This window comes from Copadichromis virginalis, linkage group LG10, assembly GCF_057382275.1.
Source record: "Copadichromis virginalis isolate Kocher_CV1m ecotype Utaka linkage group LG10, C_Virginalis_male_GT1.1, whole genome shotgun sequence".
In the NCBI taxonomy this organism is placed as follows: domain Eukaryota; kingdom Metazoa; phylum Chordata; class Actinopteri; order Cichliformes; family Cichlidae; genus Copadichromis; species Copadichromis virginalis.
The window spans coordinates 30,760,767-30,832,855 of record NC_140627.1 but is presented as its reverse complement, the minus strand read 5'-3'; the positions used below and the strand labels follow the sequence as shown (position 1 = coordinate 30,832,855).

General features: G+C 39.1%; 3 protein-coding genes and 1 long non-coding RNA gene across 4 annotated transcripts; 1 reads left to right on the top strand and 3 right to left on the bottom strand.

The window, feature by feature from the left end:
• Positions 1 to 37,831: 37,831 nt before the first annotated feature.
• LOC146700792 (cornifelin-like) lies at positions 37,832 to 44,214 on the bottom strand. Its single transcript, XM_085471036.1, has 4 exons — positions 44,130 to 44,214; positions 43,709 to 43,822; positions 42,523 to 42,680; positions 37,832 to 39,143 (listed from the first exon to the last, which is right to left on the bottom strand). Exons 2-4 carry the CDS (start codon positions 43,812 to 43,814, stop codon positions 39,021 to 39,023), a joined length of 387 nt encoding a protein of 128 aa, XP_085327162.1. The 5' UTR covers positions 43,815 to 43,822; positions 44,130 to 44,214; the 3' UTR covers positions 37,832 to 39,020.
• Positions 44,215 to 49,067: 4,853 nt separating this feature from the next.
• Positions 49,068 to 54,449, bottom strand: LOC146700791 (cornifelin homolog B-like). Its single transcript, XM_085471035.1, has 4 exons — positions 54,366 to 54,449; positions 50,384 to 50,497; positions 50,142 to 50,299; positions 49,068 to 49,639 (listed from the first exon to the last, which is right to left on the bottom strand). The coding sequence occupies exons 2-4, from the start codon at positions 50,487 to 50,489 to the stop codon at positions 49,517 to 49,519; spliced, it is 387 nt and encodes a 128-aa protein (XP_085327161.1). The 5' UTR covers positions 50,490 to 50,497; positions 54,366 to 54,449; the 3' UTR covers positions 49,068 to 49,516.
• A 5,306-nt stretch (positions 54,450 to 59,755) lies between these two features.
• On the top strand, positions 59,756 to 63,152 carry LOC146700790 (uncharacterized). Its single transcript, XR_014922609.1, has 3 exons — positions 59,756 to 59,918; positions 61,069 to 61,182; positions 62,530 to 63,152. It is a non-coding gene; the product is annotated as an uncharacterized LOC146700790 (long non-coding RNA).
• A 1,541-nt stretch (positions 63,153 to 64,693) lies between these two features.
• LOC146700789 (heterogeneous nuclear ribonucleoprotein A/B-like) lies at positions 64,694 to 71,881 on the bottom strand. Its single transcript, XM_085471033.1, has 9 exons — positions 71,681 to 71,881; positions 70,002 to 70,192; positions 69,694 to 69,862; positions 69,334 to 69,492; positions 68,689 to 68,820; positions 68,231 to 68,336; positions 67,875 to 68,021; positions 66,347 to 66,437; positions 64,694 to 65,518 (listed from the first exon to the last, which is right to left on the bottom strand). Exons 2-8 carry the CDS (start codon positions 70,166 to 70,168, stop codon positions 66,367 to 66,369), a joined length of 951 nt encoding a protein of 316 aa, XP_085327159.1. The 5' UTR covers positions 70,169 to 70,192; positions 71,681 to 71,881; the 3' UTR covers positions 64,694 to 65,518; positions 66,347 to 66,366.
• Between the last annotated feature and the right edge of the window lie 208 nt (positions 71,882 to 72,089).

Genomic DNA, 72,089 nt, shown 5'->3' with positions numbered 1-72,089 from the left:
CCTCTGGTTATAAAAAGAAGTCACATTGTATATAAGTCTATGGGAAAATGAGCCTTCTTTAGCTTGACCTACCTTTCTCTGTGAACTGATAACACATTTGGCTGCTGGATGTATGTTTTATTTACTAGTTTTCAGTATTATTTAATACAAAATCATGTTCATTTTGTAAATTATTATTATTATGTTTTGAGCAAAACAGATGATAAAGCAGGGTATGCCCTAGGCCACGGTGATTTACACGCTTCTTTATGAAATTACAGTCACTCTAGCCCTCGTCAGAAACAGTCTTGCCAAAATATTTCGATATGCCAGTAGAGGAACGACATCATCATGTAGCTGTAAGTGCCTTTACATGACTGTGGCGTACCTCAGGGGTCCATACTAGGCCCCCTGTTGTTTATTCTGTACTTGCTCCCTCTGGGCGATGTGCTCCGTAAACATAATGTGTCCTTCCACATCTTTGCCGATGATATTCAGATCTACCTCCCTCTGAGGTTGAACTGCAATGTTTCTTTGCAGCCGCTACTCTCCTGCTTGTCTGACATTAAGACTTGGATGACTCTTAACTTCTTACACCTTAATGAAAGCAAAACTGAAGTCATTGTGTTTGGGCTTCCTAAAGATCCCAACTTCTCTCTTGACTTTTTGGGACCCCTAACCTCCGATTGCACTTCTTCCATTAAGAGTCTTGGTGTTATTTTTGACAATGCTTTTAAACTTGATAAACAAATCAGCTCTGTAGTTAAGGGATCTTTTTATCATTTGCGGATTTTAGCCAAAGTCAAGTCTTACCTTTGCAGGAACGATCTAGAAAGAGTGGTCCATGCTTTTATTACTTCACGGCTAGACTACTGCAATTCCCTCTATGCTGGCCTAGATCGTTCCTGTCTACATCGCCTTCAACTGGTGCAGAACGCTGCCGCTCGCCTGTTGACCGGTTCAAAAAAAAGAGACCACATCACTCCGGTTCTCTGCTCTCTCCACTGGCTCCCAGTTGCCTTTAGGATTGATTTTAAAATCTTATTGCTGGCTTTTAAGGTTTTAAATGGCACTGCACCTTCTTACCTGTCAGAACTCCTTAGTACTTATCGCCCCAGGAGATCTTTGAGGTCAGCCGACCTGATGCTTTTAGATGTTCCCAGGTATAAATTAAAGACAAAGGGAGAGAGGGCGTTTGCTGTGGCTGCACCCAGACTGTGGAACAGTTTACCTCCTCACGTCAGACTCTCCAAAAGCCTAGAAACTTTTAAAACCGCTCTTAAAACTCACCTCTTTTCATTGGCTTTTAGAAAGGTTTAATTTATTTGTTTTATATATTTTTATTTTTATCAGCGAGGTGTTATTACGAAATTGTGTTCTATTGTATTTTTATCTGTATTTACTGTACAGCACTTTGGTCAGCCTTGGTTGTTTTTAAATGTGCTCTATAAATAAACTTGACTTGACTTGACTTGACTGTTGTTGGATTTGACGGCATATTAATAAAACTGGTTTGAATACAATTGAGTTATATGGCCCTTGGTGTAGTTTTAATGTTTCTAGAGAATTTTGAAACCTTGCCCTCAGTAATCTGGTCAACCATACATGGTTATGTGAATGTAGGTGTGGGTGGCACTGGTTTCTTTGTCCGAACATGGTGGATAACACTGATCCAGACTACCTTCTATTTATTCCTATCAAAATGCTTTTGCTGCTGCCAGATATGGAGCACAGACTGTTTTCCCAGAAAAGCCCCTCTGGATGGCTCGTGTTGAGTCTACACTCAGAGTTTTAAAGCAATACTCAAACTAAAGATAACTGTTACTACTTTAAATTACACATAAGAGAGAGATGACCTGAGAATTGTAGGGTGTAATTCTGTGGCTGGGACATAAATCTGACCATGAATGCTTTGTGGCCGCCCAGGTCAGTCCTCCTGTGGGAAAAGGGAGATGAGAGACTTGGGGTCAATCTAGGCTAAGCCCTGCTGGTGCCAGTGAACCCCCTATTTCACCAAACCAAGGTCAAATACTGTTTAAGAAAAAGATTGCATTTTTGTTGCATGTTGTTGCATTTTTTACTCATGGGGGGGGTCGTCTGATTGTTGGCGTTTTCTCTGTTATCATAGGATCTTTACAATGTTAAAGCATCTTGAGGTGATTGTTACTGCGATTTGGTGCTGTACAAATAAAATTGAATTAAATTTGTCAACCTGTTTGCAGCAACAGGAAAGGTAATGAGAGCTCTATCATCTCGACAACAGTATAGCATGCATGCAAGCATCTGACAAAAAGTTATGAAACCAGGCTGCTGAGTTTCGGCATCTGAAAAAAGCCAAAGCTCGTGTGATTAAATCATTTTCTTGTTTTTCTTCAAAATTAAAGTATTAAATGTGTCAAACATGCATTTACTCAAAAGTTAGTGGCTTTTTGTTGCTTAAATTGGGCATTTATAAGCATAACCATTCAAAATAATTAATGATTTATGTTCAATATAATGTGTGTTTCTGAAAAAACAAACAAAAAAAAAACAGGGACATTAAGTGACCTTATGCAATTTAGCAGGAGTGCATAATCAAATATTTTATGAAATGGTCACAAATTGTGTGTAAATGAACACAAATTTGCCTTGGTTTTGCAGCACTTAGCACAAATTTGAATCTCACATAATTCATCTGGAACTTTCTTTTATGACAACAGTTTTTGGAGGTTTTTAATGTATGCAAAAATTTAGGAAAGGGTGGATTTTTCCCGCCATTCTGTCCACAATCATCTCCTGAACCTAACCGAGTCAAAAACAAAGCCCAGGCGCAAAATAATATTAAAGCTGATCCAGGTCGCCTTCCAGCTGGATCACAGGGACCAGGAACTAGAAGACTCAGCTGGTGGCACAATAATGGTGGAACAGAAGCATTCCTGACATCTTGTTCCTTTACATTTTTTGGCTACTTATCCCAATTTTTTTAATGGCAAGTCTGAATTAAGCAGTAAATATGTTTTCATCTTTAAAAAAAATACAGATAGCAACTGCTGTTGCCACTCGTGCAAAGCTACTCCTGCACAAACACAGAGTTCTATAAAAAAAATAATAATAATAATGCGTGCTGAGGAACACTGTTGCCATAACCATGCCACTGAAAACAGGCAATTCCCTACATTTTCACTATTTTTACTACAATTTTGCATCATGCATGAACTTTATGTGGGGTAAGAATATTAGAAGGAATTATATAGCCTGGGCTACAATTAGCTTAAAATATTTGATGGGATTCAACAGTTGGGTGCATCACATCACGTTTATTCTGACTGTTTGTGTTTCGGATCCGTAGTTTAAACAGAGATTAAAGAGGAGAAAAGGATTGTAGGGTATTGACTTGTTTCAATCAATTCACCCAGCCTAATTGTGAGGTCATGATCCTGTTATGAAATGAAATAAAATGATAAAACAAGAATGATGGGTCAGCTGAATTAACGTGAGCACGACTGAGCCCAGTCTAGTCGAACAGACGGGTGAGTTTGGGAGCTCGGCTAAGGCGCGATCCCGCCGCTCTCTGCACCATTTTCCCATTCCCCGGCTTTTCCATGTCGACTTCGCTCTACAGCTTCGCTCCTGAGGAAAAACAGACGCCCTCTCTGCCGCCACCCTCCCCCTCCTCCTCTTCCACCGGCTTTCTTCTCCTTCCCCCTTTGCCCCTTGGGCTTTTTTTATGGCAGGGCTTCTAACATATGACCCCTGCCATGCATTAGACTGCATGTAAGCATCCAAACACGACAATATAAAAAAGAACAGTGTGCGATAAGGTACACAAATTTCGTGTGTATGTATTGTATTCTCAAATTTTTCTATGAGGTGAGACCACCTCCCCAAATCCTCACCAGCTCTCAGCAGCAAAAACTGAATTTTGATTTATCCCCTGCAAACACACTCATACTGTAATCCAATCAAACAGCAGCCTCAGAGAGTAAGAAATCATCTTTGCCTCGTGGAGATTTTCATTCAGCTCTTTTCTTCTTCGGCTCATGCTAGCTCGTCTGGACGATCGCCCCTGTGAATCATCTGGCTTGCCGCTGTGTTATGTGGAATGACAAGCTGTAATTTGGTGTACACGTTTACCTCATTTGCATGAGAAGCATTTGCGCTGCCTGCCACCAAGATGAACAAATTACGGCGGCGGTTATTCTCAGAATAAATAACGGAGGCTAGATTATGAACGTTGCTGGGAAATGAAGGAGTGGCTCATTACGGCAGAGCAGCTTTATGCTAAGTTGGTGTCCAGTGGCTCTTTCTCCATGACTTCCAGGTGAATGACATCACTGTTTAACTGATGCTGCCATTATGAGTCGTTATTCAAACCAAAGAAAGGTTTTTAAATCCTTCTTCATGTTCAAGTCTCAAAGATCACCAAAGGACTCAAAAAATTACCCTCTGAACAAATTGCTGGTTCAAAGCCTCTTATACATATTACTAACTTTTACCCATTGCTTGGACTTAACCAGTACATAAGATCATTAAAAAAAAAAAAGACCACTGATGGGTTTGGTAATATATTTTTAAAACTAACTTTATATGAAAAGTTTCAGTTTTTTACAAAATGTCCAACTTTGAGACGTTCAATACCCATAAAACAACCAACACAAAAAATAAATATAATGGGAAAAAAGGAGCAGGCTAATTTAAAAATACCAATCAAAATTTAGTATGTTGGTAACATACTAACCTCCAACAGAACACTGTGTTCATTAAAAACTGCCATTGTAAGAATCTGAAAACATAATGTTTGTTTCATATCAGAGGAAACTGGATTGGAGAAAGTAAAGACAGTATGATTGCCTTCTTTCCCCAACCACCTTCACAAGGTTTCCAGTGCATAAATAACAAACCTGCAGACTCCTGTATGTGTAGAGATGCAGACAGTAGGAAAGACAATAGCAAATCTAAAATGTGGATGAAAGATCAGAAATCTGGCAAAAATTTAGTTCAAACAGAAGAAGGACCAAAAACAGGAAACTTCTTTCATTGCATATAAACAATGTCTGTGCAGGACAAGTTTATAATTTTGAATTTTAACAACAACCCGCTGTGTCTCCAGCCCTTTCCTAACTGAATTTTGCTCATGAATTTCTCCAGACCTCCGTGAGCCTAACAAACAGAGGACCACGTGCAGCATTACCTCTAGACATGAAATCCCTTCCTTTACGGTGACACATTACTACACCTAAACACACAACATATGACAAGGTAGTTTGCATTGAACTAAATAAAAGCACCTTCACTCACTAACCGAATTTTCAACTGAGGCTGTGAGCCAGCTGCATAAATACAAAACCTTATGACTAAAAACACGAAGACGGTGTTTCAGTTGATTTTTGTTTGACCTCATATATTTTGGGTTCGGTTAGACACCCTTTAGACCTCCCACGTCAGTTTAAAATCTTGAATATAGATCTTGAATAATTTTGTCTGCCATGGGGCACGCACCAAACACAGCAATATGATAAATGCTTGGCATGTATGTGCATGTGCCTGCTACACTTTCAAATCTAAACTAAACTCTGACCCTGTCAGTTTGTCTAGTTCAGCAATTTTTCTTGAACCATTCCTCACATGAGCCGCTTTCACTTTCTTGCGCTCTACAACAGAAATACTATAAGAAGCTAAATAAATCCAGACGTAAGATGTTTAAAGGACTTTGGCGTACTGTATTGCTCTGAACCAGCACAATAAAAAAGTCAGTTACAGTCTTGCACATATGCTGTCTCCTTGTGTTTCATCCTGTTTATTGTATTTCTGTCCTCCTTTTTTCTTTCACCACAGCAGATGGCCACCATCCTCGACCTTGGCTCTGCTGTTGGGTTTTTTTTCTTCCTACTGTTACCAAGGGCTTGCCCATTGGGAATTAATGGGTTGGTGGGGTTTCTATAATGTTGTACGACTTTTACTGTGCAATTTAACTTGCTGTGAGATGACTATTGTTTTCATTCTGCAGTACATAAATACAACTAAAAACAGAAGACTGGATTCAGCTATTAAAGTTGCAAAACTTCACAATAGACTTAATATCTTAGTTTTTTGGGTTGTTTCTTTGTATAAAGAAAAATCTAAATAAGTCATATACCTGGTAAAGAAATCAGGCATATTGAAAGTAATCTGGAATATATATACACAGATACACCTGTATAGAGGTATATAAATAGATGCATGACATTTACGGTAATTTAACACTGACTTGACTGCACTAGTGGCTCATTTCTCAGATACATACGCCCAGAAAAACAGAAATTTACACAAATGTAGGCTCTTGGCTCATTTATCGGGTAACTATGTGTACCTTTGAGGGCAACAAAAAAGGGTATGTATGTCTCTAAGCAGTAAAAGGTAAATATTTGCATTAGAAATTAAAAAAAAAATGCATTCACCCAAATAGAAGAGGCCATTAGATGGATGATCTAAAGGCTTCTTAGATTTTAAGGCTTTACTGCTTCCTTGTTTATTTGAGGTTAATGGGAAAACAGTTTGACAAGTTTAATTTCTTATTTGATCTTTAAGTTTTAAAAAAATTGTAACACCACTCATGTTTCACATGTGCAAAGCACATGTTTGTGCTCACATGATAGTACACCTAAACACACAGCACATGACAGCATAGTCTGTGGTAGTGAATCACGCGCAGAATTAACTTAGTTCTCGAACTGTGGGCTCCGTTACATCACATATTCCTGCAAAGAGGGCAGAAAATTAGTCAGACATAACAACTGCATCTAAATTGAACATAGCGACTGCATTTCATTAGGTTTAGATTTTTACTCACTGATCCACTTTACCTTTTCCTCGTTTAAATGCTCATTTTTCAGGAAATTATTAAGCTATTTGATTTTGTCAAACTCTATTTTACTGAGCTACTGCACTTCAAGCTTTTGACTGTTGTAACACGAACTTCCCCAATTTTGAGATAATAAGGAATATCTTATCTTCTCTTATCTCCAGCCCTGCTCAGATTCACCAAAAGCTATCTGCATTATTTCTGATGGTTAAACACGCTAAAGAAAAAACGATGACAAACAGCTTTTTAATCTGTAAATGCAGAAAAGGGCCAGTTTGCTTTGGGTTGCTTGGGTTAGGATTAAACGTAAATCCATGTTTCTAAAACATTTTGCAGACATAACTGTGACTTGTTCAGGACGAGTATTCTCTAAATTGGAAATAAATTACAATCCCAGTCATGTGTTTTTCAGTCATGACTAATGCTTGGAAATTAAAGAGGCAGATCATTGGCAAAGACTCCTGCTGTGTTGAGCCTCTCTCTTCAGGACTGACGAATCTTGAAATTAACCCTCGTTTGGTTTCTCTCTCGTGCTTTTAAACGTAACTGACTTTGATTCCAGAAAGATGACGGATGTGAAAGCTTTAAGCTGCGCTGCTACCTCGCATCATGCTATCAATATTTTTCAGGGTTGCAGAGCCTCTTTCAAACCAAGTATCTTTCTTGCCGTCTCTTTATTATCATGTTCTGAGGTATGTGCATATGTGTGCAGACATGAAGGCAGGCGTGCGTTTTCCTGCCTGGATGTGAAAGCGTCTCCTCCCTACGAGCCCTCTCGTGAGAGTTATACATTATATATAGTTTATTTGTAAGGAGGATTACAGTGTCCTGGATCTTATAATCCATTCTCAGTTTAAAACATGCCCCCTCTTTGTCCAAACGCCCGAACTTTGAACCTGTGGGCTTTGGTTCGCTTGTGAGAACTGACCAACAACCCCACCCCCAAAACAACTCGACTTCCCCCGCCAGGCTGCGGTGGAGATGGGGAGCGTTGTTTTACGGCATGATCTGTCTTGTACGTCTCAGGCCAAATCCTATTTTTATGGCTTGCTTATACATTCCTGCTGAAAATGGTTTACATACCGAGGCAGGGAGCCGTCCTAAATCAGCTGGCAGCTCCGTGCAGCTGGGACAAGGTGGAAACCTTGTCATCAGCCCGCTCCACCGGCGATTAATGAACCCCAAATTAAGATAATAACATCTTGGTCTGACCCAGGCCAGCAGATTACATCACTTTCACGGAAATTCAATGTCAACTCTTGTCGCTCTCAGTCGCCATCGAAACCAGCAGTATTTACCCACCTTGTTTTTTCCCTTGATTTATTTTGAGAGCCGACCTGTCCTGTGCCCATTCATGAAATTGGCGGGGTGTTTTCTCATTCTCGCAGGGTCCTTCAGTGCAGTTCAAACACTGCTGAGTGAAGGCGGAGAGGATGTATAATGAGCAGAGGAGTTAGAGGGTGATGACTCTGCCATTCAGGACCCGAGCACAATCTGCACTAGTGTTTCAGGCCAAGGCCCTCGAGTGCAGCCACACAAATCCTCTGTTCCCCACTCTGTTTTAAAACCTTGTTTCATTCATGTTAGCAGCTCATAAATGGCCGCCCACAGCCTCAGCAAAAACAAGCCAAGGCCCTTCACTTTTATACGACGCAATCTGCTGTGGGGCCTTAATCACCTCCCTGTATTTTTAATAGAGGAGGCTTAGGTTTGATAAGAGGTAATACAGAGGGCAGGAATGTGTTCCTATATTGGGCGAAAAAACAGCTGTATGCAACTTTTAGAACATAATTGGTAAAAAACTGACATGAAGAGATGTGTTTTCCTGTTATGGTAAGTGAAAGCATCCTTCTTGTTAGGCCAGTATAAACATGCGTCATTAAAATAGAGTCTAATGGCCATAGGCCCTGGGGCCCAACAGTGTCAAAGGGCCCCACAGTCCAGAGTCTGGGTGAAGTGGCTATTATTAGTATTTCAGTCTGCAGAAAGCAAAGACTCAGTGATATGTGTCAGTAACTGAAAGATTTTAAACATTCTCAAAATATTCAGCAGAGTGACAGTCTGTGTAAACTTACGAGAATTAGGACTTAAGGTGAATTACATTTGAAGATATCAATATTTAGTGAGATGTCAGTTAAAAATCCAGGAATGTTTTGGTTTGCCAATGAAGACAGAATTAAACAGGTTTTTATTTTATTTTTTTTTTTATTTTTTTTTTTAAACACCTGCTGATTTTTTGTTCCCAAAGTCTGGAAAAGACATGTGATTGGATTTAGCATTTGGAAGCTATGTTGCTATCCTGGTTCTGCTTTCTTTTGTTATCATTGGGCTGCGCAATGAATCAATGAATCAAAACCAACATTCCCAACTTCAAATCGATGTAATCGTCATGTAAATCCATGTCAGTAATGTGATTTTTGTTTGTTTGTTTTAAAATTCTGCAAATGCTTCCCTGTTATCTACTGTCCCCTTTAAAAAACACTACAGTGTGCTGTCACATGACGCCGCCCTGTCCCGTCTGCAAAAATGGAAACATGATGGAGTCGAACAGTTTGTAGCAGACACAAATGCCGTGTCTGTTGTTTGGCGACGTTTTTTTTTTCATGGTAAAGATGTCGTCAAACTTCGAGCACCATCATATCATCAAAAATGATCCAAAATTTAGCAGTTGAGCACATTTACAGTGCAAACCTTGTGTGTGTGTTAATGTTAATTGTTCATTAATCAAAATCAAGGTAAAAATATTAATTACTTGTGATTTAATCTGAGATTGTTTCACATAAAGACATAGAAGCAACATATATAAAAAAGCTATGCTATGTTTACATTAGTCTTTAATTTCAGCTCTATTTCACAGATATACACGTTGCAAATTATGACATTGTGGATGAGCATATTCCTCATTAATTCTTGTAATCATGGAATGTTTTGGGTTTTTTAAAACTATTTTAAGATTAGTTATCCATTTGTTATTCTAGCAAACCACTAAAAATAATCTAAATATGTAATTGCAATTATCAAAACTGAAGCAAACTCTTGTTGGAAGGTCGGTGAATAAAATTAACCTCACGTTATTGGACAGGACAAACACAGCTGGGAGGTCCAGGAAAAGGACATAGGGCAGTTTAAAAATGTGTACAAATGGGTTTTTTGTACAAGGCTGTAAACATAGTTAGGCCTTTGAACATGGGAGTCTACGGAGATTGATTGGAGCCAAATGGTCATTAGAGGAACTGCAGTTTCTGGTACCACTGGCTTCACCTTTTAGCCCTAAAGGTCGCTGCTTGGAAGTTATGCTCAGAAGAGATGAGAAACTTTTTAATTTTCCTGGTGTGGCTTTAAGACTAATGGATAGCTGTCTTTAGAAGTGAATGCTTCCAAAGCAGAGTAACTGGAGATTTTCTTGCCTTAAATTGTGTTCAAATTTGAATTTTTCGAAAATATAATGAGGTCAGATTTCTTCAGCATCACTTATGATGCAACAAAAAAAATTAAATAACTAAATATAATAAACCAAAGCACAATAATGGATGCTTTTTTAGTAATAGCTGAATTAAAATCCACTTCTGGCATCTTAATTTTGCTAATTGATGTTTAAGTATGAAAAGGTTTGGTTAGAAAACATTAAAGTGCTTGTGTCTTAATAAATCTTTATCTCTACAGCTGATGTATAAGTTTCTCAAGAATGCTGATCCCTTAGTGTAATTTAGTTTTTTCCCACCACTCACAGACATCATAACTGCAAATTCCATTCACACAAGAAAAGGATTGTAAATCATTTTGCACTGTTTATGTTTGCTGTAACTTCATTTTTTTTCCACCACCCTCCCTTTTACTCCCAGAATTTCTTTCTGCTCAAGCTGCTTCAGTGACTATGGAGGAAAAGTTGTTGAATTTTACTTTTGTTTCCAGTATCCGCCACTGTCCCTTCTACATATTCAATTCACTTCTAACAAAATTGCCTTTTCTTGTATGTGGGAGCCAGAAAATAGTTCTTCAAAGTCTTATGAGTGAAAAGGATGTTACCTCATTAAAGAAGAGGCCATAAATCTGTCTCGCTCCTCAGCAGCACCGATCCACATCTGGCCATTCGCTTCAGCCACTCATGGTTTCTCATTCTCGCTGAGCCCCGGATGGGATTTATGGTTCATTCTGCTTTTGTCACATGTTGTTTAGTCCAGCTTCCCTATCAGCAATCTCATGTTAGTACCATCCCTTGTAATGTTTGGGATTTTTGCCAAAGTGTAATGCTCTTTGCATCAAGAAAGACTAAGTCTGCCTACGTGAAAGTGCGTAAAGTGGCTGTGTAGCTGAATGTGCTAACTGCTTCTGTCCAGGATGATTTCCTCCTGAGATAACCAGGAATCAACCTACATGAATGCACGTTAACTGGGAAAATAAGGTCGTTTGATTCTAGATTCGTGGCTACACTTTTATTTTGAAAAAATATATATATATGCAAGATATATCTGAATATGTTACTTGCTGTTTTAATTTATTTCAGCTAAGGTTATTCATGAAGGGGAAAAACCATTTGATGATGATGATGAAGATCAGCATATCCAATGACAGTTTTTACAGTTACATTGTCACACACACCTCAGATCTTAATGACTCAGTTTAAACAAATTATTTTATAATGATGTGGTGGTGTAATAGTGTAGGGGGTCTTTTCTTGGTATCTCTTTCTGAGTGCATTATACCAACACAGTCACCAGATCTAAGTCAAATAGAGCACCTTTGGTGGAGCAGCAGATTCACATCATATAGTTGCAGCTGTCAAATCTGTAGCAACTTTGTGATGCTATCAAATAACTATGGACCAAAATTTCTGAGGAATGCTTCCAGCACCTTTTTCAAGCGACGCCATTAAGAATTCAGGCAGCTCTGGAGGGGAAAAAAAGAGGATCCACCACAGTACTACTAAGGTTTTACTCTCTGAAGTCTGAAGAAACCTGCATGGTTCTACACTGTCACCAGACAGACATCTTTGAAGCTGCTCATCTCAAACTAGCTGAGGTTTTAATTGTGCAAGAAAGGTCGTATAACTTTCAATAATTTTACCTCCTTGGTAGCATTAAAGATGGCCTGACTAGATGAAGTCAATCACACTTTTATGGAGGAGTGTGCGGGCAGGATATGAAACAGTCCCTTCAGGTGTCTTATCAAGCAACTTTGAAAATGCCTTCAAGATGTGTAAAAGAGAAAGAACCAATAGCAAGCTCTTCATTTTTTTAGTCATTCTAGTAGCAGGAAGGAGTTACGCTGCAATAGAGAACCAAAGTCTACAAAATTAAGTAGCTATAGAGTCGTGTTCTTTTACTTGGGCAACCAAAACCTGGGTATATATTCTGTACATCTGTGGCTCCATAGTTTACACTTTTACCTAACATGTGAAAGATCCTGGGAGGAGACAAAAATCTCCAGGAAATCAAACTTGGAGCTACCCACTGTGGTGACCGTTTGTGAATAAGGGGGCAGCTGAAAGTAGCTGTACATCTGTTTAGAGAAAAAACTTCTCCTGTGCCCCAGTTACTCACTGCTCTACTAATCATGCAAACCTGTCTTCACTATCACTGATTACCAGCTGATTCCCAGGTCCAACTGACCGTCATTTGACTCATCTACGAAAATACACAACGGAAACCCACACGCCACACAGATAACATGTAAGAAGTGAGCACAGTGAAAAGATCTCCTAAATCTTAACCCAAAATGCTTAACTCAAACCTGAGTCATACCTGTGCTTAAGCCTTAATAACGCAGCTGTCATCAGTTTTCCAAGAGAAATAAGTACAAGTTTTGGAAGGTATAGACAAACAATGTCCTGCTGTTAAGGTCAACGCATGACAAAACACCTCTTTGTTTGCTTCTGGTTGGCACAAAGGATACGCCACTTGATTTTCTATCGTGTAAAATATTTTGTAAGTACATAATTAAAATTTGCTAATTAGGGCTTAAAAAAAACTATCAAATCAGCTTTTACAATTTTAACACGTTTAAAAACTCACACAAACCACAGTGTGTGTATTTCTCCTGGTTTTGTTCTGTATTTGTGTGGCTTTTTACCCTTTTCCTCTTTCACTACTTCATAACCGAATGAAGATTAGCCTTCTGGGCAGACAGGCATCCACTCCCTTCTCCCACGGTCTCTCACAGCCAATAGATCAGTGTAAAAGCAAACCTGTGACATCGGGTCATGATATACTGTGCCTCAACTTTAAGTGTGCGTACAGGTCGGAATCTCTCTGTACGTGTAGACAGAAGCACTGAGGCCGCAGGCTAACACGCAACGCCAGACGCTTCCAATTACATCTCCGTATCTGTCAGGGAGCCTCCGAGCTTTGCCCTTTATGAGCACGCTGTGGCCTGGATGGCAGACATACATACGTCTGTTTACAGCCCACAGCACCTTTTTTTGAGTGTCCAACAGCTCATTTTGTCTCAACTTCCATTTTCAAAATATTAATCTCAGGATATAGGCACTAACCATTAATTAATATGAACGAGATGCAAGCATTTTGTATTGGTTTCTCTAGCCTGGTGTGTTACTGCAGTCCAAACTTGCACAGGATGGCAGTGAAATAAATTAATTTATAACTGCAATTTTGGTGTCAGGTTAAAAGATTGAGTACTTAAGACCACAGCAACCACTAAGGACACTGAGGTCATGTCCTCAGAACTGACTCCTGGTATTTTGAGTTTTTTTATGACCTGAGAATGAACTTTTCTCTGCTCGACCCCTAAAAACCTGATTAGAATAAAAACAGTTTTTATTTTTACTTTATACCTTAATGGGTAATGGAAAAGACTTTGAAACAATATTTTAGCATTGACTGAACGAGATTTAAAACTTAAATACACAGAATATATGAAATTACAGTACTGTGAAAAAGTTCACCTCGTCATATTTTGCTGGAGAATGGGTTACACGTGCAGCAGTTTATTGAAACGTGCAAACACACATTGAATTAAAGTAGTTAAAGCAAAAAACTGAATGTGTACAATTCTTATGAAATTATAAAAGTCAATATCTGTTGGGACTACTTTTATTTTTCAACAGTTTCTTGGAGGACATTCAAAGCTCTTCTTTCGATGTTGGCTGTCCTTTCTTCCTTTTCTCGAGACGATCCCACGCAGCTCAAATAATGTTGAGGCCAATCCATGACTGATGGTTTTCCACTGTGTGTAATATTAGGAATATCCTGAATAGTGAGATGCTGACTTGTCAGATATTGAGGTAGAGGAAAGCTATTTGGGGAATTTGGATTTCTGGATTTATTGCAGGCTTCTTTACAAGTTACAGATTCAAGCACAGTCAGCATTAAGAAACAAAAATTAGGTAAAAAAGCTTCCCAGCTTAGTAAACATTAATTCGTTCCAATATGAATAAGTGACGCCCTGACCTGTGTTTTTAGAGCCGCGTAAAGTTCTTTCAGTTGTGAACATTTTTCATTTCAGAGGTAAATCTTTTCTTACTACATTTCCTGATCATTGTAGAGTTCATCAAAAATATAACTTAGAAACAGGATTATACTGTGTATAATGCCAATAAAATAGAACATTTTCATTATTTAAATGATTTAAACCCAATGTTGCAATGATGAAATTGAGAAAATGTGTTCTTGAAAAATAAATGCAAATTTAGAATTGCATCATAGTAAATATATTAAAAATTTAAATCCTATAGTTGTCTTTATGTTTCAGCGGAGTGCAATTGCCTGTGATTTATCCACTCATCCACCCATTTTCCTGACTGCTTATCCAGCTTAGGCTCCTGAGGGGCCAGAGCCTATCCCAGCTGCCAGTCTATCACAGGGCTACCTGTGATTTATATCCTACAAAAAACACATTTGTACTCTTACTTAAAAGCACCAAACATCTTAAACTGATGTCTGTGACCTTTGTCGAGGTCATCCACAACTTTGATTATTTCCTTTGCTGGATTGATTTAACTCTGTTTCAGTCGCTGTGTTTCATTTCATGTCAGTATGCTCTTTATTCCTTTATTCTAGTCTCTGTACACAATAAAAGGCACAAAACTGACCTCAAGGATCTTTTGTATTAATGCTTCAATTGTTTAATAAAGTTGCATTGACTCTAAAGCTTGTTGTTTTATTCATAGCTACAGGCTGGATCTTTATGACATTTTAAAACTTCTTTTCTTAGCAGTGCAGCAAGTTGATTTACCGATGTTATCGTTCTGTTCTCATGATTTTGGCAATGATATTAATTGGCTCAAGATTAGAATTGTAGGATTTTTTTTAAAGAGGGAATGCGATTACAGTACAGAGACAGGAAACATGGGAGAGATAAGAGGAGGCCACATGGCTTGCGTCCCAGTTCTTCGAAAGGTTTCATAATTAAAAATAGTGTTTACCATTGGGGTGAACAGTGTCATTGATTTAAATTGGACTAGTTGGGGCGGGGCGGAGCAGGGGTGGTGGGATGTGCAGATGCTCCAAAGTGTTTTTATTGGAAGCATTTTTGCGAGGTATCTTTTAGACCAGACTAATTCCAGCTGTGATGTTTGTTGCAAGTGAGGAACATGTGGAAAAAATACGCTATTGTACCCTTTGTGTTGGAAAAGCAATCTAAGGGGGGGGAGTGCAATGAAATTATAAGAAGGGGTCCTTACTAAGTGTCAGTATGTCATTAGTGGTGAATGATCTTAAAGCAGGGTATGTCACAGCCACGCAGGCCGGTGTATTTGAGGTGTGAAGACGCGGGTCTTAAATGTCTGAGGCTCATTGCTTCAGACCAGCTCCAGGTGAGTTGCACAGGTGAGGAAATGAAAGCTCTGTTCAGGGGTGGATACAGGTGAATCTGCAGCTCAGTGGAAATTTCCAGCTGCTCACCCAGACTGTGACAGGGTATTACCAAAGCCTTATGGCTGGTTCAGCATAAAAACACTCTTTACAAAGTCATGCAGATGGTTTAACTTTCTGTCAGGAATGGATAAAATCTTTTTTGGGGTACAATGTTTCCACTTTTCTTTAAAAACTAAGTTAGTAAACTCAAGCAATGTTGAATAAAATGGCATTTACATAGTTTACTTAAACGTACTTACTTATGTATCTTCCTGAAGTCTTAATTGTCCAAAAGTTGCTTCTTCCCTTTCCCAGTCAGGATACAACTGGCTCATAGACAACGATGGTCTCCAGGTGGAAGCAAGCTAAACATTAGCATACGTCCAACTTAGTGTAAACTAGATACTTTCTTTCATAAGGAAAGGACTAGTGAGGTTCTCTGTCTTTAACATACCCGACATTCTTGTTTTGCAGTGTAATATCTGGCAGTGTAATCGGGCTGGTTCTTACATAGCGCTTTATACAACATACCTCATTCACACCAGCACTTTTTTCCATGTTTTAGCGCTTTCTATCTAACATTCAAACACTTTCAAACTCCAGTGGATGCATCCAAGAGCAGCTTGGGGTTAGTATCTTGCCTGAGGATACTTGGTATGCAGACAGGCATGAAACCAACCTTCTGATTAGTAGATGACCGTTTTTACCTCCTTAGCTACAGCTACCCCACCCATATCACCATATACCTCTCCTAGTGAATCTGTAAAACATGCAAAACTTAAGGATTTAGCTTTATCCACATTGTGCAACGAGCAGCACCTCCAGTTCAAACGGCGCACGCTCATCCTGTCAGCTGCACAGCTCTGCGACATCAGCAGAGCCTCGGGCCGCTGTGACGTGCTGCAGCTTCAAAGCTGCTGCTCGTCTGGCGCACGCCAAAACCAGTTACAGTGGTGGAGAGCAGACCTCTGCCACACAAAGGAAGCTTTGCTTTAATGTTATCAGAGACTGATCCACGTCTGTACAGCGCTGTAATGATGCTGTATTTCCCTGCCTGGCTGACAATGGCCTTATGGCTTTTATAAAGCGGGCCCTAATACAACTATACACCATTAGAGAGCCACTTTTATTACGTTTCCAGCTCTGGAGAAGCCCATTCATCTCCAGCGAGATGGATTGCTCTTGTTTTTTGTGATCATCAAGATGAATGTGTTTTTGTTTCCCCTTGGCGTTGATGGGGCCTGCTGAGCGTCTCTGCAGAATCAGAAAAGCATAAAACACAGACATAAAACACAGATTATCTTTCATATATTTGTCAAAGAAATTGCAATAAAAGACTTTTTACTGCATTTACCTCGAGGAACATCTTTTGCCCATCTCAGATTTGATGCAAATCTTTCCTAATCTCAGCCTCTTTTTTTTTTTTATAGATTTTGGAAGAATACGACTTTGAATCCATGTGTCAGTACTTTATCTTGCACTTGATGCTACCTCATGCTTTTATGTATATGAATCTGTGTTACATTAAAGAGTTTTTAATCTTGTGTTCATTTATTTTAAAGCAGCACATTGAAGTAGAACTCCTAATTTGATTGTTTTGCCATATACAGTGAGAATAAAGGCTTTGTTCCTTCTGATTCTGCAGTGTTCTGTAGCATATGAGGTGACTTTATACAAATTGAGATCATGTTCAATTAAAGATGTGTTTTGAACCTATTCTTACGATATTGAATTATATAGTTATGTTCTCAGCAAGAGCAAAAGCATAGCAGGAAATATGAAATAAAAACAGACTTCTGCACAGTCCCACTGAGTAGATCAAAAAAATGTAAATATAAAAATCTACACCTGCACAGTGGTGTTTGCTTTTTTCAAAATCATCTTTGCTTAATAAGAAAATGAATGAACTGATAATGATTAACTCCTATACATATAAACAATCTGTACATAACTACTAATGATGTCATTGGTGCAATGATTGAATGAAAAAAAAAAAGTCCTCTTCTATAATTTCTAACCTGGGAGTCTCTGATTACTCATAGTAGCCCTGACTAACTATGACAAAGACAACACATCCTCTTCCTCAGTCCCTGCTTTGATAGTGAAAGTGTTTCCAGTCTGTTTAACGCTCCCTCGGACATCTGAGGACACGCTGACAGTTATGGCATTCAGTTCTTTATCCACAGCAGTAAGCAACAGGTCCGTCTGCGTGGACCATAAACTCTTTATCAAGACCAAAGCGGCGGGCTTGGACATTCCTCTGCTCCGACTAGCTGTGTTTTGTTTATTTGAAACAGAGTTGTAAAAGATGTTCCAAACCGACCTGGTGCGGGTCAGACTGCTGCAGAGGCTTTGATGAGCAACTGTAACTGCAGACCGCCCTTATACAGCCCCCAATCCCCAGCTATGGACTCTCTGAAAAAGCCAAAAGCCCAAATCTAAATGGGGGCTTTGATGTGGCTGGATGGTGCCTGTTGTTATTGTTTGTATCAGGGCTTATCACCACTGGACACCCCACCACCGCCACCGCCACCTTGCGTGCATCACGAAGGTTGTGAAAGGCTGAAGCACTTCTTTTTTTGCATGTTATTTCATCCATTAAAAATACTGAATTTTGTTTGAAGCCAAAACTGATCTTTTCCTCTTCTTTTCTTTTTCTCCTCTCTGCTCCTCAGTACAGCCAGACTCTCCCTGATAAGGATGATGGATGGGGCAGAACTCTGGCTCCAGCCAAGCCCAGCAGCTTCCTGGGAGCTGAGAGATACTGAGTGGGAGGTGGAGGGGACTGTGTTGGGCAGGGAGTCGGGGAGCAGCGAAGGTGGGGGGGGGGGGAGTGAGTTGCTTGGCTGTGCCCTGTGCTGTCCATATGGTAATACTCCCAAATGAAATAATACCATACAGGGTGTGTCTTTCGCTTGTTTTCAGATTAGTGGCTATCGACGAGGTTAAAGCGGCCAGGAGGATCAGCCTTATTACCTCTACCTCACCGCCTGATTCTGAACCAGAGTGTGGTGATCTCTAGTAAAAAACAAAAAACAATAGAAGCAAATAAGTGCTGCATACTTAATGAAAAATACTTCTGACTTTTGTGCAATTTTGTGTTTTCTGCTCACTTTTGGGGCTCAAAAGGTGTCTTGGAGCACCTCTCCATGCTCCCAGACACCAGAATTTCTTCAGTAATACCATTCAAAGGTTCTCATTTTTTATCTTAAAAATCATTCATCAAAAATTTTCTGAGGGGGCTAAAAAAATGGGAAACTCCCTTTTTACAGTTAGTTTTAAATATGCATGTGAATGAAGTGAACTTCCTATTGTGTGGAAGAAGAAGAATGTGACCACCCCCACTGTTGTAGAATTGTAGATATCATATCTACACTCGTATATTATGTGTCTGTAAACACGGAAGCATATAACTGGCTGATAATGATGAGGCAGGCTGAACTGATCGGGTGTCGGTTTGTAGCTTCATCAGCTTCGTTCGTCTGTTGCTTCTTCACCAGCAATGTAAACATGCCGCTGGGGACACAAAAGACTTTTTGAATAAATTGATATTTTAAGAATGGAAGCAATTCAAGAAAGTGTCAGTTCGCTCAGCATAAGGGCATCAACTTATGTGTTAGTGTAACACATTTCAAAATAATGCATAACTGTAATCGTATTCTATTTGTATATAATGCAGTAATGTGATGACTTTCTGTACTAGATTCATTTATTACATTACAGTTACCTAGGTAACTGGGTCTTCAATTATTTGCATGATGGATGCAAAGAAAGGGAAAAAATAAGTATTTATTTTCCTTCCTGCGTAAATCAGCTGATTTCAGTTCGGTTTCAGTTTTCAGGAAAGGAGATATAGATTATAACATGATGGTAAAGTGCAGACTGCAGCCAGGAGACAAACATACTGTATTGCCAACACAACTTCAGCTCCTTCCAGGCATCTGCATAAACAGCATCCCAACACAAAGCTAGAGACTGTGGAAGTTCTCAGTCATCCAGGTCATGGTAGTCTTAAGAGCTTGAAAAGGGGCGAGTGGACCACCTGGGACTCTGCACCACATTTATACTGATAAGTGATACTTGTGTACATTTTTTAATAAGACTCCTCCTCGTAATCATTTAACATGGCTCCTCTTGTCTGCTTATGAAGCAATAAAATATACTCTGTTGGGGAAAGTTTCTTCTAAAATGATGGGTTAACTTTTACTACATCATATTTTTTATAACTTTTTGCTTTCCACGTGGTATTACATGGAGGATCAAAATCAGACAGTACTTTTCTGCATTCATAATTCCATCAGTTTTAACCAAATCTCCAAAAACACAGACTGAAATAAAGCACCAAACTGTCAGTTTGTGTTAATCACTTCTGTCCTGACCTCCTCCGTACATACTGAGAATTATTTGAGCCACATCACTCCAGAAAACTCCAGAAGTCCAGTTCTTGTGCTGCCTTTTCTCCCTGTTTCTCTTTTTTTAAGAATGGCAGCTTGATTTGATTTGATTTGATTTTAATTTCCTCAAATTGTTTAAGAAGATGGTCCATGCCATGCTGGGATATGCCAAGTTTTCAACTAACAGGTCTTTGATAAGCATGTCATTAGTGTAAAAAAATATTATTTGATGTCCGTCAGGCTGTTTTCATTGAGACCACTTAAAAAATTGCAAGAAAGTCTCACTCCTTGGAAGCAAAATATAAAGAAATGAGGGCTGACTGAAGATGTTTGCACAGAACTGTAGGGCCTGGAACCTTTCACACCCGTAGACCCTTAAACTTTCACATTATTCCCTCACAGTACCATAATGCACAATTCTGCCTTTACCATCGATTATACATAAGTAAATAAATATGAAGTCCTACAAGGTTTTACTTGCAAGTGGTTGTTGCCCTCCAATCTGACTAACAGCAACATAATTTGGGAGAATGACGTGCCCTCATGGTGTGACTATCCTGGGTTTTTTTACCCACAATAACCACACAGAAAGCAAATATTTAAATACAGAATTTTAAACGGTGGCTTTTGCCATAAAGACAGGGATGGAAGAAACAGTATCTCTAATATTCTCTATAGCTGCTTATTTGTAACTATACGAGCTGCAGCTTCCCACCAGCCGGTTATTTGTTTATAGGTTTTCTGCCTTCCTGCTAAATTACTGAGTAAAGTCCATATCATGGCTTGTTTACTATAACCACCAGGTCAGATCTTTTGTTTGTGGAAACTTAATTGACCAAAATAAGACTTCAACCTCTACAGCAGTGCTCTATCTTCTACTGTAACTGTGGCATGTAACCTCTCGGCCACACACCACCGTCCTACTGGAAAATTGTGATTACATTAATGATTTGTTTGGGTTTCAGGAAGACAGAGGGAGAAAGTGAAGCAAATATACTGTTACATAAAAACTCCAAACCCTGTTTATATCTGAAGGAAAGACAGGCATTTGTTTCCATTATGAATCAAACAAGATAGTGTTTCCCTTAAGCGTGCTTTTATAAAATGAAGCCCGAGGAATTTTTTCCGCAACTCTATCTATGTCGCTGGGATTAGGGATGAGCTGACCCTCCGTCATATCTTGACAGGATCAGAAACAATGACAGGGATGACAGCCAGGAGGTTGGCAACCCCGATCTTAAACCAAATATATTTTGGGAAAACAAAGTAAAATTGTGTCCTCGTGCTTTTCCTTTCGACACACGCAACTACGCTCTGTCACACTTGTGATAGACCCTGCGATACAGCCAAGGGACAAGTTTCATTTTCCAGAATTCCTTCATTTCCCCATAAGGTGTGCACTCATGGCTCGCAATGATGATTTAGGGCTGTTTATCGCTGCTAGCTTAAACATTTACTTTTCAGCACAAGGTGAAGCTGAGAAGAAAAATGTCTCTCTGCAGGTTTCAATCTCTGCAGGACTTAGCACCATCTACCCCCCCCCCCCCCTCCCGTAACCCCCCCCCCCCCCCCCCTCACTGACGTTTACAAGGCAAGCAAGTTGTGATGGCACCCGAGGAATCATGGGAGACGAGGCTTAGGTTGACTGTCAGTGTATCTGAAGGCGTTTTAGTATTTTTGGAAGTTAATTCACGGAAGTGCATTGCGTTCAGTTCCACTGCTACTCTGTCTGTCTCAATTTTTCATCGCAACACATTGTTTTGATCCAGTTCCTCTTTTTAATGACCCATAATCCTTTACTGTAAAATGGCTGGAAGGAGATCCAAAAGCCCCCGCTGGGTGACTTATTATCAGTTTATGCTTTAGGACAGTAAGTAAATAAATGAACATCTCCCCACTCGTCCTGAACCTTCACCCTTTTATGTCCTCCTTCTGAGATTCTTCACTCCTTCTTGGCCATTTTATTGCTTCTTTCGTCTCCTTTTTTAAACATTCTTGCTTCGCTCCCCCTCATTTGTCTCTGTTCACTTCCCCCCTTTTTGGCTTTTTTTTTTTTTTACTCCACTCTACCTCCACTGTTAAGCCTTGATAATATGCAACACCTTGAGCTTCTTAAGGACCAGCAATTTCAAAGAAACTACTCCAGAGTCACTGCAGGATATTAAGTGCTGAGGTGTGTTTGTAAGTGAGGGGACACATGGCTTTCCTCGACTCCGCTTGGGTTCAAACACGGGGTTTGGTGGAGGAGATGTGGTCAAAAAAATTAACTAGATTTGGCAAAAGCTCTTGACAGTGATATGTTTGCTATATACAGAATACAAGTGATGGGTAAGATAATGTGGGTGTGTGTGTGGAGGTTCCACTAATGGGGGTTGAGCTGAGACACATGAAGACATGGAGGAAAAGGGTAAAGCGTGATTAGTGGCTGCCTTAATGGTATAATGTGCCTATTTTCAGTCTTCCGAGAGAGACAGAGTGGAAGAGAGTGAGAGCTTACATCTAATTCATACTGATTGGTACCTTGTAAAAAAAATATTTGCCTCAGTTTCCCATTGGTAAACCTTTTTAGGAGTTACGGTTAAGATTTTTACATTAGTTTACATTACATTATATTTTTTTTAAAAGTAGCAGCTTTAGTAGCGCTGTGAAACTGGATATAAGTTATTAGATAAATAGTAAACTCCATAGAATTTAGGTTTTAATTAGTAATAATCAAGGTGAAGTGTATTTAAGTTTTTTAGTGACTGACATAGCCTGTGGATGGTGCTACAGCAAAAGCTGAGTAACATTTAGGGCTTTAATGTAGATACAGCTTAAATCTCTACTCACATAAATTAGCATTACCACAAGGCCTTCCGTGATGTATAAAACACCCCACAACATCTGGCAGGATAACCTTGTGTTTTCAAATGTCTCTAGATACTTATTTAGGCGGTTATTATGAAGCATTATCCACATTATCCATAACTTTCAGTGATAACTGGGACATAAAACCCAGCTTTGGTGGGTGGCATACGCCAGTGTACTCCTAGTGCCGGTCCCAACCCTGGGAAATTGAGTCAGGATTAGTATCTGGCGTAAAATCTTGGCCAAATTTGACATGATGTTATCCAACAAGCTCAAAGTGGAAACTGTGCCACTATTGGCCAAAGTCAAAGGAAGAGGGGGGGAGCAAGAGAGAAGGAAGTAGGAATGTAGGAACTATGACCAATAAAGACAGAATTATAAGGTTGATATGGTAAAAGCTGATATGATGAGTTGCGTTCATTATATCAGGAAAAGAGGGAAAGCACGGAGAAGATTCATAAGACAGGATGCTAGACACAGGGTAAGGTGTAGATGATCCACTGTGGTGACCCCTAAAGGGAGCAAATGAAAGAAGAAGAAGGCCACTGGGCATAAAACTTGCATGTATAGAATCACCAGTTAAATGATGAATAATAAATTAACATCCAGCTTCAGTTCAGGATCCTTTCAGAGCTACTTGTTTCTGTCTGTGTTTCTCTGGTTAGCATAATACTCCTTACCACATGTGACCACACGTACCATCCATTTAATCACCCTCTGCTCTTCTGGTCTTGTTCTTTCTGTGCTGTGCAACTACAGTACGCCTCCATTCACCATGCTTTCCAAAATTTCCAAACATGTAACTTGCATCGCTCTTGAGTGGGAAGCAGAAGTGAGATGTGGAGAAAACAGCAAAAACAGACTACTCCTATTATATTTAAACCAAGAATCGTTAAACATGGTGCCTTACTTTAACCAAAGAGATTCTGTAGAATAAACCTAACCAGAGATTCATAATGTGAACTCTGGTCTCACAGTTAAGCGCCTTCATGCACACCTTCATTGCAAAAAGACATAAATTTACATCTGCCTCAAATTTTAGAAAACAAACTATCAGATTTTTTATGAGACAATGCTGCTTTTAATCTGACTTTAGTGTAAAATGTGGCTGTGTGTTACTGTCTGAGCTGCCTGATTTGGTTTTGCTTTGCCTCCCTGATGACTCAAGTGAAGATGCATTACATTTACTGTCCATAGCTGAAGTAGTCGTTGGTGGTTCGGACAATCAAACTACAGTCCTGCCTAAGTGCATCTTGAGGGCATTTCCAACCATGCTGGTAAGAGCTATCTGATTACGTTCCAATCAAAAGGACAATATTTGACCCATAATTGATGGACTAATATATTAACCCAAGCATTACTCCTCCACTGTCAGGCCCAGGTTTTCTCTCTGTATGGGTGTGTGTGGGAGAACAGTGACAGACATGGCGTCCGCTGACAGCCCAGCTCGGCCTTATCTGCTCTGCAGGAGTGACATTAGAGAACCAAGAGGGGGGTAGAAGGGAGGGGGACAGGGGCCAGATAGAGAGGCACTGTAGAGGTGTGTGTGTTTCTCTTTTCAACGCACACTCTTAACAGCGTACTTCACTTTTATTTCTCCTCTTATGAGGCCCGGCCTCTTTCTGACACTGTGACCCCTTCAAATCTTCGCTGTTTTTAAACCAACATTACTACAATACTGGGGAAAACGCTCAGTTGAGCTGCCATAAAATAAAGTGTGAAGCACCTAAAAAGATAAGAGCACATTTATTCACAAAATATTTCTTGGAATTTTTCTTCCCAACACAAACAAGAATGTAGTCAGAAGCCAAGAGACTTAGAGATTAAAGCCAACTCTGGGAAGCGGCAATCACAGTAATTTTAGAAGAAGCATTTTATTAAGTAGCCTAAAAACTGAAATGACAAAATCAAGTGGTTTCCTCCTGGAGTGAATGAGGTGTCTGTTAATGTGTCCTAAACATAAACTGTATATGAAAGATGGGCACAGCCTGTGGGACCACAAAAACCCCCCCTAAATATTTGATTTTGGCCCAGGCGTGATCAAACAAATGAGAGGATGTTTTGCTAAGTATTCAGCTGATGCTAACTTGGTTACTAAGCTGCATTCACAAACTGTAGTAGCAGTACTTAGTAGCAGTACTAAGTAGCATATTGCTAAATGCTGGATTGTCTGCACAGAAAGCCATAGAAATAATCACACTCCATTAAACTCCATTAAAACACCCGAAAGGGCAATGACAACACACATGCGGTTGAGAGTTTAGTGCCATGACATTAGCAGAGGTGAGAGCTAGCAAAGAGACTCATGCGATGTATAGGCCAGGTGTTGAAGGGAGAACTATCCTTAAAGGTGAAAAACCATTCTTTATACCAGGCTGTAAAGTTTACTTGGACATCAGAAGGTATTGTCTCACTTTTGGGGCCAACCTCAAGCAACCATCAGAGGAACTGATCAAGCTGTTGACACTTCTGCATTAGCTTGGGATCTGTACTACAAAGTGAATTCCACATACCCCGGGTATCTTCCTGTTATCTGGATTCACTAACTCTAAGTGGATAAGCAATCACGTGAAGCTGGTTATCAACTCGATAAGTTAACCCAGGGTTTCCCTTGCACCTTCACATGAAAGGTGTGGCACTGGCAGCATGTGACCAATCACAATTATGGGCAAGTGTACTGGCAACAGAGGGTCTGATTTACAAAGAAAGAGAAAACCATAACATTAGAAAAATACGAAGAGGTTAAAGACATTAATACAGACAAGAAGTAACAAAGCTGTGGCACACAAAGAAGCGTATGAGAAGAAAGCATTTTGGTCGATAAGACTGGAAAAGAGCTACAATGTTAACAAAGTTTAGTCTGTTTGAAGCCTGAAGACAAAGCCAGTAAAACTGATGACTGTCTAAGTTAAAAGATTTATCAATATCACAACTCCGTCATTAAGATATAAGAAAGTCTGAAGTTTGTATCCTTTCAGCTCTAGCTTTGGCGATGTTTAATGTTCTGAGAGGAAAAAAAAAATTCAAATGTAAGTTCTGTCTATGTGGAAAAGACGGCAAGTATTCAAACATAAGAGGGCCTTATTATTGTACCTGCTGCATGGTTGTATGTATAATACCAGCCATTCACAATATAGGAAAAATAGCTGTGGAGCAAACAAGGACAGAGCAGAGGTTGTGGAGAGGCTGAATGATATGAGGGTTAGTGGAGGTGATGTAGGACGGAGAGATGACAAGGGCAGGAGGAATGAGGAGGGGCACCACAGGGAGAGGAGATGAAGTAAGAGAGTTGTGGGAATAAGATGAGAGCAAATGGCTGAGAATGAGTCATGAGACTGAGTGTAGGAATCTTTGGATGTGTATATATGCATATCAGTGCGCCTCAACAGGGCAGCAGGTGAATGTACCAAAACAACGCCTCTGGTAAAAACCTGACTTGTTACCCCCTCATTCTACTGAAAGTACCCTTAAGTATTTGTTCAAATATAACTATAATATACATACAAATAATAATGTAATATAAATTGTATAAATTAAACACATTGTATAAATACATTGAAATTCAATTTAATTACAGGGGAATTGTGCCCTTAGTCCCTTAGTTATTGTATTATTATTGTATTGTAAAGTGTTACTGTAAAGTGTTTTGATTTTTCTTTTAAGATTAGGCTTAATTCATATCTGAAAAGCATCCTCTGTGTCACTGCACAACACTTACCCTTTTGTTATTTTTTAATTTTATGATCAAATCAGAAATAAGAATTTAAAAAAGGGGCCACAGCCTGGATTTAATGTGGGTTCTGATTCAGTCCCAAGTAACATTTTTCAGATTTATGGTAAAGGTTAGATAACTTAGTAGAAATAACAATAAGTGAAAAGTTAAAAAATAAACAGCAAGTAATGAGCTGAAAATTTCATCAGTGTAAGTCACACATGCTACACAGTACAAGCCTGACCACCACTCTGACTTCAACATTTTTGTTATCCATCACGCCAATGGAAAAAAAGTGGCATTAAAAAAAAACATTAAAAAGTGCAGAATCATCTGCTATATACAGAATTTCTTTTCATTAAGCAAAGGTTAATCAGGTTATATTTGTCAAGTACTTTGGTTTTTGGTCATATCACTACAAAACCAGTCACACACTCCTCAGCCCCAGCTAGACTTCTTGTGCAAATGACATCATTGAGAGCAGTGCAAGACATGGGGGGCAGCCAACACAGAACAAGGCAACCAGTTATTTGGCTGACACAAATAACAAAGAAGCACAACTCCCTTTGGGCAGGGGAAAAAAACAAGAACCCAAAACCATAAAAATGATAAGACTGCAAACAGGAAAGCTCAACACCAAATGGCAAGAGGCAAGACCAGACTAAAGGACTCATTACAGCACAAGACAAAGGCAGACACAGTCAACCGCTGGTGAAAACAGCAAGGGCAGAACAGGCAATCATTCAGGTGAGAACCAAAAACAGGAAGTAAAACCAAGAGAAAACTAATCCATCAAAGTAAAACAGGAAGTAACCAAAACATACTGGTAAAAGAAGGCGCTAAAAATTAAATATAACTGAATTTAGACAGGGGAACACAGATGGGACTAGCACATTGACCATGCAGAAGGAAGGGAGGGGAGGCAGGATAAGGAAACACTGATGATCCAGAAACAGAAAAAGTAAAAATAAAATCAAACCTGGAACCAAAATGGTAACCCAACAAAACTGGGACCATCACAGATTGCATGCTACCACGCTAAATTAAGACAGTGAACACTAAAACTAATTTTCTCATTTGTTCCTCCCCTCCCTCCCAACCAGTCACGGCAGATGTTTGCCCGTCCCTGAGCTTGGTCCTGCCCGAGTTTTCTTCCTGTTAAAAGCGAGTTTTTCCTTCCCACTGTTGCCAAGTGCTTACTGATAGAAGGTCATTTGATAGTTGGAGTTTTCTCCCTCTTATTGTTAAGTTGTTTACCTGACAATCTAAATCACTTTAAGGTAACTGTTGTGATTTGGTGTTATATGAATAAAACTGAATTAATTTTAAGCATCTACACAGGCTGACCTGACGATCACTGCAGAGGCTTTCATTTTCTTCACTGTTTGATTCACTCATATTCTACTTATTACTACTGCTGAGCTCCTGGATTTTCCCCATTACATCACTTTCATGTAATAATATTGTACACTCATATGAATGAATAAATAATCTGTCTGAAAATAGTTGTGAAATAATAGGACATTCCAGAGAAATAAGTTATGTCCTTAACAAGACTGCAGTCATGGAGCTGAGGCATTAGTCAGGTGGAAAATGAGTAGCCAAGCATGTACACCAAAGAGTTTATTAATCTTCAAGTTTAAAATTGCAAAGAAAAAGAAAATTTCTCAGAAGATGACTTGAAATGACTGCAAACACGTCAAAAGACAGGTAGCTTTTTAAAAAAGACAAAAAAAAAGATTGTACGTAAAAATACAGTAGCTAAATTAAATGTGAAAACAAGCAGAAAGAGTTGAACTCGAGTGCAAACCACAGAGAGCAGCAGCAGCCACTTGTTTCCATTTATTTCAGCTTCATGTTGTTTGTCTGATGGGCCGGACATCAAAGAGGGAACCAGCGTCTGAGACAGAGCGTTGTTGTTTTTCTTTCATTTTTCTTTCTTTCTTTCATTTTTTTTCTTCCTTGCCTATCTCTTTAACTCAGAGGAACATGGAAGCTGGGTGACCCTGAATGATTTATCAAGACATTTCTCTTTTTTTCCCCCTCCAGTTAAAGTGAATGACTGGTATGTAGAAAGACCCCGGAGAGTAACGGGAGCCCCCCTCACAAGCTATTAGGCCTCCCTCCACCTCCCCCTGTGGAGAGAGGGTGATAAGAGAAAATTGAAAATGAAGAGGAAAGAGAGGGAGACATCTCTGTATCCACAGGCAGACCTCTTGTTCTCCTCCACTATCTCTTCTTCTTTCCCTCCTTTGAGCTTGATTAGCCGCCAAGCTTAAGAGGCTTGTTATCAACTTTGGAGACGATGGAAGTTCATCGGCCGCAGGGCTTGACTGATGGAGACTGGGATGGAGGCTTTTTCTGAGCATGTCTGTGTGGAGGAAATGGCGTATATCTTTTTGACTGATGTGGAGCCTAGGTAAAATGTGGTCAGCTCATTCGTATCCGGGACCGCAGGGACTCCAACATGTCTGCTGGCTGGTTCTCATTCGGTCATGACTTTAGTGCTGATCACAAAAAAACTTTATATTTTGCTCAGGGTCACAGGCTTTTTTTTGTTTATTTAAAAGAATATTTAGAAAAGAAAAAGGAAGTTCATAATAGATGCAAATGCCCACTTTAAGGCTGTAAGAGTCCTCTTATTGAATTTCTCCATGACAATCAGTTAAGTGTTATTTTATCTTATCTCATTCAGAGTGGGGGAGCAAAACTATTCATTCTAAAGCAAGGTGTCCAGATAGGTCCACGGCAGACAAGATCATTTCTCATTACCTTCGTAAAAAACATTTCATGTAAATTTTGGTTGGGTTTGGACAAATAAAAATACTTTTACATCGTTTATGCCCAGCCATCCAGTTCAACACCCTCCCTAGAAGATTAAATGATGGTTTAACGATGTCATACCAACTACCGTCTGTGTGTGTAGGAAACAACAGCTGTTACTTCATCACGGGAGCCCCCTAGTTTCAAACAGTCAAGTTAATGCTGTTGTATTTGTTTTAGATTTACTTTATACTACAGATGTTATATGATACAAACATCAGCGATGGGGACGTTATGTGTAAACTGGTGAAACTGCACTGTGAAAATCTCCATTTCTCACTTACTGTAAAACACCCGAGTATATAGCTTGTCTAATTTAATATGATTAGAAAAAGGTATAGTTTTGGTTTTTAAAACAAAGCTTTGAAGCTCATATCCCTGACTAGTTTTCCATCTTTACTGAAGTCAACAAATACCAGTTACACATCAGTCGCATAGTTTACTGAACTCACCAGGATGTATTTTGGTATGCTTTATCATCTCTTTTTAACTATCTTCACAGTTCAGTTCAGTTTTATTCATATAATGTAATAGCACTGTAGTGCTTTATACTGTAAGGTAAACATCCAACAGTATTAGAGAGAAAACCCAATAATCAGATGATCAATCCTGTATATGAGCACTAAGCGAAAGTGGGAAAGAAGAACCTCCTATTAACAGGAAGAAAACTCCAACACAACCAGTTTCAGGGAGGGGCAAACGTGTCTAAACTGACTGGGGGTGAGGGGAAAGAAGGGTAAAAAACAACTATGGGCGAATGTGAGGAGAATTGAAGCAAGCTAACCTAGCAAGCCAATTAATTTGGTATCTAACGGATCTTCCTGCACAGTGATTAGCTGTTTACGTCCCTTGAATCAGACTGATTGGTTAACATTTTTGGAATTGTGTGGATTTGTGTATGTGCACTTGATTTTGTAAACAATCTGGTAAAATGGGAGAAAAATACGGATCCTAAAATACTTAAGAAAATTCTGAGAAACAGGAGTTTTAGAAGGTTTTTTTGTTTTGTTAAAAAACAACATCCAGCCTGGTAAATCTTGATAGTTTTTAGGCCATCTGAGAAATAAAATGTATATTTCAGGGAAAGGTATTTCATTGTTTTCATTCATAGTTCTTTTTCTCAGAATCTGTACAAGAAACAGAGGTGCAAGGTTGAGACCAGTTCAGGATCCACCGCCAAACTCTAAGAAAGCCTGTGTCCACAGAGAGCCTGATTTAGTTCCGCTTTATGGGCATTATGTGGGACTCAAATAGTAAAATGTTACTCTCAACCAAACCAATCATTTTCTGTCATACTTACCTCAGACTTTGGTGATTATTTAAGGAAAGATATTCCATATTCAGGTTAGTCGCCATGTTCATTTTGAAAATGCCAGTGACTCAGCGTGTCCACTTATGTGTCTGGCTGAAAATTAAGAACAGACAAACCCGTAATCTTTAGTTCAGACTTTAAAACATCATGCATTACTTTGGAAATACTTGCAGTAATATACTCTAGTGTGTTTATTCTCTTTTAATCCCTGTGCATGATAATATTCCTAGTTTCATCTTCCCTATATCATATTCTAACCTGCCTCGAGCCAAAGGATAAAACGTCCTGTGAATAGGATCTTTTTTGAATTTGCATCAACTTAAAATCACAGTGCAAATCTTTTCTGTTATGAGATAAAAGGGTTTTTCAGTGACCGTCCGCAGATATAAGACCTTCATTTGGCCCAATTCAAACTCATATCACTCAAGTTATGAATAAAATATGAGAATCTATGCGATCAGAAGCAGTATCATTTCCAGTGTGTGACCTGATAAACATTGGCTCTTGGTGTTCTTTTGCTCCTCTCTATTTAAGTTCGTCCTGAATCTGGTTGAGGCCTCAGAGGGCGACAGGACCAATGTAAACATTCCCAGCCCTCAAAATCTGTCTGTCTGCTGGGGGTGATGCATCTGTCCGGCCCGTTTGTTTACTGGCCAAAGAATGTTAAGAATATAGGCTTCAGCCTTGTATGCATGTGAGTGTGCAAAAGCATGTCCATGTGACCGTGCACTTAAAATAAAGAGCGTGAGGAGGCCAGGGGGACACATGGGTGGGGCGGGGTCACGAGTTTTGTTTCCTTTTGTATCGTCTTAATGTTTGTAATGATCCAGTGGGATGTGGATCTGGTGAACATTGCACGCTGTTTAGTCTACCAATCACCACGGTGACAAAGAGTCTAGGTTTGGGGGTTGGAGGTGGAGGTGACTGAAGGTGGGGGCTGGTAGGTGGGGGTGGTAAGTGGTGTTGTGGTTCAGGAAGCGTACTCACATATATAAAAATACACCCAATATGCAGCAGCAGAGAGAAGTTGTCCTCCAATTGCGACGTTGTAAGTTTGCTTTTTCACTTCTCCGTCCACAGTAAGTGACATTACATTAAATTTAATGATGACGGCATAAAGACCTGTTTATGAACCAAAGGACTTAGAAATAGGCTTATTCAGTGTATCCTTTCATCCTATATCAAGGTATAAGAAATACAAACACGATAGATGTTTGTGCAAAATTTTCAAGCTACTTTAGCTGTTTTTTAACAGCTGATTAAATTGTTAAGGCTGAGAGGGTGTTTTTGAAATTTGTTTTTAAGATGTTAAAACACGATTAAGACATGAATATCCTCTAACAAACCAGCAATGCAACATGGAGTCTTTAAAACTGATGTGGAGTTCAGGAAACTTCAGAAAACACAACAATGGGCTCGGTTATGTTATGTACAAAATATCACTTCACCGAGGACAATGTGGACTGTGCGACTCCAACGAAAGCCCTCTATAAATGCACACACACACACGCACACACACATTAGCACCCGCAGAGCTGCTCTGGACAGTTTTAACTCCTGCAGACTCAGAAAGGTAATTCTGGTGAGCCTGCACTCTCACGGTAACGGACATTAACTCTCAGATCTCTGGAAACATTAGAGATGTATTGGATGTAATACACATGTAACCAAAGCCTGGATTTGGTTTGAATTACTACTTTTGATTTGTATTATATTAACCTGAATATAGACACTTATTGTCAAAGAGAATAATGGCAAATATGGAATCTCACAGCTTCAGAGGGATTTGAGACTGCCTAACTTTTACACTAGGAGTGAAATATTTCTTTTACTCCCGGGTTAATTAGTGCTTTGTTTTGTCTGGAAATATATTTGTACTCTACTATCGTACTCATATGTAATTAATTTTATTTCATATTTCAAGCACTTTGGTGTACCTCTGGTCTTTAAATGTGCTATATAAATAAAGTATTGATTGACTGATTGAAGCTCAAACTTTGAAAACTTACTAGAAATCTGCATAATAATCAGTCGTTACACTGTGATGCATTGAACATGACCTTCATCAAGTCTGATTGGTGCACTCGATATACAAAACTTGAGGCCAGAGACATTTATGTATATATAAATGCTGATCAGTCTTCTGAGAATCAAATAGAAAAAGAAATGTAAATGGAGAAATTATAGATAAATGTTAATAATTTTCTAGGTTTGTAGGTTGAGTTGCTATCAAATCAATGAATAATAACATGAGTTGATTTAAGCTATTTGAATATAAATTTACTTTTAAACAAAAATTTAAACCAAACCAAATAAAACCATATTACAATCAAGAGAAATCCAGTGAATATCAAACATTTTAATTACAATTTTATGAGCCTGTGACATTCAAAAAGAGTGCAGCTCAAGCTAATATTAAAATGTGTTTATTGTCTTTTTAAACTAAATTAATTAATTAACCATCCCTGGGATGAAACAAGACTTTAAGAAATGCTGTCAGACGCACCAAAAGAGAGAGAGACAGACATCTACACAAGAGTTATAGATCTTATTCACTTCTTCAATGAACCTTGAGATGCACTTAGAGGTTGTTTGCAGCGGCTATATATCAAGGCTAACAACAGTAGATCCTCTTCAGTGCATGAGCTTGACTCCCACTGCTGCCCACTAGTGGACGACAGATTCGGTATAAATGAAAAAGAAGGCCAAAGTTTGCTTCAGTAAATTTAGTGCTACTGTTTAATGACAAAAACATTAATAAATCTGGAATTAAAAACTCTTCTTTTTTTTTTTTGGAATAATGTATTTTGTTTATTTGGTAACAAAACAGTTAGAAAAGAAAAATGTTTTAATTGAAAACAGATTCTGTTACCATTCAGTAGACCTATCCTGTAGTCTTCAGCCCTCAGCATTACCTTTCTGTGTTCACTGAGTGTTAAAGCCCTCGCCCAATCTGAATGACAAGGTTCAGTAATCAAAGAATTAGTTAACCTTACCTCCCTTTCATTGAACTCTCCTCTGCTGCTACACCTCCCACCTCTGCCTTCTCTCATTTATCTCTGTGTCACAGGCAAACGCGTGCATCTACATGTACGTGCACAGCACCGCCACACTTCTAAAATGAATTCAAACAACTTTGCATTAGATGAGAAAATCTGGAAGATTGATATAGCAGGCAGAAGGTTAATATTGAATATTTTATGGCTTCTTCTTTCTTTACTTAATCATTTGTCATTTTTATCTGCTAGTACAATCACCTGTTGCATGATTAGATTTATTTAAAACACATATATCTCTTACTTAGCTGCTATTCTATGAATCGTAATATGAACAATACCCAAAGCCAGCCCACCCCACCAATGTAGCCCCGACCGTTGATTTAACACACTGCTGTTTTCACTCTGAATGGTTAAGGGAGGAGGTCAGGGTGGCCGATCAGGTGCAACGAGTTACTTAAACACTGGAGACAGTTGTCGAGTTTCATGTTACTTTGAGTCGTGTAGATGAACTTACTTAAATTATGATTATACAAACAAACCAAAAGATGTGCACAGATAATGAGCTCGAGGGATCGGTGTGACTAAAACTTCTTTCAAATTTATTGATTTTCTGTAAGAGATGATGTTGGTGAAAGACACTGATCCAAAATTTAAATCCTATGATGTTATAATACAAAATGTAATTCAATACAATTTAAAAAAAATCTGTATCCTGATTACACAGGTGATCTGGTTTCACACAAAAAAAGTCTGCTTTTTTTGTTTATATTTTTTTTATTTTATATTTTTTTATTTATATTGTTTCACAGTTTCTGTTCCTTGTGTTAATCATTACTCCACAATTAATAGTTCAATTTTTTTCATCTGTCTGTGTGTGTCTACAGACTCCAGTACAAACAGCAAATATAATGATGTGCTGTATTATTTAATAGCATAGAATAGCCCTTTATTATCACTGTACATGTACAACAAAATTGTGTTTTTTGTTTTTTTGTAGATTTATGTAAAATGTAACTGATGGCGTGTTCAGACATTAGTATCAGGAGAAAACACTCATCTTTTTTGCTTTTTGGTCATAAACAGGTGACATTTTGCTGGTGTACTCTTTTACTTTGAAAAGGATGTAAACTCACATTTCACGACAGATGGCACATGCTCTGAAGATACAAAAGCTATTTTAAAATAAGAAAGTAGTATAAAAGTATAAAAGATGTGGCTTCCTGTGTAGCTATCAGGGGAACTGCTGGAGCATCGAGTCTCCACCAAAACCCGAGTTGAAATTATCTTGGGACATTTAAGACACCGTGAAAACCACCACACACACATACACAGCCCTCTGATTTTAATGGACACTGAGACATTGAGATAATTCTTGCCCTGCAAGCCCCTTTGCCCCCTGTTACCTCCCCTACACACACTCCGAGACACACACTCCCGCCGCATCATCACCAGCCTCTACCTATCCGTCTCTCCCTATCAGCTGCTCCCTGCTGCCGTTGTTTTGAGAGGTCAGAGCTGTTTGTTTGCTCGGAGGCCCATCGTCTGATAGCACGTCGGACTACGCCTCCCCCTCCTGCCTCATCTTAACCTTAGCTGTTATCAGCCGACTCCCCGGGCAACTCCAACCTTGTCTTTTAAAAGGAACACTTCCCCAGGAAATTATAGAGAGACCCGGGCAGATAGACTAGGTCTCTATCTCTTATGGTGGAAACCCCGGGACAAACTGGATGACACTCGGCAGCTTCGGGCTGATTCCAGTTTGTCCAGGTTCAAATCCGTCTCATGACCTCTGATTGTCATCTCAGGTTCTGCCCTCCAAGGAGTCACTGATTGAGCATAACTGGAGATTATCTGTAGCCTCGGTTTTTTATAGATAACCTAACAAGTAGCCTGTCCAGCCCTGCTGGTTGCTCGGGCAGACAGATTATTACAGCCCATACTTGGATTTCATTGTGACAGCACCCTCTATTTTCCACAGTGACCAGAAAAGGAGGACGTGAGACCAATTTGTCAAGCCACAAAATTACAGTCATACTGCACCAAAGTAATTAAGTAAACAATTAGAATAAATTAATTAATAGATAAAAATTAAATGACAGTAAAAATTCCTGTTTTTTTCTTGATTTGCTAGTGAAATGTTTGTTTGTTTAATGAGCTCACAATAAAAGTTTCTGTGACCTAAAAAAAACCTTACATGACCATCTGAGCAATGAGCTACCAGGACCTTTTCTCCTGTAATTTCACACCTTTATTTCTTACAGTGTAAGTTCAAAAGAGTCCCATTTCTTTCATTTACTACAGCATGACTTCTTTATAGTGTAAGCTGTTCAAATTGCACTTCTTCATCTTATGAGATGAAGAAGATATGTGAGGGAATAAATGTGTAGTTAAACTTCTCAGAGGATTTTCACTCGTCCGGCCCAAGTGCCGGTGCAACAAAAATATTTCAGTCTGTTCCCAATAAAAATTTAAAAAACCAGCAGTTCCAGGAATTTTGTATAATATAAGAAAAGACCAAATCCAAAAAAAACTTTGCAAAGCAAAAGATAATCATCAGCATGTGAGGGCCCGAAGGCATTTGGTTAAAATAGAAACCAGTGCATGCTAAAATAAAAGTAATTTTCTTTAGTTTTGCTCATTTATTCAATATTTCGTAACATAAACAATGACTCTCTGACATAAATCCCCTTCTGGGGCTCAGAAACCTCTCCCTCGCTACAGCGCCAAGTCATCTGGCTCGTCACAACTGGATGTGCAACCATCCGTGTGGCCTTAAGAGAAGAAGGGGAAAAAACTGTGATAAAATTACTTCCCCAACACTGGATCAAACCCTGCAGAAAGGGGAGCACCAGCCACCTGATTAGGGAACACCGAGGAAATGAGAGAAGCAAAGAGGTCCATTCTCTTCAGGAGTGGGAGGGGAAAACTTGGAAGAAAGAATGGGAGGGGATGAACAGAGGGGAGTTGTAAGTGGGATAAGTTGTCTACATGTGTGTGTGTGTGTGTGTGTGTAGGGGGAAGTATAGGGTGTGTGGGGTTAAAGTCACAGATTTTAAATCAGTTCTTTGGCCTTTAACGGGCGCAACAGAAGCCCAGTATGAGAGAGCAGAACAAAGAGGGCAGCACTGCCCTCGACCAATTAACATTCCTGCAGCCTTTATGAGCCGCCTGGACCCGCCCCTTCACTCACACCTCATAAAAGTCACAAACATCAATTCTTGCAAACCATAACTGTCATTATAATCCCATTAAAAACAAACCACTGAGCAATTTACAGTGAACACCAGGGCCACGTTTGCCAGGAGTGGGGAAGGATTGTCCCTGCTGGAACACAAATGGGACTAAACAAGTGGGAAAGTTTATTGGGAGTAATTTGACAAAATATGACATGATAGACTCCACAACTGAAGCAAAAGGGGCTAAAGCGCTATTTCTTCATCCTCCTTTGAATGTAATTGGTCTTGGCAAACACCGAGGTGACCATGCAGTGCAGATGTCACAAGTTTAAAGCTGAATCAATCAATTTGGACACGTTTAGAGCAGAAAAAGACCAAAACAAGCTGCTAAATACAAGCTAAAATGCCCTTGTGATGCATTTTAGGTCCAGCATCCTCTCTGTTTTACTGCTGTCATTGTTCAGCTGTGTTTATCGACCTTTGAGAAAAATCATCTGTCTCTTTGGCTGCTAAATTGTCCGGCTTGTCCTGTGAAATTAAAACCAAACAACAAGCTAAAGGAGACTAAAACACTCGCTAATGATTCCAGGAGCCATAAATAAAGACTAAAGAAAAATACAAAGCAGCTAAATTTTTTCTTTACCATGTACAGAAAGTAGTAGCACAGATCTATGACCTGCTAAAGTCAGGTGGTTTATCCATAAGGCCTTTAAATGGATAACACAACAACAAAAATGGTGCTTTTAAAGCCAAAATAACAGGATTAAAGAGACTAAAAGGTTTTCTGGATCCATGAAACACCTGTTCATGCTCAGCTCAAGGCAGAGAAAGCCTACATTTAACATTTAAAACAAAATGCTAACTTGTTAATGGTGTTAACTATGACAATGCAGAAACCCATTATCAGGCTTCAGAAGGGAAAAATTACACTGAGACTTTGGGAAGACAAAATTCCGAGATAATTCCAACCATCCATTTTAATCCGCTTATCCAACTCAAAGTCGTGGGTATGAGATCATTTATAAATAAAATTTTTGATCAAGTAAATTAAAATTATATCATATCTGTAACATACAGGAGTGAAAAAAAATCACTAAAAACTTGTATTTGTGTTATTTTTCTGTTACCTGAAGAAATCTTGAGGCAAGGATCATTTTCAAGGAAAGTAACAGTTTAGTTTAAACTTGTAATATTGCATCTTTTCCTGTAGACAAGCAAAATTATTCTATTCTAAACTTTATCTTTATTCTACATTGACTTACTGACAGTGATGAAATTGCTTGCAGCTTCATTTCTGACTTCCACAACTTTGCAGAGGTAAAACAAAGATTTATCAACTACACTGAAATATCTTACATTGTGTGGTGTTTTTATGACGTGTTTCTCCTCCTGAACACACAGGTGGCACAGCTTGTAAGGTGAAACATGAGTGGCGATGCTGTAGTCAGTCTGATCCTGTGTGACCCACTTTGACCTCAGCCTTAACGAGCTGTTGGACTCATTGTAAAGAGTTTGACTCCCTCTAGTGGCCGTGTCACTTTTTTACAAGTGTTTAAAGGAGCCCGCGTCACCTTCCTGTGCAGTGTGTCTTTAGCCTGAGGTGGAGTCTTACCCAGGCGCAGAGGACATTCACAGAATTAACTGCTTTCTGAACATACTGTGGTTATTTTTTATTGGTGATAAACGCAAATAAATAAATAAATAAATAAAACCTCCATGCTCTCTTTTTATTTCTGTGCTATTTGTTTATTTAATTGCAAGCAGGATAAAAAAAATACATTCTTCAGTTTTTTATACAAATTTTTGAATCCCAGTGCTTATTGTGAACGTAGATTGTGACTTGTTAAATGCAACCATTAGTGTTGTGTATGTAAGCAAACTCACAAGAAAAAAAAAGATTACAATTCAAGACAAAGGTCATTATATATTTTTAACATTTATTAAGAGATTTCTATAATGTTTTAGTCAGCAAGCCATGATCCCGTCTCCCTTTAATAAAGTCATATTTACAGACACGTTTCTGTCAGTGACGTGAACACTACTCTTCCTCAAAGAAGTCATCGGTGTAAAATGTTACTGACATTCCACGCAGATGGTGTTGTATTAAGTAACCAGCAGCCCAGGTGGTGATGATGAAGAGCGAAGAGGTTATGTGTTTTTGGCACCAACCATAACAACTGAAACATTCCTACTCTTCATTTCTCTGGACATCTGACACCAGCTGCAGGCGCAACAGAAAGTCGAAAGCACACAATCCCGACACATGGTGCCCTGCAGATAAAATACAGACACGTTTGGTAATAAACAGTCAATCTGATCAGTTTTTACATTAATATGGAAATGATTTTTCCTGTGAAAAGAGATGAATCAGGTTTTTTGATGTGCGGTTACAGTTTGGTTGTGTTTTAGCAGTTTGGACTGAAAAGTCTTGCATTTTTAACCTTTTGCTTTTCACTCTGTTGAATTGGTTTTGGAGTTATTGTTCCTTAAGGTGAGTTTTCTACAGTTCCTGATTATTATGCTGCAATACACTGTTTACCTTTACCAGACTGACCAACAAAAGTCATCAAAACTCAAAAAGTTTCATTGAATTGGCCAGCAATTGTACAATATTCCACTTTCTGACCTAAAAAAAAAAAAGAAAAACAGTGCCGATGTAACGGGTGTATTAAAAAATAATTTATATTTCACCAAAGATCCATCCTGCAGTGTTATCTCGCTTTGTCAGTATTGGTTATGTATATGTGTTTATTTATATATGTTTATTTTCTGTATTTATATTTTGGGAGCTTTTATTTTGTTTGTGTGACCTTTGACTTCCCACGAAGTCACTTCCTGTAGCTGCGCGCTATTTTCCTCAGTCGCCTAGAGGCCCCGCTGAGGAGAGGTGAGCGTACGCTAGTGTTCTCAGTTACAGAGCAAATAAACACAGTTAAAGTAACTAAAAGTAATTCAAACACTGCTCGTTCCCTTTGTGCATTTTGTCTCATAGTTCTGTTAGATGTTTTAGTGTGAATTATTGTTTCTCTGTCGAGTACAGCACTTTATTGTAACATGCTAGTTAGCATGTCTCAGATGAGAGCATAGGCGCATGCAAGTGGCTTCTCATGTGGTCCGCTATCCTTCTCTCTCCCTTGAAGGTGTTCATGCAGAAGTCCAGTAAAGTGAAGTTGCTGTACTGTTTTGTTTTTATTTTAAACAGGTATGTGAGCTCCCTCTTTTATTTTTGTGTCATGTGAACTGGTTATATCTTCTGTTTGTTTGTGATTCATGTTCACTGTTTCAACTTACTGTAAATATGTAAAATTGCCACTGGTAAATGAAGTCTCCCTAAAGTATAATTTTGTTGATGAGGTAATTGTCACTATATGTTCACGATGCAGTGCATTTTTGTTTGTTATATATGAATATAAATACATTTTAGCAGTATTATTTGGTAATTGGATTTGTTGTAATGTTGCACCTCAGTCGCCTAGAGGCCCCGCTGAGGAGAGGTGTTCATGCAGAAGTCCAGTAAAGTGAAGTTGCTGTACTGTTTTGTTTTTATTTTAAACAGTTCTGGGAGAATAAATCCACCCAGCTGGCAAAGTGAGAGCTGACTCCTCTGGTCATTCGCACAACACAACGCAGAGAACTAACGGCAATAAGAGTTTAAGGCCAGACCGGCTACACCCATCTTTAGGGTTGAGCACCATCCAATCTAGGGCTGAACGATATATCGCATTTGCGATAATATCGCGACATGATCAAGTGCAATTTTCTAACCGCAAAGGCTGCGATTATACTCTGGACATGTCCAAATTCATGGGCTGCATCCTCCTGAGGCCGCATTTGTAGACCGATTACGTCACAGCGACGCGCCGAAGGCTGTCCAAATTACTACCATATCCCAGAATTCATAGCGCGGCCCAGCCAAACTCCAGTTTCCAGCAATGGCGGCCGCTACTAAGTTTTAAAATTACTCATACTAATCTTTCTGGGTCACAAAATAAACTTTTAACATATTTTCAGGCGAGAAAGTAGCTGTGTAAACATCAAATATCTGCTCGGTTTATCAAGATATCCCATATTTGCAAAAGTGCTTCGACGTTTTCAGAGGCGTCTGCTACCCACCAGCTCGACAGCTAGCCGGGAGCTCGAGGATTACTGATGCGGCCGAGAACGGCACAACTCCCGGCACATCATTTTCAGATCACCGCGGAGTTTCGCTGCTCGGGTTAAACGTAATATATAAGTCACTTAGACAACCTAAAAATGTTATTGTTGGGCTTTTTTCAGTGTTTTGTTTGTTCGTGAGTAAATCGGTTTGGCTGAGATTAAAGTTATTAGATTAGATAAAATAAAACTTTATTAATCCCCCGGGTGGGTTCCTCCTTGGTTTTCACACAGCTGACTAAACGTCAAACAGAAAACTTATTAAACAGAAGTATGAGACAGTCGAGAATTTACACCAGTGTCTGGTTATATTTTAGATAGCAAGAAGCAGACGGCCGAGTTTATTAAACTCCACCGAGACAGCGGTGACGCTAATCAGAACTAGACCGTCCAATTTCACGCCTTTAAACTTTAAAGGCGTGTTTGTGTGTGTGTTTATACAATTGCTATTATGTTTGCACTTTATGTGTAATGTTACTGACTGCAGAGATCAGTAAGATGTGTGTATTTTTTATTTATTAGTTTTATTTATTTAATATTATTTTTTAATTGAATGACTGTCTAGTAGTTCACAGATGTCGAAAAACTGAGTGTGGTAAAGCCACTGATTTTGTTTATGTATATTTCTGCAATCTGCACATTGTACTGACTTTCATTTTAATGTTTACACCAGGGTTCCTTGTCAGCACTTTATGCTCAGATGTTTGTAAGCTAAAAATAAACTATTGTGTATGTTCAAATATACTGTTGTGATTGAAGAAGTTAAATAAAAATGTCAGTCATCAATTCATGCATCACCTCATGTCATCATAACAGAGGTCTGTCTTCCAGGAAAGAACAGTTTAAAATTAATGTAATATAGTATTGGCCATACTATATGATGTATTGCTTGTCTTTGTTTAATAATACAGAAGACAAAGACCTTAAAAAATAATCGCATCGCAATCGCAATATTGGGGCAAAAAATCGCAATTAGATTATTTTCCATAATCGTTCAGCCCTAATCCAATCTACTTTGTAACTCTGCACATTTCAACATCCAGCTGTTTAATGGGATCATGAGCTCTTCCGAGACTATTTCATGCTTTTTATTTTCTAGTCATTCTGCTCAGGATCATCTTTCCTTCTAATGTTCTTGCTATCTGTCAGATGGATTTGTTTTGTTTTTGTAGCTTTACCTATTAACATCCACCAGGTCAGCACTGACCTTTTCAAGATCATACCCAAACCGAAATCTGATACTAGAAGGACAAATGCAGGTTTCAGACTTGATTTGAAAGCAAATATATTCTAGTTTCTAAAACTCTGCTTATTTGGCTCAGTTCTAGCTATAAGACCATTACCATTGACTTAATGACTATTAATAGGTCACCTGCTGTTACCTGCTTAAAGAAAAAAAATCTCTCAAATGAAAGCTCAGGGTCTGATGTATTTAATTATATTGGTCCAAACATCTCGGTAACTAACTGTATAAAGCTGAAAACATTGGCCTTACCCTGATGCGATAGCGCTGTCGCATGTTGACCCTCATGGACATGGTGATTCCCGGGATAAAACCACTGAAAATCTCCAGCAGGGGGAGGCAGAGAGGCTCACCATAATCTCTCGAAGTTATGCAGGCAAAGCAGGGCAAGCACCAGAAAGCACAACAGCCTGAAAGAGGCAAAGATACAGAGAAAAGCAAATGATATGGACTGCGAAACCAGGAAAACACTCAACTACACACACTCACGTAAAACCCTGAAATGCTTAATAAAGAAAACAGGACAATAAGCCGCGCTATTTATGTAGAATGTGTTAGAAAGACGTCTGATTTAAATCTATTTAAGGAAGTAGCATTATTATTGATTTAAACTGAAAATAAAATGTCTTATAGTTGTCCTATCATCATTTCGGTTTGGCCATTTAAGTAATAACTCAGAAGAAATAAGATCTAACATCATTATGATGCTGAAATTATACAAGGACACAGTGAGTTAATGTAGAAAAGAAAAAAAGGCGAGCATGTGCTCTTAAAAGACGCTAATCGTTATTAGAATAGAAATTCCCTTTTGTAGAGAATGAAATGAAAATGAATGCCAAACAAATCAGATCTTTGAAAATAGTGTAAACGGGGTTATTATGTCTTTGGAAAAAATAAGTGTGAGTGCTATAGTTGTGCATGTGGGTATGTACAAGTTATGAGTTAAATTTGAAAATAACACCTAAGTATGACGGAAGTACAATTATCTTTTGTCCTTTTTTTGTCTGATTAAAACAACCAATCACATGACGCACACCACGTGTTTGAAAATACAAATGAAAATATGAGGATGTTAATAAATCCTTTTTTTCTTTCTTGGACCAATGCCTTTCTCACCACATTAAAAAAAAACATACTACGGCCTTAATTCTTATGTAGGTGTGGCTTCCTGGATTTCATCAGGAGGTTCAGGTCCAGAAAACAAAAAACACTCTTTGATTCATTTTTATGTTATTTATAGATAATGAAATACGAAAACAGCATTTTTGTTTGTTTGTTGTTTGTTTTGATTTTGTTTCCTACTGTTTTAAAAATTTGATTATTAGGAATAAATATTTTCCCTTCGAGTGAGCAAAATAAGTTCCTTTGTCACATGTGTGACGATCACTGCAGAGCAAAAGTCCTCTATAAACTTTGAAGATAATTAAGAGACTCTTACACCCTGGCACATCTTGACAGCAGTCACAGATCCCACTTGACCACTCATCAGACTCTTGGGTATACATCATAGGCTGAGGTTGCCGAACAACCATTTTAGAAGTCATGATGGCGCCTAAAAGAAAGAGCAAGGTGAAAAATTCCAACTGCAAGTCCTCTTACAATCAGGTGTGTATTTCAGGAAAGCTGGTAAATGTTCACTATACTCCCAGCCTTTCTCAATAACCATTAAAGAGCTCCTCTGCTTTTAAATTGTTACTTGTCAACATGTTGGTTATTAATAGGCCTATAATATCATTACTTTCTTAAATTAAAACAGTAAACTGCTGCTCGTTATATTTATAATTTTACTGTGGTTAATATATAAAGTCTGAGCTCATGTGGATGGGAACGAAACTAAACGAATAAATAAAATGTCTTACCTTTTGTGTTTGACGATTAGAAAGCTCTGAGGTGGATGTTCGGTCACAGCTGATCTCTGAAAGCTCCGAGAAGCTCTCATGTCTTAAATCCTTTTAGAAAACATGAGATCACCTGACAGAAGAATCCGGACGCACCGGTTCACTCCGCAACTTTGTGTTAATGTTGAAAGTGAAGGTGCGGCAACTGGAAAGGTCATTGTCTAATGCGGAAAAAAATGATCCCACACTGCTTTCACTTCACCGGGGAAATATATGTGGTATTGCTGCATACTGAAGACTCCCATTACTGACGGAACGGAAGCTTTCTCTATTCATATGCATGTATTTCATATTCATATACATGTCTCAAGTGTGTGTGTTTTTTCTTTAAAGTGAGCGTGTTGGGGTTTTTTGTTTGTTTGTTTGTTTGTTTGTTTGTTTTGTTGTTGTTGTTGTTGTTGTTTGCTTTCTCCAGTGACCTCGTGCCCTCTGAACTAAAAAGCTGTGGGCAGAAAAACGACAGGTCAAGTTGCCCTAACCCAAAGTTCGCGCCAGGCAATTCACTGTAATTAACACCGAAAAAACAACAACAGTAACAATAGAGGTTTTATGTTCCTTTATGTGATTGTTATGATTTCCATTAGGAGTGGTCATGCATTTGGAATGTGCTATTGTGAGATGAAGTGAGGAACTGGCGTGCGTGGATGAGTCAACGTTGCGGGCGTGACGCCAAAGCGTTGGCTCTGTCCTCACCAAAACCTTTGGAATCAGAGCTCCACATCTTTCTGATTTTCAGTAACACTGACATTCTGATGAAACAGCGATGAGCATCGCTGTGAAGGAGGCGGGAAGAGGATCTTAATATAAGATGCAAAGATACGCCTTATATGGGTTATGACAGGCGCCAAGGGCGTAACATCTGACTGGGCGGCTGGACTGGGTGAGCCGGAACATTGGACTTATCTGGGAAGTCAAAAACTAAAACAATTTTTTCTGTTAGGATTTCAACTGTAATTTGGCACCTTACAATAATAATGTGCTTTTTCTTTTTGTCTGCTTTTTTGTAGAAAAGTAGTTATGAAAAGTCATCGATAACAATAATGATTACATTTTAGCATTACAAATATAATTGTCCATACTGGTAAATTAACCTTCAATGAAATATGAGAAATATTTTGGTAATGATCAATACTGTTAATGTAGGCCAGCTGTGACATAAACCTTATATTTGGTGGTGGTCAAATAAACTTGTTCTGTATTTTCTCAGTCATTTTACACTCAAATGATTAAAAGAGTGGATTAAAAATTTATGAAAAGGTTTGATGTCAGAGGAAATACACTGCTCAAAAAAATTCAAGAGACACTTCTAAACTTCTGGGATATTGATTTGGTCGGCTAAGTAGCAGAGGGGGTCATTAATCAGTTCCAGCTGCTCTGGTGCTGATGAAGTTAATAGCAGGTGCACTAGAGGATACAACCCCCAAAACAGGAATGGTTTTTCATCTTTACTGATTGTTTTTTCACTAATTTTGCATTTGGCTAGGGTCAGTGTCACTACTTGTAACATGAGATGATACTTAGATACGACAGAGGTTGCACAGGGAATCCAACTCCTCCAGGATGGCACATAAATACATGCCATTGCCAGAAGGTTTGCTGTGCCTCCCAGCACAGACAAATACAGTAGGAGAGCTAGACTGGGCCGTAGAAGGCCCTTAACCCATCAGCAGGACTGGTATCTGCTCCTTTGTCCAAGTAGGAACAGGAACATTACCAGAGTTACTAAATGACCACTGGTGTAAATGTCTCTGACCAAACAGTAAAACGCAGACTTTGTGAGGGTGGCTTGAGGGCCGAACATCTTCTACTTGGCCCTGTGCTCACTGCCTAGCACCATGGATCCCAGTTGGCATTTGCCATAGAATACCAGAATTGGCAGATCCACCACTGGTGTTGATCAAAAGCTGGAATCATGTTATTAATATAGTTGATTATTACTATTCACTATCATCTTAGCATGAACTGTGTGCATGTATGTGTGAGAGAGAAAGAGAGACTTAGCTATGTACTCTTGTTTACTTTGGTGGTAGGTGAAAAAAAGACAGCGAAACATCTGCCCCTGGGCCTGTCACAGAGTTGTTAAACCTGTGCAGGCAGACATCTTGTGTTTTCCAGGAAGTTGACTGAAATCTGGCATTTCGGGTTTTAACCCCATTTCCACACAAAGATTGGTAAAGAATTAAAACACGACAGACTGGTTTTCTCATCCATCTGTTTCAAACCAAGTAGCGATGTCTCTCAAAATGCAGCAAATACTCAGGCTTCGATCTGAAGTGTGTCTGAGTAATATTTACTTTAATAAGTAACTACAACCTCCGAGGTACTCACGTGGCACACGATAGAACGGTAACTTTAATCAAACATGTTTGCGTCAAGATCTGATGGTAAGCTGTGTTTTTTCTTCCTTATGCCAGATAGATCAGCTGTTTTCAGATTGCGACATCACACCTTGGCACAATTTGTATTAAGGGAGGATGAGTCCCTATCAGTTTTGTCCAGAGAACAGCTGCAAAAACGTTTTACAAAAAACATATCGATTCGGTTAGGAACATAAAACTTGTGCTATTTGGTAAGTAGATTGGTGGGATACCTGCATTGAAGCCGTTTGTTATGACCTAATATTTGTGCTGCTCTTGCTGGAATGATTGTTACTGGAATGAACTGACTGCATCTTTCTTTGTAGATCAGTGCATTGTTAGTAGGTTATCTACAGAACTCTCCACTCACATAAGTGCGTTTTTGTGATGACTGGATGTCTGTGTACAGTACCAGATAAAGGTCACTCTTTCGAGGAAGCCAGTGTTCACATTTTGGAATGAGAAGACAGGTGGTTTGAAAGAGTAGTGAAAGAAGCCGTCTACGTGCACTGTGAACGGCAGTCAGACTGGGTGGCTTACGACACCAACTGTCTGCTACCTACAATGCAATCTTGATGTCTCTTCCCAGGTACCTCAACCCCCACTCACATCTTGCCTCAGGGGACCTCAATAGGTCAAATGATAGGGTGAGTCAAAGTTTCACAGTGGTTTCACATGAAACCTCTGATGATAATCTTGGTTCATTTGATTAGGCATATTATTAATAATGGGTCAACAATCCTCTAGTAGGGGGACACCCCCCTAGCACTAGGTTTAAAATACCTGGGACTATTTGCTTTTAGAACTGAAAAACCTTCTTAGATGAGACGTGAAACATATTCTGAAGAAGTCTAGTTGCTTTGTGCCCAAGCTCCTTAGACAGTGTTGACTGGATTTGTGGCTTTACCAAAACTCCAGTTCCTTCCATAAAAATATGACCACACTGCATTTCATTTTAAACCTGAAAATGAAATTTTATGAAATCTGGATGGCATGAAGTAAAACAAACTCACTTTAAAGTGAATTTCAAGTCCATACATTAAACTGAACATCTAACAATCCTGACGTATGAGTACGGTTTCTGTTAAGTGGAAATGGGGTTCCACTGGGTCTTAGTTAGCATAAGATAGCATTTTCTGATATTCTCCCCTTCTAACTTACAATACAAACAGCTGTTGCATGTATCCTGAAATCATCAATAAGACTTTTAGGGTCAGAAATACTAGACATGATGCCGCACTCCAAATAACCTACTTTTCCAATTCAGCGTCACGGGGGTGCTGGTGCCTATCTCAGCTGCCATGGAGTGAGAACCAGGGTACACCCTGGACAGGCCATCAGTCTGTCTACCACAGAGAGACAGACAACCATTCACATATAAAACAGCACAAGGAATGAAAATGAATAAAAGATAATAACCAGAAGACGAAATAAATCATGCCAAAGAATCACTCGCAAGTATATTTATAGCTCAAAAATGACAATAGGTGACTTTAATGCTCTGCTGGACCCCATAATGGATAGTCCTGGCACTGAAAATTGAAAACACTACATGCAAGATTACAGTATGTACTTTGCTCTTTGCTATAGATGGAGGCGATCAAGAAAACTCATCATCTTTTAACTTCCCCAGATATATCAGAGACACAAATCCTCTCAAGAACAATCAGCAACCATGCACCTGCCTCAAGCTAAATTAAAGGGAAAAAATCTCCAATGAAAGTCAACCACCAGATGGCGCTGTATCACATCTCTGTTAAAGGGCCAAGACTTTGATATTCGTTCAAAGAGTGAGTGAAATCCTTAATAGAAACACACACACACACACACTTTACATTTTAAACACTTTATCAATTTTCAGAATTGACTCCCGATGTGTGACATTGACAGCTCATAGTCTCTTAAGAACTTACAGTTAAAATTGATTATAGTATCAGAAACTGCGCTACATAACATAAGAGACTACAATACTCTCTGCATCTTATATACATCAATGCATGTCCTCATATACTGAATGAACAGTTTTTTTTCCCTTTGTTTTTTCTTACAGGTGCATCAGTTTGTGATACATTGTGCTTTTCCATCTGTGCTTTATCCTTTTGTTATAATTCTGATTGAAACCTGCCAGAAGGGACAGGATTTAAAAAAAAAAAAAAACATCGCACTGTGGAAGAACCTTCTGTCAGGATCATACATCACTGATAAAATGTCAGCTTCCTTCAAACAGAAAACAGCTGAATTTACCAAAAATATCAATATCAGTAAACTAGCACATGCTAGTTTGAAGGACTGGCACCCAACTAATTTCTGCCATTACTACTTTTGCTACTACTACTATCAAAATTAATTATTAAAAAAAGAAGAAAACAATAAAAGAAGTGGCATCCAGTGTTGTGTTCTGAGGTGTTACACTTTTAAAGCACTTATTAAAGGTAACCAAATCCTTTTTCTTTTATGTATTTTTGAAATTCACTTTCATACACTTGTATGTTTACCATCTGTTAACAGCGTGCTGTATGAACACAGAAAAATAAGAGTCATGTGCCTTTCACTTAATTTTATTGACAAAAAATGAAAGAACAGTGTTTGGATTTTTATGTCATTTAAGTTTATCTGTTTAAAATTTTCATTATGCCAGATAAAAATAAAATACAAACCTGACTAAAGTATGTGAGATTACACAAAAACACACTTTTAACACCCCCTTTAAACTCAAGTTAAAGTATTCTTTGGTTAATAAGTGGTCATTATAAACCCCTCGGTGAAGAATTTTTGTTCTCAAAGGGAAAAATGTAAAATAAAATTTAAAAGGCACTATTTTAGATAGTTAATGATAGTTTAATTACATTAAAAACAGTTTCCTTTTACTTCATTTCAGTTTCCTAACTTCAATAAGCTTGGATGGCTACAGTTGGATTTCTGTTTAAAGTGTATTGTGCTGCTAAGACTCCATGAGGATGGTGGCCCCAGACATGATGAAGAAGGAAGAGGTTACACGTTTTTAGTAGCAACCATAACGACTGGGAGTGCTCGTTTCTTCATCTCTCTGGACATCTGACACCAGACACAGGAGATACAGAATGTCGAAAGCACACAGTCGTTACACATGGTGCCCTAAAAACAAAACACAGTGACGTTTGGTCAGCAAGTGGCTAACCAGGCCAGTTTTTTATGTTAATATGTAAGAGCTGAAAGACCCCAATGGCTTAGGTAAGAAATAGTCTTAAGCACAGTTTTATAGATAAAGAGCAGATTGCATAATGTTGACAGAATACATGTTGATCTATAAAAATTATTCAGACACAGAATGATTTAAGAAAATACAGTTTCTTCCTTTAAAAATCCGAAATATGGTGATATACAATCTTTCTTTTGTTATAATTTGGTCATGTTATAAAGGTTGTTTTACAAGGCTGAAATCTCAGTAGCCTACTGACAGCCTTAAAACGCACAGTAGGCAAACGCGCAGTAGGCAAAGAAATAGTTAACACAAATAAAAGCAACTTTTAAAAAGTTGAAACAAACTCCTCTCAAAAGTATTAGTGCAACAGAGTGGCTGAAGGCTAAGTGAGTGAAATATAGATACATTAAAAAGAAAATCAAATTTTGGCCTTACGGTGATGCCATAGCGGTGTCGCATGGAGACCCTCATGGACATGGTGGCCGGCGGGATCATGCCGCTCACCCAGTCGGCCAGAGGGAGACAGAGATTTTCCCCGTAGTCTCTCGAAGTTTTACAGGCGAAGCAGGGTAAGCAAAAGTAAGCAAAAAGGCCTTAAAAAGGAGAAATGATAAGCACAGTGCATTGGCAGTGAATTAGTACTTGCTGTGGTATAGATATAAATCAGAGACACTTACACTCTGGCACATTTTCACAGAAGTCAAATAACCCAGATGACCATTCATCCGACCCTTGAACATATATCACAGGCTGAGGCTGCGTGACGACCATCGTATCAGTCATGATGGAGTCTAAAGGAGGAACCAGGTTGAAAGTTCATAAGATCACAAGGTTAAGCACTACAAAAGGCTGTTGTGGAAGAGAGCAGCCACAACCCTTTATTAACCACACCTAACCAGTGCATTCAAAACTTGACAATATAATCAGATATTTCACTTATACAGATAATCACAATGGCAAATTTAAAAACAGAAATTTTGTTTGCTCAAATGAAATATTCATAGCGCGGCGAATGGTGTGGATAATTTTGCCGAAAAATATGGCAGACGGCTGAAGCGGAACGGCCGAAAAATAAACTTTCAAAAGTAAGTACTGAATATTATGTCACTTATTTATGTGCAAATGTTTAATAATGAAGAACATTAAAACATTACTGTTGGCCACATATCGGTAAAGTTATGTGACATTAGTGACGTTTGTACTAACTTGGTTTTAAAGCCTTTAAAAATATACACCGTTCAGTAGTTGACATTAATCCTACAGAGAATGTGATGATTTCATGGATAATTAAAGTCAGCTATGTTATATTGCTGCCTCTGTTCGGTGGTGTCGAGCCAAACGGACTTTAACGTGTGTTTGAACGAGCTGACGGTTCACTCGTTAAGCTGAAAGAAAGATGCTTTAATCACAGGAGTCACATGTGTCCACTGTACCATCTGGGAACTCTTCTTGTTTAGCACTCGTAATAACACAAACACTAAATCCTCCTTCTCTTGTGCTGTTTTGTAGCAGTGTGTACACCTGAGACTGTCACCTGTCTGTCCTGCACTCTCTCTCTTTTTCTTTCTCTCTGATTGTGTAATAAAAGTATGAACATGTGTTTATAAGTTACGCTTGTGTTTGAATCCTGCAGCTTATCATACATTTGATTACCATGTGTGACAACTGCAAGTGTCCAGAGTGAGGACAGACTGAGGGACCCACTGCTGCACATCATCTGTGAGGCTTTGCACCAATGTTCCCTTTAATTTTTCATGTGTCTGAGCAAACACACCCTTGGATCACTGTGAGCGACATTAGATGTGTGCACTGTGGTCACACCAGCATCGAATCCATCCAAGTTACATGGTTTATTAAAATAATCAAATTACAGCGTTTACATTTATGTTAGACTACTTTTAATTAACTGCTTTAGCCCATTTACAATGAAAAAAATAAAAAAATCTTGTTCATGACCTGTGCAGTATGTTAACACTATTGGAAGTAAAAATAACTTGAACTCCAATTTTGAAAACACAACTTTATTTTTTAAACAAATATAAAGCTCTGACTTGTATTATGAGTCTGTGGTCTGGGTCCTGTAACTCTCTCTCTCTCTCTGCAAAATACAGTAAATAATGACCAATGTTGGGCAATTAATTATATAGTTCTTCAAAAAAAAGTAACTGAGTTTTGCAAACAACAAAGTTTTTTGCAGCTGTTTACCTAAAAATGCAGCCAAGGCGTTTTTTTAAATAAACATTTCAAACTATTTACAGAACAATCAGCTGTTCTGCATCAAATCTGATGCCACACAAATTATTTGTGGCACTCCAAATAATCATTTCTGTCCACTATGAGATAAAGGAGAACAACAGCCTGATACCTGCAGGCCTGACAGCAGGAGATGTATCACTCCTGTAACACCTGTAACATTCAGCAGTCGCCTCTTTGTTCTGACGCACACAACAAAACTATTGACTACACTACACACTAACTACACAAGATTTGCGCTAAACGTGGCAAATCTCTCACATCTCAAAACACCTCCGTCACTCCTAAAACCTCCCCCTTCCTAAACAGCTAAATGCCATGTTGCCATATCATTTTTTGATTGGTCGACATAGTACATTTTTCGACCAATGGGAAAGGGTGAGGGGTGTTTTGGTTTTGCTCACAGGCTTTCCAGCGTTTTCTTCCAGCAGTAAATATAAACAACGATAGTATTCAGGAAGAAAACCAAACATTGCAGATATTTTTATCGTAACTCTGGTTTTATGTGGCCGATCAACACAATTTAAAAACTGGTAGAAAGTCCACACTTTTTCCGTCAGTTGTTCCGTCTGTCCTGCTCACATCTCCAATGGTTGTACACTTTGTCATTAACGTGGCTTCACTCCACATCAGCCAGGCTGCTTTGTTCGCTAAAACACTGGTGTCGGCACATTGTCATAGCCTGTCAACGACGTTGATTAGCTGCGTATATACGAATGTGAATCGCATCAGTGGCTGGACTATGGGATAAGGTGGCATCGTTCTAATCCCATACTGGAGCAGCCAGTCAATAACTGACTAACACTGGAAAACAGAATTGTTAACATATTTACTTTAATTTCAATTCAGGTTAGATTTTTTTTGTGCGCAACGCAGATTTTTTCTGTGCAGAGACCGTGCCAGCAGTGCGACACAGCCTGTTTCAGAAACTGCTGATCTGCTGGATTGCAAAAAACGAGAGAAAATATCTAGTGAGCAGCAGTTATCTGGGTGAAAATGCCTTGTTGATATCAGAGTTCAGAGGAGAAAGGCCAGACTGCTTTGAGTTGATTTAAAAAGCAACAGTAAGTCAAATAACCACTTATTACAACTAAAACTATGTAAGAGGATCTCTGAATACACAAAATGTCGAACCTATAAGCAGATGGACTACAACAGCAAGGAGACCACACTAGTTGCCACCCGTATCAGCAAAGAGGCGGCATACCGAAACAGGACGATAGAAGATTGGAAAAATGTTGCCTGGTCTGATGAGTCCTAATTTTTGCTGAGGCATTCAGATGGTATGATCAGAATCTGGCATAAAGAAAGTGAAAGAAAACCATTGTACTAATGGTTCAGGCTGCTGGTGCTGTGATGGTCTGGGGGATATTTTCTTGGCACCTTTTGCATCCCTTAGTACCAACTGGGCATCATTTAACCCTTTCATGCATAGTGGTCACTGCAGTGGACAGCTATTCAAAGGCTGTTTTCTTGTATTTGTGTCAGTGTTGATGGTATACATAAATGGCACATAAACCACTAAATTGGACACTGATTTGTCACTCCATACCCTGCCATCCACTGGTCAGTCAGTGTTGTCAAAGTGTACTTAAGTACGTGTTTAAAAAAGTGAACCTCAAAAATTGTTTTTTAATGCCTAAAGATGAATAAGAATACTTAAGAAAAAATTCCTAATTGCAGTTGTAATAGTTCATGTATGAAAGGGTTAACCACTACAGCCTAGCTGAGTGCTGACCATGTCCATCCCTTTATGACCACAGTGCGCCCGTCCTCTGATGGCTATTTCTAGCAAGATAACGCACCATGTCACGAATTTCTAATCATCTCAAACTCGTTTCTAGAACTTCTCAATGAGTTCCCTCCACCCAAATGCTATCCACAGCAACCAGATCTCAATGCAACATAGCATCTTTAGGATCTGGTAGAACAGAAGAGTCCTATCATGAATGTGCAGCTGACAAATCTGCAGCAGCTCGGTGATGCTATCATGTCAATATGAACCAAAATATCTGAGAAATGTTGCCAACACCTTGTTGAATCGATGCCATAAAGACTGTAGGCAGTTGTAAAAATAAAGGTGGGTCAAATCCAGTACTAGGCAGATGTACTTAATGAAGTGGCCAGTGAATAACTGTACACATATTTAATATGGCTGCAAAGGAATAAAAGTTTCAGTGCTCAGTTATCTAACTGCACACTGCTACAGCTATGACAGCACACATCACTGCACTGGAAACTTTTACACAATTTAGAAACCACATGCCAACCCAAAACTCTAACAGACTGATGACACACAATACTTTTTCAAATTAAAATCATACACTTTTCATGTCATTAATTGCATCATTAATGCATGAAAATGACCTTATGAGGATATAAGCAAAATAAAATAAAATGCCTTACCTTTTGTGTTTGAAGATAAGAAAGCTCTGAGTTCAATGTTGTGCAGGCACAGGTGATGTTTGCTTTCCGCAGCTCTTTTAAGCCCTTTTACACAAGCGATCACCTGACAGGACAATCCGGACACACCGGTTCACCATTTTAAAAAAATTTTTTTTGATATAGTTGTACTTTCCACTGGAATGCGCAGTGGATTAAAAGAAAACCACGGAAAAGAATATGTAACACTGCTTTAGTTCTTTAATTTCACTGAAAAGAAAAGTATAAACGTTAGTGGACTTTATAATAATAATAATAACAGGATGACATATTTCTCATTTTCCTGCAAGAATATTTACGCTGTTTGTAGGTAGAGACCAATTCCTACAAGAACATTTTAAAAACTGATACAGATGTAATGTAGGTTATTTTTTAAACAATTCAACTTTCTTGTTCCAACAGAAGGTAGACTTAGTTAAAGGAACAATTGGTGAAAATGACCACAAACCAAAACAGTATTTTCATTAGACCTGGAAGAAAATTGAAACCTTGGATTAACCTGTGATTAAGGTTTCGTTGCATTTTGATTATAAAGAAAAGTTTGTCTTTCAACAGCTGGATTAGCTGGATTGCAAAAGTCTAATTTAATTAAAAGTTTCTAGAAGAAGTTTCCTTCACTTTGTTTCCTGTGTATGTCAGGGCACAAGACCATGAATGTTCATCTTCAATAACTAGACAAACAAACATGACACAAAAAGTTGGCTTTGGCATCAAAAGGTCACCTCTTCGTTCCTTCCAAGGAACATAAGTACATAAACCTCTCCCAGACTCTATTCAGTATAACAATCACCATTAACTTTCCATTTAATGATACACATCATCATCTTTAAACAACAAACCACATTAAAGGAGCACTAAAGAATGTACCGTGAATGTTAGGGAATGGTGTCCAGACCAAAACACTGTTGCGAAAAATTTTAAATAAAATTTTAGCAAGACAGACACTAAAGAAATGATTGGTGCTTTACGACTTTGCTCTTTGCCAACATACAAATGCCTGCCTGTAAATGCAGATCAACCTAAATAGCTTGAGAAATCCAAAACAACAAACAAAGGAATGGAAAAGGTTTTGACAATCATCTGTCCTTCTACCCTTCCTGCATAGCCCTGCATTCCTGTTGCACTTGAATACCACTGTCGCTGTTTTCTCAAACACAATGACAGGTTTAGTCAGAGTTTTGTACATCACTGTCTACATAGATGTCTGCATAGATGTTGTTTGCTTAAGGTCGACAATCAGCATCAGTACTTCCGTCTTTCTTCAGTATAACTATCAGCTAGTTAACTTTTTGATAAGGCATTACATTATTACTATTACATTTTACATTATTGAGTGGGAATTTGAAAAGTTGAAAAGTTATGCTTTTAAACTTCTACTAGAATTTCTAAATATTTTTTTAACCTATTTAGAGTTTGCTGAATTTTGTTCTGCATCATCTAAACCAGGGATGGGCAACTCCAGGCCTCGAGGGCCGGTGTCCTGCAGGTTTTAGATCTCACCCTGGGTCAACACACCGAAATCAAACGATTAGTTCATTACCAGGCCTCTGGAGACCTTCAAGACATGTTGAAGAGGTCGTTCAGCCATTTAAATCAGCTGTGTTGGATCAAGGACACATCTAAAACCTGCAGGACACTGGCCCTCGAGACCTGGAGTTGCCCACCCCTGATCTAAACTATTTATTATCAGAAAAAATGTATTACAAACACAACAAGAGGTGTCAAATTTTACATTTGCATTTATTAAATAGCTGGTGTACATCTGGTGTTCTTGTGGGTGCTTCCTGCAGAAAGTAACGTATGCGTGACTTTGTCACAATAAACATGTCCAACAAAAAGAAGGAATGCTTGATAGGAATTTAGAGCCGGTTCATAGCCGCCTGGTCCATCAAAAACAAACGTCATCAGATGCCCCAGTTTCATTTTGGTCACATATTTGTATGACAGTAGCTACTAATCATGTTAACGTCAACGAACGTTAGATTTTACACACCTGCAACACACAAAAGCCCTTTTCTCCTTTCTCTTTCTCCACAGACTGAGAGATCCTGAAATAGATGTGTTGATGGTGGTCTACTTTCTTTTTTCCCCCACACGCAGAAAATGAATGTGACATAAATCTCTGTACAATTGAATAAAATTGTACAAAGTCAAAGATAATACCAAGGTAGATGTAGATGAACAATAGACACAGTAAGGTCTGCAGAGCAACTACTTTGCTGTTCAATGACTGTTTTGCAGCATTGTCATTACCTTTCGCCTAGACTGATGGCCGCTCTGAGCCAGTGCAAACCCAGCAAACTGACCCTGATGGACTTCAATCATGGGTCTCTTCCATCCCACTCTGAACTTTGATTCTGCGAATATAATGAGTGGGGTACAAGGTTTCAGAGTGTGCAAATGCAGATTTCAGATGCCAGCAATCACTTCACTAAGTAGTTCGGAGCAGTTTCAACACCCTCTTTGTTCTCGACTTGTTCAACACCTGGAAACAGGCCAAGTGCATGCAGCAGAGGGAAAAGAATAAAAAGCTATGGGCTGTATGTTTAATGCCCAACATAAACAAGATGTTTCTTCTTTGTTTTAGTAGCCTTTTCTGAACTGTACAGACTTGTCAGCCTTGCTGCTTTCAAGTTTCTGAATTCCACCTTCACACTAGCACATGAGAGTTACCCAGCTGATCATGTGTACTTACAGTCACAACATACTAAATGATGAGACTGAAACAATACAACTTCAAATTTGTGGTAAACCTACAAACACTGTCTAAAATGGGGTTCACAACGTAAGGGAATAGTGAGAGTAAGATTGCTAAAGCAAAGAAGCGTTCAAATCCAAATCTGCCAAAGCAGCTATTGTGTGACAAGAAATAAATACAGCCTCTGTAGCAACCAGACATTAAAGATAATCAGAATTGTCTTTATTTGGACAAGTTTGTGCACACAAACAAAAAATTTAATTTCAGTTCCGGTTCAAAAAAAGAAAGGTTTTATTAAGAAAAGACAAATTGCAGAAAGTCTTAAGAAACTATATGTGCAAAACTAAGAAGTGCACTGTACATATGACCTGAATGATAGAGCAGTGGGTTATTTCACAGTGTTCATCAGAGAGACACCCTGAGGGAGGAAACCATCTCTGTGATGGCTGGTTTTAGTAAACAGTGCTCTGTAGCGCCTGCCTGAGGGCAGCAGGGTTAAATAGTTTATGTCTGGGATGTAAGGGCTCTGCAGAGATGTCTGTTTCCTAACCCTGAAAAGTACAGGTTCTGGATGGATGGAAGACCAGTGCTAGTGATTCTCTCTGTAGATCAGATTGTCCTTTGCAGAAATGCATTTCTTGTGCACCCTTGTAAAACATCCACAGGTTTTACTTGTTAGGCCATAACTGATTTGGTGGGACTTGGAAGACAGGCTGATCCTTTAAACTATGTGGTACGACTCAGAAACAATAGACTAGTCTAAGCAGCCAATCCATGATAGAGCTACAAGCTACATGATGGCTGCAAAGCAAATGAAACATCAAAACGTCCATCTTCTTCCACCAGACTTTACATGGACATGTACTTAACAATATTTAACGATTTTGTTTTCATCATCAGATTTGATAATGCAGTCGGTGTAGTTTTGGCAAAGCTTTCACTTTGAAGGTTTGGTTGTAGCTAATCAGATTCCTCAAGTCCTTAAAGTCTGGTGGTTTTCCTGCTGTCCTGGTGACAGCCTGCCCAGATTACCATTTTGTCAATTCTTGATGTCAGTCAACTGTCACGAGTCCTTTATTCTGCAGTCTATCTTGTCCTTGATCTGCAGTTCTAATCTAATCTGAACCTGCAGCAGGTGTTGCCAGTTTGCTGAGCTCATCAAAGCAGCAGAGCAGAACAAGGACCACTATCAGCTGCAGTCCAACATGATGGATTCAAGTCACAAAACATATAGTATTATTTAGTTTTTTCAAAACAAACGCAAAAAAAAAAAAAAAAAATGTCTGAGATCAAATCCGACTCTCTGAGAAACACTGCTGTCTGGGATGTTAGCAAAACTGGCACAACTCACTCAAAATCAAGATAAGAGACAAGAGGCAATCGAAAAGCATGTCTCATGCGGGCACAGATGCTCTGGGCCAAGCCAGACTGGCGCAAGAACGGGTTTTACAAAATGCCGTTGCTCAACAGAAACCAACATCCTGATTTCCAGCGGTCCTGCTACCGTGTTCACTCTGGCATGTTGTTATGTTGCATTAGTGCAAACAGAGAAGAAGACAGAAGTCCTGCACACTGAGATTAAAGTTCAGCCACCGTCACATAATGCTGACTTTTCTTTTTCTTTTTAATCAGCAATGCCAAACAGTCTTTCCAAGGTTGCTGAGTTAAGCAGAAGTCAAATCCTCAAGCATCTTTGGTTATAATTTTCAAACAGGCAATCTGTTGTGAAAGAAATGTAACATGCCTCTAAAGATGCTCTCTGTGAACGGTTCTTTATGGCTTTCACTGGCAACCAGTGTAAACAGCCTCTGCTCAACGAGGAGAAATAAAAACTTCTATGTTTAAAAACCGCAAAGCATATAAGATGTTCCCAGTTACTAAAGCCGTCTGCACTTCCAGTGGTACAGAGTAAAAGAATATCTGCACTTTTCTCAACTCCATCTTAGGTTTTTAGATTCTTTCTGCCAATCACATGTTGTGCTACTCTGAAAACCTTATTTCCAGTCACAGCAGGCAGCTCTTTTCAAACTGTGTCCTCCTTCCCAGCAGACAGAAAGTTTTAGCAAACAGCTTGTGAATTATGGATTTTGAATTCTGACGCTAATGCTATATTGAATGTAAATAAGGTGAGAAATATGCATTTTACATAATCTGAACTAAGTTATGGTGCTGAGTGGACTAATCTGACTGGTGAAAATAAGAAAGCACTCCAAGTATTTAATGTGCTTATACATCCTATTAAGTGGTTATATGCTTATGACATCTGTTTTTTGGGACATAGCCTAAAGAGCATTTGTTTTTGTTTTTACGAGTTGCCAACAGACCTACTTTCACTTTTACTATTTGCAACACTGAGCTGCAGTGTGACAGGGCTACGTGGTTTTGTGCATTGCTGTGCTAAAAATACAGATACGTGCAGGTTTAGCACCTGAGCAAGGACACGACGTAACCTTGAGTCCTGGTTTTCAGATCATTTTCTGCAACTTTCAGGTTTTAATGTAGAATGCAAACTGTGTGTTTATTAGTTTTTGTTTTTTCAGGGCTGTTCTTTTGCACAGTCAATATGTATGTATGTAAACACCTCATGCACTGTTACTTTTTAACGAAACTGTTTATAGTGCCACATTTCCTCTTATTTAAATTCTGTTAGTGGTAGTTGAGCTGCAGAGAGGAGGAGAGAACGAGTGGGAGTCAGCGAGAGAGAGAGAGAGAGAGAGGTGAAAAAGCGTTCAGATCGAGATTACGCAGAAGTGGATCAGTCAGTCCTGAGAAGACGAAGAAGAGCACAGAGAAAAATGAGGATCTTCGACTGAAATCTGGTATAACTTGAACCCACACCCACGTCATAGTTTGCATTAGTGTGCTTCTATGATAACTACATAACTGTCGATAATCTAAATATTTAAAGATGAATTATCACCTTTAAAGCAGCATGCTTTTGTACAGGTCTGGCTAGAGCTGATCATCATCATGCATTTCTTGTAGTCTGAGTTTCATTAATGTGGTTAAAAAAACAATACTCAGAGTTAAAGTTGAATTTGACTTTTGCATTATTAATATTAATTTCCCAGATTTTCTATTGAAATTTTATATTTTTCTCATGATTAATAATAACCTTGCTTTATGATTTTCACACTGTGTTTACGTCAAAAGTGAGGCTGAAAAAAATGGCACAGTCTGGACTGAAACAGTCTACTTAACAGCATGTTTTTATTTTAAGTTTCTTTACGGCTGGAAAAATCAAGTGTCTTTACATAAATGTACCTAAATATATTTGTTGTCTACGGTGAGTCAAATACTGAAAACCTCTGAAGTAATTTATTACTTTTGGCTGCATAATTCAGTCTTACTGAAAAATTCCAATGTCTTATCCAATGTTTGATATCAACTCAACTTTGATTGAGTTGCATACATGTATTGAATAATAAACAAATATACCGAGGCTTACAGGATTGCAAACACAGACCAATGTTGCAGGTTAGTTGGTCTGAAGGGAACATTTGAGTCCAAAACTTTTAAAGTGTTTTTTCTTTGCGACCACTGTGAATGAATTTTAAGGATTATATTGACTAAAAAGCGTAAAGCAGAAGAAAAATAACCCCTGAATTAACTGCAAAGTAAAAACTGCAAAGTACAGAGAACCTCTGCTTTCAGTGACAGTGCAGATCCTGCCAGTGTCCATAGGTCGCTTAGCAGAGAGTCCGGAGGTGACACTGTCAGTGTGGAGTTAGCTATTATTGCCAATATTGACAGAACTGTGGTGATGCTCCCAAAGTGACAGCATGTGCTTGTTGATCATTATACCATATATCATTTAATATTATATTTGATTATGACATTAAATATCTACTGAAGGTACAGGAATTTGTATCAGTCGTGCTTAAAAAGTGGTTCTTTGCTGGCATCAAGCCTTAAATCTTGTTTTCAGTTAATCTTTAAGTTCTATTATTTTGTTTTTTTTCTTCCAAGACTTTTTCCACCATCTTTTAGCTTGCACACCCTGTACCCTCCTCCGCCTGGGCGGTGTGGCTGCTGTCAGCATCTCCAGGGCAGATCCATCCAGCTTCAGTAGCCTCCAGTAAGGTGAGCTTCACAACTTCAAGTAAAGTTCCCCACATTCTAGGAAAGGCTGCTTCAATGTGCCATTGTTATTGTCATGGTCTCACTTGCAGCTGCTCTTACAGACGTCTGCCTCCACCTCTTGGAGAATTAATGAAAACAAACTGCTTCAGCAGCAGCTGCATTAAAGCTATAAGATGCACCCTAGATAAGAGCCAGACAAGTTCAGATAAAAACATGTTTAACTGGGTCGAGTTGGCAGACAGAGATGCTCTGAGCCCTGCTAGTTTGGTACAAGAACCGTTTTTTAAAATGTGCTTGCTCAGCAGACACTAACATGAAATCGTGTTCACAGCAGATAAACCTGCTGAACTCCAAAAGTAAAGACCAGGGACCAAATATCAGTGCAATCAGTGCAAACAGCAAGGAAGGAAGAAGCCCTGGACACAATCCAGGTTACAGACCAGCCACTGTCAATGTAACACTGGCTTTTCTTTATCAGCAATACAAAACTGTATTGTCCAAGGTGACCGAGTTCAGCAGCAAACCAGAGCTTTTACCCCACATAATATCTGCTCAACAGGGGGAAAGGGAACCATATGGCTTTTAAGTTCGAGCACCACAATGCATTTGACATGTTTCTAACTACAAATGTTCTTTTTGATTGAAGAGAAATTTCAGCTAAGATTCATCTGAATGCTGCACAAGTAGAAAAGTTGTGCTACCACCAGCACCCTTTTTTTTTTACCTCCAGATTAATACCTACATCCCTTTTGTGATGTTAAAGTGAGACGGAGTAAAAAGTATCTGCAGTTTCCTTCAGCACCAACAAAGATTCTTTCAGCCAATCACTTTGAAAATATTTGTCTAATCACAGCTTTAGTTTAGTTTTTATTAGTTTAGTTTTCCAAGTTCACAAAATTGCTTCAGTTTGTTTTTAATGTTTTTCAAGTCCAGTTTTTATTTTTATTTAAGTTTACTGAAATGTTTTTTCACATCTAGTTTTAGTTTACTTTTAGTTAATTACAAAAACCTTACTGGACACTTAATGACAGTGTTATAAAATAGCTTGTGAATTGTGGAGTGTCAGATTTCTGACACTATTGCTAATATTTGGACATGTCTATATTGGACGTAAATAGAGGTGATAAATATGACTTTTGTTGTTTAATGTGGGGGATTTTTTTTGTCTTTTTCAGTCTCCCATGTGTTCACTCCATAATTTATCATGCAGTGTGAACATAATTCAAAGAAAGTTACGAATAAACTGAAAGAATGCTGAGGTCACTCTTGGCTGAGAGTCAGTGTTTATGTCTTTGTGGAAGAGGCTACTCATAATGTTTTGGTGCATCTATACCTTCTGTATTACAGCAACAGAGGTGGCGACTTGTAACAACAGAAGGATGGTAGGCAGCAGTAAGCCAGCACCTTCTGACCGGGACACTAAGTCGGCCATGCCCGGGCCGCCGCTGTCATACTGCTCCGAGATGCTGCACAGCCAGGCTGACTCCTTCCTCATGGCAGCCCGACTCGTCCGCAGAGGATGGCCCAATGAAGGGACCAAAACAAACAGGCAGCTTTCACAATCTGATGGTTCAGCACGTCAACCCATTTTCACCAGTTCAGAGGGGCATAAGACTCTAGTCGGGGTTAGGATTTGCCGTAAGGACCCCATGAGAAGTTGGACTCTTGATATGAGCAGTGGGGAGACATCCCTGGATGGAAAGACAGGCTTTGAAAAAGATGATAAAGCCAAAGAGACATCGGAAGGTGCAGCCTCACCAAACAGACCAGAAGAAAGACAGACAGGTGTAGTCTATGTTTGGAAGTCTAGTTGTCGCATCACATGCAGACAGACCAGAAGATTCAAGGCCCCGGTGCTACCAGCCATTGCTGAAGTCGAAGTTTAAAAGAAGACCTGTAATTGAATCTACAGGTGTATGAAGTACAGGGTTAATGGTGATTGTAAACTTGAATTAAAAAGTGCTAAAGTACCTGTGAGTTTGTTTTCGCTTCATATAAGTAATTTCATTTGCCATCAGTTCAGGAGTTTTACAGATGAAAACCTTTGTTTTTGTTCTTCATTCAACTGGAATTATCCACAATCAAGATGCTCTTAAAACACCAGAGTAATTCTAAAATGGACTTTCCACTGTTGACAGTGTCTGCAAAAGTTACACGACTATACATCTCGCAAAATCTGAACACTGAAGACAAAATCGACCAGAAAAGGATTTTTCTTTAAAATAAACTATAATAATTCATAAGTACATCAGCTCCCTAACTGGCAACTCCCGATATACCAGCAGACTAGTGAAACAGAAGGTTAGCTAATAATCTCTGGTGATTTAAGCTACATTAGCTAATGTTTTGAACGCCATTTAGAGAACAAAGATAATTCCAGAAAATAAACTAAGATACGGTGTTATTAACACTATTAATTAGTTGTTTTTAAGGGTGCTCTGATGAAAGGGTCTAAACTCGCCTGTGACTGAGAAACACGCTATGGTGTGAGCTGAGTTTAACAGCAGCGCCATCTAGTGGCTTTTAGTGGAAACAGCAACTTCATTAACAATACTTCCCAAAAGGATAGGATTTGATTTTAGTAAACTGTGCTTATTTTACTGTTTCATTTTAGGTATTTAAGCAAAGATGAGAAAAATAAAGTCGATAGCTCTGGGTGTTGCCCAGCTGTCTCCAATAAAAATGTGGTTATTATTCTAACTACAATTATTACCTGCAAGACGCTCATTATGGCTCATTTTTTTTCCAGGTATAACAAAGAATGAACACGGGAAAAACAAACAGACAAAATATACCAGCTTTGGGGGGGAAGGGAGTTATCAGCTGAAGTGCAAAAAGCACCACCCTGCCTTTGCCATCGTTGTTTAGTTGTAGCTCAAGGAAGACGTCATTTTACCGTAGTGTACTTGCACTCTAGTCTCTTCATTCAGGCTTCAAAGAGAACGTCAGGTATTACTTTTCTTACCTGGAGTCCACAAAACATGGCAGTTTTTCCTTCAACTTCAGCCACATCTGAGCGATCATTGGGACAGGCCTGATTTTTTTTTTTTTTTTTTTTTTTAAAAACGCATTTATTTTGTTTGCGCACAGCCACATTTCAGTTCAAAGCCCCAACACCAAACTACAGAGACAACTGCAGAAACGCAAGGTGCATCCTTCATCATCATCACAGAATGCCACCTAATGCACCAAGCATCAATAGTGATGAATTAAAAAAAAAAAAAAAAAAAAAAAGTAACGCATGAAGCATCTACGTGCACATAATGGTGCGGACAGAGGTCCAGGTGACATCCAGGGAACACAGACGTTTGGATTTGGGATTCCCTGGAATTGGCATGCTGAGGTCAAACTGGGATCAATCACAAATGACTGAAAAATAAAAACCGCAGGGGCTCAATTGTAGTTCAGTAGGAAACTTCCTTTTCCTTTTTGGACAGTTTCTATTGAAACAGTTTTATCTAATGACTTGGACCATTAACAGTAACATTAAGAATTAAAAATACAAAGATCATTACAAACCAGAATGTTTATTACTAATAAATGCCAGAGACACTGGCTGAGACGACGACACTGGCCCTCAAGTCCGTCAAGAAAAGAAGAAAAAGAAAAAAAGACATTTAACTTCAGAAACGGTCATTTCTAAAACCAACGGCGTATGAAGAACACGATCTAAAGTGACAAAACATTTCCCCTCCCAGCACATCCCACAGGCTTCCAGATGTTGGGTTCAAACAGCCTGGAACAGTCTTTTAACCTGTGTTTTACAACTGATGAAATCTGGCAAGTTAAAAATCCTTCTTAGGTACACTGGAATCCATGTAAGGAGGGACAAAGAGGAAAGAAAGGGGGGGAGGGGGGAAAAAAGAATTCCATAATCAACATTATCCTTGACATTTGAACTTTAATCCTAAACCCACTCAATGTTTCATATTCCTCCCCAAAACCTGGAAGCATCAGAACAAAATTTACTGAAAACTGTATTTATTTGTCAAAAAAGCTCCTTTACAGCGCCAAGATTTTCAACCTGTAAAGCCATCAAACATGTAAAATACAACCCTTACAATACAATAGAATCAAAACAGGTACCAAAAAGTACAGTAAAAATTACACTTCCGGTGGAAATGTGGAAGGGGACGAGGAAACAAAACAAAAACAAAAACACGAGGGAAAAATAAAAACTAAAACTGATAGGGTTTAAAAAACAAAAACAAAAAAAGAAAAGAAAAAAGTTACATTTCTGGTGTTTTCTGTACAAATGGTCTTCTGTCATAAAAGAGGTCGAGTCTGGCCCAGTGTGTGTCCGTCCAGCCGTCGGTCTCACTGGATCACTGGAGTCCTGAGGGGTGAAACACATTAATGACACAGCTGGAACAAACCATTCAAAGTCTAATCTTTTCAAAGGGAAATTAAACTTTTAAAAAGACAGCTTTCTATGAGTATTTTAACTTGAAAACTTCAATCTGTTCTCCACTTACAGCAGCTATTAGTAGCTCAGTGCCAAGTGAAACATCTAAGTGCTCTCTATTTCACTTTCAACAGCAGAGATGCTCCTGGCAGCCAATTTACTCAAGTACAAATAGTTAGACTCTGACCCAAACAGATGCAGGAACTAACACGAGCATGAGGCTACAGGAGGACGTCCACATGTTCGCCAGTTTACTATGATCAAATACTCAGCTGAGACACAGCGCCAACTGTAAATGTGTCCTCCAGGTGTTCAAATGGAGTTGCATTAAAAAGAAACCAAAAATAAAAACAAAAGAGCAACTAGTCATCAGTTATGTCTGCAGGCATCTGTGTCCAGCAGTAAAACAATCCTGAACAATGATATTTATGCTAACTGCAGTCAGTCAGCAGCAGGTGGCTGCCTAACAGCTAACATTTTGGGGACCTGTGTTCTATTATTAAAACACAATATTTAATCCAACTGCCTGGCATTTCTGGTGACGATTGGAAAGGAATGTTTTCCCATTTGGTGAAAGCCAGGACTGACCCCACAGCTATGTTTGGGACAATGACAGGTCAAATCAAAGGGGAACTCATGCGAACTTGAAATTACAACAGCAAGGTGTGAGTGGGGGTCTAATAAGTCTATCCACTGTTTAAACTGGAATACGTAGCACTAGGACACAGTCGCACATGTTGCGTTGTAGCAATGTCATACCTTGCACTGCCAAGTGACCATCAGTATGGCTTGTAGTTGGCCTGGTGTCCCCCCCGCCTTGGGGTTTTTCCATAGCTGGCATTGCCCTGGTCTGTGAAGGAGACGCAGTATTAAAGCAAGAGCTCAACATCTGACAGATGATGTTTGAGTGTTAAGTAAAGAGCAGGACAGGAACCCAGTTCTCCGGCTCCCCAAACTACACTCTAGAGGCTTGAGAAGAAAACATGGCACTCAATGATGTCTTAAACACTAAAGATGGGTGGCAGGAACGAGGCAAACTCCAAGAGTCAAACCAGGAAACGCGAGCCAGATGTGTTTTGGCAAATTTTAGGTTGTTAACCCTTTAGAGCCGGTCGGAGCGGGCACGCTCTGTTTTGCGTAACTATTTTTAAATCCCGGTAGCTCTGCAACCACGTAAGCTAGCGCAATAATTTGTTTTGCATATGAAACCGGAGGAGTTGTACTTACATCTTATGCCATCAGCTTGTCCTCGGTCACAGTTTCCTCCCACATATAGCTTTACAAAAACTGCATAAAAAGCACTTGCAGCAACAAAAACATAATATTCCAGAAACACGCTTTGCCGATCAGCTGTTCATAACACTTCCTATGTTGGAATATACGTCAGCACGAACTTTTGCATGTCCGCCATTACCTGCCCGAAACCGGAAGCGACGTCATTTTCGTGGGGTTTTTTTTTTTTACCATCAGGGCCACAGGGCCTATACTGTTTTTAAAAGTTATCTTTGACTTTATGACTTTCTGTGTCGTTTCTGGGATGCTTAGGACTCATATTGCACTGCTGGAAATAGTTTATTTTGATGCATATGCTGCTTTTTTGCAAATTTGCAGTATAATATTTATTTTCGTTTTTCCTGCAGTGTATAAAAATTGGTGTATTTCAAAAATAAAACTATGAAGACACTCAAAATAAATTTCCTGTGGTGGGAAACTATTTTGTGCAACTTTTTTGTATTTACAGTTTTGAGGGATGAGCCTCTTAAATTTCTCTAACTAGAAATATGTTAAAAAAGCAAAAACGATTTTCAATTTTTTTGTAGTTTATTGCACTTTTTTGCAATTTATGTAATTACTATGCACTTAATGAATACATATTATTAAAATCTGGGCTATAATTGTTGTATTGATGTATAGCAACTTGAAATGCTCCCAAAAATGGCTCTACACCATGTAAAAATATAATATAAGCTCTGGCGGACTTGGTTCTATGGTAGGTCTTAAAGGGTTAATGCAGCACCAACTTTATGCATCTATAGGAATATAACTGAGGGAAAAATGAACATCTTAAACGTTATGTTAGCAAGTTTATCAGAGCAAGTGGAACAGCTCAAAGGTCTAGAAGTACTGGCATGGCTACATCAAGCAGTTTACTCTTGTACTGTGGCTGTAGTGGGGGCGGGGTAAGGGGAAACAATCACAATCAGTACTGACGCGTACACCTCAGGTTTGGGCTTCGATGTGTTAACTGTTACTCCAAGTTACAACTCGTCTGCATGTTTGCACTTACTGTAATCGTATCCAGGACCATATCCGTAGTAACCAGAAGAGTAGTCATAGTTGCTGTAGTTGCCATATCCACCATAGCCATAGCCTTGGTTGCCATATCCTTGGTTCCAGTAGTTTCCATAGCCCTGGTTCCAGCCCTGGCTCTGACCTGAAACACAAAGTGCACATGAGTTTGGTCTAAACTTCAATATCATCCAACTCGAGAAGTACACGAGAAGTTCCAAATTACATATTAATACCCATTACCACTAAAACGTGCTGTCAACAGTGACCTAGCCTCTTAGCATTTACCCGATCATACAGATTCAAAACAAACAAGAAAATCCAGAAAGGAAGAGGGTGATCATCGTCATTTACCTCCACGGCCCCTGCCTCCTCGGCCTCCTCCATAGCCACCTCCACGCACTGTTCCGTACTGCTGCTGCTGGTACACCTCCTTTGGCTGAGCAATTTTCAGCTCACACTAAAAGAGATATACATACTGAAAAATCCATTCTCTCCTTTATGTGGCCTTTAAAACCGCCTTGCGATATTTATAAAAAACATTTGCAATTAAAGAGTGACCCACTTCCCATGTGTATACAGAGAAAACTCAAAGTTGTAAATTTCAAAAACATCTCAAGCATTAACTCAGGGTTTAACTACTGACTTGGTCAAACATCAGTTTGCAACAAGTTAATCTGTAGTGGCTTAATCTTTGTCACTCTTCACCAAAACAGATCACAGGTGAGGCTGCACTGTCCACCAGGTAGCTGATTAGAAGAATTTAAGCTGATTTGCAGCTGTACATCAGCACTTCTGGAATAACTGCTTACCCGGCCACCCTGGATGTTGTGGTATTTCTTCTCCAGACACTTCTTTACGCTGGTTTCCTCTTTGTATGTGATGAAGATGAATCCCCTCCTTTTCTTTGATTTGGGGTCAATTGGGAGCTCAATGGTTTCGATCTGAAAAAAAGGGAGGATTGGAGAAAAGATTTTGATCAGAAACAACAAATACGGTGCATGTAGTATGACAGTCTCAGGAGTAAATTATCTCTGCTTTAAAAATGTCGGCCACATCATTTAGTCAAACTTCAAACACACAAACAAGTGCCAGAATATCTCAGTTATTATTTATCCTTAACAGGATGACTTCCTCAAATTAATCTACAACTTTGTTGTTTACTGGCCAGTGGTGATGTACATGTGGTTAATTTATGGCTTAGACCAGTTTAGCTGGTAAGAACAGGATTAAAACTGTAAATAATGTGTTGAATTGCATGAGTGTACAAAGTTGGGCAAGTCAGTGGCTCTCAAACATATCCACGGAGTTTGTACAGGAGAATAAAAATGATACTGCCATCTACCCAAGTTTAACTCTGGAAACACTTAACCAAGAAGACTCAACATACAAGAGAGATGCAGTGGTTGCTGCATTCTAACCGCAGATATTTAAAATACATTTTATTTGAAACCAACCTCTCCAAAGGCGCCGAAGTATTCCCTGATGGTTTCCTCAGTTGCTTCTGGGTTCAAACCCCCAACAAAGATCTTCTTGACAGGATCCTTCTTCATAGCCATCGCCCTCTTAGGGTCGATATTGCGTCCATCCAGTCTGTGTTCCTTCTGCTCGAGTACCTGTGGATACAGATATATTACCATTAACAGACAATAACAGCACAGAGATTAGTGTCATCATCACAGAGATGACTAATAATGCAGACAAGGCAGTGTGGCTGATTAGCATATGATTCATTTATATTACTAAGAACCGTTCTCCCATAAAAGCTTCTGGAGCCCGTTCGGGATGAAATTATGCTCAGTTACGAGGGGAGTCACCTTATCCACGCTGGCAGAGTCTTTGAAGAGAACGAAACCAAAGCCTCGGGATCGGCCAGTGTTTGAGTCCATCTTGATGGTGCAGTCTGACACCTCACCGAACTTACTGAAGTAATCCTTCAGGTCCTTTTTACTCGTATCCCAGCTGAGGCCGCCCACGAACATTTTCCTGTAAAATTACATGTAGACATTGCTAACATTTCTTCATTTACAAGGTTTCACAGTTTATTTTCCCAAGGCTCATCATGCCAGCACGAGATCCTCGCACACATCACATGTGGCCAACCACAGTCCAACCAGACACTCACCCAGCATCCTCCTCTCCTTTGCTAGCGTCGATCTTTCCGCCATCTGTGTTGTTGTCCTGCTCCTCGTCCCCGGCCATCTGCTCCAGCTCAGCTCCATTCTGCTCCTCCTCTCCCTCGTTGCCGTTCTGCTCTGATGTCTCCATGAGCAGGTTGTCAGCGTCTGCCATTCTGACGGTGGGATCTTCAAATGACTGAGATGGGACAGGACAAAGTTTGAGAGATTGGAGAAGTAGGTAGCAGACTACATTAAACCAACATTTATCAATTCACGCACAACACTAACTGGAAGCGGTATTGTTTTCTTTACGTTTTTGATGCTTTATAAATACTCTTCAACAAGGACAAGAAACCTTTTGTTCATATCACTACCTGATCCCATCTTTGCTCTCACTTGCTAATTTGTTCAAATAAGACTGATTAAAATTCAGCCACACTTATGCTGACTTTAAGTCGCTCTCACATTGGTTTTAAACTCACTCATACTTAAATGTACATTACATACTCTGCAACAGGCAGAACTTCTAAAATGCTGTTGATTTATTTACCAAAAGGATCCTCTATGATCTATTAACTGCAAAGTTTAACCAAAACAAAAAACGAGGCAGCACTTCCCATCTGAAAATACTGACGTTTAAACTACAGAATGGCTTTTACTAGCGTATAATAAATGTATGGTTTTAGTCCTATATTATTAGTTGATCTTCTGTGATCAACTAATAGTGTGTAGTATTTTAAACATTTGTTACTTTACATCTTAATTTCTAGTGATTTTTAGGATCCTACATTTTAAAATGTATAGTTTTAAAGGTCCTTTGTTAAAATAGTTAAACATAACCAATAGCATCATAACAAAACAACAGAATAGGCACATGGCTTTAAAAACACCCGGGATAAAAACTAATTAACTCTAAACAGATACACACAAAGAGTGTACTCATTTAAATTCAAGTAGCAATAGAAACTATTTTTTCCCAGAGTTTGGAAATTACTGTATAAGGAGAGCCGAAACACGGCCTAAAGATATTTCTATTCGTCCCTATTTTCAGAGAATATTGAGCATAAATCGGAATGCTAATAAAGAGCCGCATACATAATGCTAACTGAATGCTAATTTTAAGTTAAAGCGTTAGTCCGATCATTGCAATGGCGCCATATATCGGCAGGTTATTTATTATTTACACACCACCGACCATCATCAGTAATAAGACAGTTACACGCAGTTGTGCGTGCACCAGTGACCCCACAGCCGCGGTTGAAAGGAAAGAAAGAGCGTGAGTCTTCCATGTTGTCCAAACGTTTAAGCGGACCGCGCTTTGCTCCGTTACCGCTCGGGGCAGACAGCAGGCCCGGCTATCAGATGGGCAACCAACCAAACACAAAAACCGTTTAGATGATATAAAGTGCACTTAAAAACTGCCATTATGCACAACGGATGAGAATCATTAAGAGAACAAGAGACTCATAGCGTGCAAAAGCCGCGCTAACGCACATTAGCACGCTGCAGCTAACGAACTAGCCATGCTTACAGGCTAACAAGAAAACACCGCACACGAACAAAATGGTCGCCGCAGAAGAATCACGATGGAAATAAGCACGATATAAACCGGAACTCCTACAGTTTCTATTTACTACTCTTATATTTGCTATTACCCAAAATAACAATAAAAACGTGTTCTTACTTTGACTGAAAATACCGGGGACGCCGAGTGGCTGTTCAAAATGGACACGCTCCAAATTCGCCGCTAACTCGTGGCAACATATATATGACCGGATGTGACCAAGAAACAACCACGTCGTAATGTCGACATGCGTGATTGGACGAAAGCGACCCTTTTGAAGTTAAAGGCGTTGGATCATTGGTTGACTGTTCGCCCGCTGTGACAAAAGCCACATTCAGTAGCCAAACGTCCTTCCTGCTTCCTGTGTTCTGCTTTCTTTTTAGAGTGGCGTCTCAAAAGAAACGTTTTAAACATGCTAGGCTTAAAAGCGTGAATAATACTAATGTGTGTTTCCGTAGCTTCATTTTAGTCGGCTACAAATAGCTTTAAAAGTGAAACCGATGTTTGTACTGTAGCTTCGCTACATTGT

Excerpts from the sequence above, each read along its gene's own strand:
- LOC146700789 (XM_085471033.1), bottom strand. The coding sequence starts at position 70,168 with ATGGCAGACGCTGACAACCTGCTCATGGAGACATCAGAGCAGAACGGC. Across the intron at positions 69,863-70,001 it reads AAAGGAGAGGAGGATGCTGG|GAAAATGTTCGTGGGCGGCC; the intron begins GTGAGTGTCTGG and ends GTAATTTTACAG. Across the intron at positions 68,821-69,333 it reads ACTTCGGCGCCTTTGGAGAG|ATCGAAACCATTGAGCTCCC; the intron begins GTTGGTTTCAAA and ends CCTTTTTTTCAG.
- LOC146700791 (XM_085471035.1), bottom strand. The coding sequence starts at position 50,489 with ATGACTGATACGATGGTCGTCACGCAGCCTCAGCCTGTGATATATGTT. Across the intron at positions 50,300-50,383 it reads CTGTGAAAATGTGCCAGAGT|GCCTTTTTGCTTACTTTTGC; the intron begins GTAAGTGTCTCT and ends CTCCTTTTTAAG. Across the intron at positions 49,640-50,141 it reads GACACCGCTATGGCATCACC|GGCACCATGTGTAACGACTG; the intron begins GTAAGGCCAAAA and ends TTTTGTTTTTAG.
- LOC146700792 (XM_085471036.1), bottom strand. The coding sequence starts at position 43,814 with ATGACTTCTAAAATGGTTGTTCGGCAACCTCAGCCTATGATGTATACC. Across the intron at positions 42,681-43,708 it reads CTGTCAAGATGTGCCAGGGT|GCTGTTGTGCTTTCTGGTGC; the intron begins GTAAGAGTCTCT and ends TGCCTCTTTCAG. Across the intron at positions 39,144-42,522 it reads GACAGCGCTATCGCATCAGG|GGCACCATGTGTCGGGATTG; the intron begins GTAAGGCCAATG and ends TTTTATCTGCAG.